At 61.2% G+C, this 51,326-nt stretch overlaps 1 protein-coding gene across 1 annotated transcript; it reads left to right on the forward strand.

The window, feature by feature from the left end:
• Positions 1–15,862: 15,862 nt before the first annotated feature.
• MUC5AC (mucin 5AC, oligomeric mucus/gel-forming) lies at positions 15,863–50,369 on the forward strand. The gene is made up of 50 exons (XM_070564543.1): positions 15,863–15,935; positions 17,682–17,756; positions 18,615–18,674; positions 18,909–19,170; positions 19,527–19,641; positions 20,053–20,143; positions 21,068–21,177; positions 21,315–21,528; positions 21,623–21,748; positions 22,011–22,128; positions 22,474–22,612; positions 22,860–22,970; positions 23,458–23,527; positions 23,605–23,742; positions 23,827–23,991; positions 24,367–24,461; positions 24,988–25,114; positions 25,298–25,553; positions 25,642–25,694; positions 26,042–26,142; positions 26,432–26,583; positions 26,799–26,937; positions 27,078–27,191; positions 27,365–27,544; positions 28,401–28,640; positions 28,892–29,048; positions 29,555–29,683; positions 30,136–30,286; positions 30,798–30,841; positions 30,936–31,124; positions 31,817–32,326; positions 32,429–41,479; positions 41,768–41,976; positions 42,570–42,744; positions 43,104–43,354; positions 43,471–43,654; positions 44,145–44,355; positions 44,779–44,957; positions 45,345–45,432; positions 45,545–45,648; positions 45,827–45,858; positions 46,271–46,439; positions 46,863–46,964; positions 47,305–47,342; positions 47,754–47,876; positions 47,956–48,054; positions 48,445–48,564; positions 48,795–48,858; positions 48,965–49,079; positions 49,670–50,369. The coding sequence occupies exons 1-50, from the start codon at positions 15,863–15,865 to the stop codon at positions 49,944–49,946; spliced, it is 16,095 nt and encodes a 5,364-aa protein (XP_070420644.1). The 3' UTR covers positions 49,947–50,369.
• Positions 50,370–51,326: the final 957 nt, after the last annotated feature.

Raw genomic sequence — 51,326 nt, forward strand, 5'->3', positions numbered from 1 at the left:
AATTTAGATATACAGGGAAAAATGAAGGTATAGAAATGGTAAATATGAGGGTAAATATAAATAAAAAAATATTAATTGTCTTACTTTTTTTAAAGGACTATTAAATTATTAAAGGACCAAAAAATACTTAACTGACTACACCAAGTGTTGGTAAGGATGAAGAGCAACTGGAACTCCCAGACACTGCAGATGAGCTGTCAAACGGGACTCTGGAAAACTTCCTGGAAGCTCCTTATGAAATTAAACATCTGCTTGACATGTGACCCAGCAATTCTACTCCTAGACATTTACTCAAAAGAAATTTAAAGCGTGTTTACAAAAAGATTTGTACAAAAACGTTCAAGGCAGAGTTATTGATAAATATGAAAGACCGGAAATGGCTAAAATATTCATGAAGAGGTGGGTGAAATAAACAAATTGTAGTATATCCATACGATGGAATGCCATTCAAGAATAAAAAGAAACAAACCATGGATACAGACCACAACATAGACAAATCTCAAAAACATCGTGTTGAGTGAAAAAGGACAGACACAGAAGAGTTAATACTTTATGATTCCCTTTGTATGAAGTTCCAGTGCAGACAAAAATATGGTACAGGGACGAAACTCAGACCAGTGGTTGCCTGGATCAGGAACGAGGGTGGGGTCGACCGGCAAGGGGCACAAAGTGACTTTTTTAAGGTGATGAAAGTGTTGTATCTTGATTGTAGTGGTGGTTCCATGGTTGTAAACATTTGCTCAAATTCAATGACTATTAACTTGAAATGAATTAATTTTATTGTATGTAAATTACATCTCAATAAAGTTTATTTTAAGAGAAAAGAAAAAATTGACTAACTGAAAAGAAATCAGGAAAGAGAAACAAAGAACAGATAGATAAAACCTAAAATGAATTGCACAATGGTAACCCTAAACCCAACCATACGAATAACAAAACAATACTGAAGACACGACGAAACAAAACATGTCTGAGTTGAAGCAAGACTTCGCTCTTGCTCATTCATTTAGCTAATTGAGAATCTCCTCTTTTCATTGAACAAAGTGCACAAAAACAGACAAAATCCTGCTCTCGTGGGGATTAGAGTTTAGTGGGATCATCATATTTTACTTATAGCATGTCATTAATCAACGTGTAATTGCAAAAGGAACAAAATTCAGCAGAGAAATTCATCATGGGGAGGTGAGCCAGCCCGGAGCAGGGTGCGGCCAGAGAAGGTGGCCCTGAACAGGTGATGGGAGTTCAATGGGAGCGGATGGGGGTGTGCAGACACAGGTGGCTACACATGATACCTGGGGTGGGAGAGGACAGGCCCTCTGAAGACTATGAAGTCTTCCACATACCTTCCCTGGAAATTGAAAGGACTGGAAGATGTGTGTCAGCCCATCGAAATAGAATCTCAGTGGAAAACTTCAGAACAGAAAGGTTGTAATATAAGAAGCCTGGGAGGACCCCTGGCGTGATCAAGTTGGGAGGTCATTCCAGGTAACTGTGTATAATGGCAGCAACACCGAATGCAAAGACTGCAAATAATTCTTGAAAGACAGACACAAGGGGTGAAATTATTATTAAAGTCCAGAGTGAACTTTCCGGAAAAAAACCTAGAAGGAAGGAGTTGGAGAGAAGGAAGGAAGGGTAGTGACTTCCCTCCCATGCGCGGAGGTAAATCAATATTGCTGACAGAAATACAGACTCAAGTGTCAAAAAATAGTCTTTATGATAATTTTAAATAGAATGAATATTCACAAGAGGAAAAAGGGGAAAAAAAAAAAAAAACAACAACAACAACCAAAAACCAAAAACCATGAACCAAACTGGAAAAGAACAGAAAACCAAAGAAAAAGGTGATGAAGCATAAACAAGGTGACTGAAGACCCCACGCAGCTGTGATAAACGGGACAAATGCACATTGAACTTCCCTGTGAAGACAAAGCTGGAGATTGGACTAAAAAAGAAAAAAAATACCCACAGACTAACTGCGTGTTATTTACAAGAGACGTTCCCAGAAGTCACGCTGCAGAAAAGCCAAAAGTGGAAGACAGCACGACAGCAGACAAAAGCAGCAGATACAGAGCCGTGGCCATGGTACCAACAAACAGGAAGTGGAATTAAAACAAGAAATCAAGTAGGACAAAGGATCATTCGGTACAACTCAAAATTTTGGACATTATTTATGAAATAAACACAAGAAGATTCTGAAAGGTGGAGAGAAGAAGGCAGAATGGTAGGGACCTTGGGACCCAAGGCACGAGCTGTGGTGAGTTCCCTGGTTTTTATTTTCTCCTCATCTTCCCTAGACTTGGAGCTGAAGAAGTTGGCAGTGTGGAAACAGCAACAAGTATGGGGGAAAAGCTTCAAGAGAAACCTGCTTTCTTGAGCCAAATTGTTCAAGAAAGGGGCAGGCTGGGGAAACAGAAAACTTTTAGCTGATAATTTAATAGCTGCCCTACTCCAGCGAAACACTACAGAAGAAAACTGTGTCCCCAGCCCCCAGCAAAGGCTGAGTGGGGGCCAGCTTCCACCCTTGCCAGCTGCAATGAGGTGCCCAAGGCCTTCCCTATGGGGTGAGGTTGGGGAGGCAGGGCAGGGAGTCGAGATTTCATCTCTGCTGGTGGGAACGAGCCCACCTTCCCCCATAGCATCAGTGGAAGATGCCTGGGGAGCAGTAACAAGAAGCCCCTGACCCTTCCGGCCAAGAATGCATTGGCGGAGGCCCAGTGGGGAGCCAGAACTCCCACCCCACCCAGAAGTAATGAGCAGACCCCCGGGACGTCAACTGAGAGCTGGACCTCCACCTGGTGCCTCCTTCCCTTGGTGAGTCTGTGCTAGAGAAAGCCAACTAAACAGGTTTGATTAAGCTCCAGAGTCTCACGACAACATCCCAAATGTCCAGATCTCAATAAAAAATCGCTCATCATGCTAAGAACCAGGAAGACCTCAAACTGAATGAAAAAAGAATACCACTAGAGGCCACACGGACGACAGAGATGTTAGAATTATCTGGCAGAGACTGTGTAGCAGCTGCCCCAAGATGCTTCAGTTATGAACACAGTGAAACGAGTGGAAAAATAGAAAGTCCCAGCAAAGAAATAGAAGGTATAAAGGAGAAGCAATGGAAATTTTAGAACTGAAAATTACAAAAACTGAAATAAAAAACAAACAAATGAAAACCGCTCCATGGATGTGATCTCCAGGAAAATGGAGGGAAAGAGGCCAGCGAGGGAAAGAAACCACGCATTGGATGATAGAAGAACAGAAATGATCCAATCTATTAAACAGAGAAAGTAGCCTGGAAAAAACAAAAAAGAACAGAGCCTGAGAAATCTGTGGGATTATAACAAAACATCCAACACGCACATCATTGGGGATCTGGAAAAGAAAGAGAAGTGAAAGAGGATGGGGCTGAAAAACCACTCAAAGAAGTAATGGTTGAAAACGCCTCAAATTTGGCAAATGACCTACAGATATAAGAGGCAGAGTGAACCCTAAACAGGTTAAATTCTAGGAAAGCCGCACCCAGACACAGCATAGTCAAACTTCTGAAACTAAAGGCAAAAAAAAAAAAAAAAAAAAAAAAATCGAGAGCAGTGAGAGAGAAGCAGCATTTTAGCTATGGGGAAAAGCAAATTGAGTGTCAGCAGATTTCTCATCAGGAGCCACGAAGTCCAAAGAAACATGATATTTTTCAAATGCTGAAAGAGAAGAACTCCCGGCCCATAATGCTTTGCCCCATGGAAACATCCTCCAGAAAGGAAGGGGAAGACGAGAGGAAGGAAAGAAAGAGATGAGGGCAGAGAAAGAGAATTGGTCACCAGAAGATGTTCCCTAAAAGGTGCAAAATGTTTGAACAGGAAACGGATAAAACTGAAAGGAGAAATATACCAATTTACAAGTATGGCTGGAGAGGGCAACACCCTGTCTCAACAGTTAATAGAACTAGACAGAAAATCAACAAGGATATAGAAGAATTTAATACCATCAACCAACAGGAAGTGATCAACATTTCCAGAACACTCCACCCAACAGCAGCAGAATACACATTCTTTCTAGCGCCCACGGAACATCCGCCAAGATGGACCACGTCCTGAGCCATAAAACAAACCCCCACAAATTTACCATAACTGAAATCATGCAGAGTTTGTTTTCTGACAACAAGGAAATCCAATTAAAAACCAATCACAGAAAGTTAGCAAGAAAATCTCCAAATACTCAGAAACCCACTTCTAAATAATCCACAGGCCAAGGAGGAATTGTCAGGGGAAACACACAGCTACAGAGACTGAATGAAAATGAAAACACAGTGAGCCAAGAATCGGGGGCAAAGCCTGAGCGGTGCTGGGGGGGTTCACACCAGTAAATGCAACGCCAGGAGAGAGGAAAAGTCTCAGAGCAGCAAAGGAGCTCCCATGTCAAGAGCCCAGAAAAAGAAGGGCGAAATGAACTCACAGCAAGCAGAAGGAAGAGAGACCCAAGACCACAGCAGAAATCGGTGAAACAGAAAACAGGAAAGAAATCAGTGAAAGACATAAAATCGACAAATTTTAGCAAGGCTAAAGGAGCCTATAGCAAGGCTGTAAAGAAGAGAGAGAAGACGCAAATTATCAGTATCAGGAATGTGACAGGAGACATCGCTGCAGACCCTGCAGTCGTTGACAGGATAAGTGAGTGCTGGGAACGACTCTACACACAGAAGTTGGACAACTTATGTGAATCCACCACCTTCTCTAAAAGCACAAACTACCACAACACACCCAACACAAATAGACAGTTTGGGTAGCCTCATAACTATTAAGGAAGCTAAATTCATAATTTTAAAATCCACAAAGAGAAATCTTCAGGCTCAGATGGTTTCAGTGGAGAATTCTATTAAACTTTTAAAGAAGAATTAACATCAATTCTGCACAACTTTTTCCGGAAAGGAGAAGAGGAGGAAACACTTCCCAATTCATTTTATGTATTACCCAGTATCACCCAGACACCATAATCAGACAGGCAGTACAAAAAAAATCCAAAACCAAAATCAAAAACTACAGATCAGGGGCCGGCCCGGTGGCACAGCGGTTAAGCGTGCATGTTCCGCTTCAGCGGCCCGGGGTTCGCCAGTTTGGATCCCGGGTGCAGACATGGCACTGCTTGGCACACCATCCTGTGTCAGGCATCTCACATATAAAGTAGAGGAAGATGGGCATGGATGTTAGCTCAGGGCCAGTCTTCCTCAGCAAAAAGAGGAGAATTGGCAGCTGTTAGCTCAGGGCTAATCTTCCTCGGGAAAAAAAAAAAATCATCCTCTTAGGAAATGGGAAAAAGACATGAAGAGCAATTCACTGAAGAGGATCCATGAATGGCAACAAACCAGTAAAAAGATGCTCAACACCATTAGCCTGGAGGGAAATGCAAATTCACTAGGGAGATGCGAATTAAAGCCACAGTGAGATGTCGTGACATATCTATCAGGATGTAAAAGAAAAAATCATGACAACCCCAAACGCTGGAGAGGACGCGGAGAAACTGGCTCAGTCATCGCTGACAGGAATGTAAAACAGTACAGCCACGCCGGATGACAGTTTAACGGGCTCTTAAAACTCCAAACATGCACAACTTAGCAATCATACTCCCGGGCATTTATCCCAGAGAAAGGAAAACTGAAGTTCACACCAAAGCCTGTACACAAACTCTTATAGCAGCTTTATTTGTAACAGACAAAAACTGGAAATAACCCAGATGTTCTTCAACAGGTGATAGGTCAAAGTGTGGTTCACCCACACTGTGGAACACTGCTCAGCAATAAAAAGTGATGAAATATTGACACACGAAACAATTGGAATGAATCTCCAGGGGATTACGCCGAGTGAAAAAAGCCGATCCCAAAGGTCATGTAACATTCTTGAAATGACAACATTCAGAAATGGAGAACAGATTTGTGGTTGCCAGGGGTCAAGTGGGTGGGGAGAGGAAGGGAAGTGTTGTCCCTGTGACAGGACGGCGTGAGGGACACTTGTGGGGATGGAAATGTTCTGTCTTGACTGGATCGACATCAATGGCCAGGCTGCAATCCTACTAGAGTTTTGTAAGATGTTACCATTGGAGGAGGCTGGAATCTCTCTGGATTATTTTTTATGACTTCATGTGAATCTACAATTATCTCAAAACAAAAAGCTTAATTGAAAAAAATAGCATCAAAATACGTTAAGCAATCCTGGGTGATCTCCCATCTCAAGATCTTTAACTTAACCCACATCTGCAAAGCTCCTTTTCTCACGTAAGCTGATATTCACAGGTTCCGAGGATGGGGACCTGGACATCTTTGGGGAGCCATTATTCAGCCTAATATAGTCAACATACAAAAAAGCGTATTCATATATTATAACTATATAACCAGCTACTGGAAAACAGCATCAAAAAACTTCAAATACATTGAGCAAGATGTTGTTCTTTTGAATAAATTGAACAACAGACATTTAAGACCACTTCTGAAAACTGCAAAGAATTGTTGAAAGACGTTTTAAAAGATTAAAATAAGTGGAGAGATACATCACGTTAGTAGATTAGAAGACTCAGTAATGTTAGAATTTCAGTTCTCTGCAAACTGATCTGCAGCTCGATCCCAATCAAAATCCCAGTGGTTTTTGGGTTTTTTTGACATTGACAAGCTCATTCTAAAATGTGCACGGCCACGCGAAAGACCTCGCATTCAAGGGCAGTCTTGAAGAAGAGCAAAGTTAGAGCTTCTCCACCATTTTCGAGACGTTGTTAATCAGACAGAGCAGAATTGATCCAAATGAGGATCAACGGGACAGAATAGGGAGCCCAGAAACAGACCCACACATATATGGTCACTTGACTCATGGTGAACCCACCCGTGAAAACCAACAGTGCTTGGCCACTGGATATTGGGACAGAGAACCGTGAACCTGACCCCACTGTACGCCACGTACAAAAGTTGATTCCAGGTGGATCACGGTCCTAGAAGCAAAATGTTAAACAACAAAACTCCTAGAAGAAAACACCAGAGCCCATCTTCAGGAGTCTGAGACAGGGAAAGTTTCTTAAACAGAACATGAAAACAGCAGCTGTACAAGAAAAAAACTTGATAAATGGGACTCCATCAAAATTAAAAACTTCATCGGAAGACACTATTAAAAAATATATTCAAGGTACAAATTTCTGACAAAGAACTTGTATCAAGTATATATATATAAAACTCCTGCAAATCAATAAGAAAAGAAAAACAACCTAATTTTAAAAAAAAGAAATGGGGAAAGGATTGAAAAGGTGCTTGGAATGCCAAAGAACACACCGGAAGGTGCTCAGCTTGATGGCTGTCAGGGAACTTCAAACAAAACCACAACGAGACTCCCCCTCACTCCCACCAGAACGGCCCAAACAGAGAAGACCAGCATGGTTCTGAGCAAACCGGGCTGTCGGTCACCCTGGATCGAGCAGAAGTTCTGGAGGGAGAAGGGTGCTGGAGTCTGGCCCATATGTGGACCTGTGAGGCTGTCTGCAGACCGGGAGTGTCCACGGACTCTCACTTATAGCTGGGACCCTCTAGAATTGATGGACACACCTTCTTCTCAGAGGGCAACTGTGCTGATGGAGCCCTCTGTCCCCTCATCGGGGTCGCTTGTCATCCCAAGGGAAAGCCGGGGGAAGGGCTGAAGGGACATGGATGAGGAGAGGGGCCCTGGGACAGAGGGACGTGGATGACGAGAGGGGCCCCAGCACAAAGAAGGAGCAGGGAGTGAGGAGCAAAGTGCCAGCCGGCGGCCAGTGGAGAGCCAGTTGCAGGATGACTTCCTGTCTGGGAAGGGATTGGGGTCCATGAGTGAAGGGAGTGGAGGCCCTCAAAGTGGCCCCTTTATCTCTGCTTGCTGAACCTCCTCAGCTTGAGGGCATGTGGTTCCTGTGCTGCCACACCTTTGGCCACAAGAGGAGGGCTTCCCAGCCTGGCCTGGGACCCTGAGATGGGCCACCTGGGGGCCACCCCATCGGAGTCCCCTTGGATCCCTGCTATCCCTCCGTCTGTGCAGCCTCTGCCCCCAGACCAGGGCTCAGAGGGTGTGTCTGGCCTCGGGAGTGTAGCCAGGATGGTGGGGGAGTACGGCCCCTGAGGACTCCCCATTCAGCCACGGCAGTGCGAGTCAGAGGCCCAGGGTCTGTCCAGGGAGGATGCGGGTCCTCAGTACCCTTCCGCACACCCCAACTGTACAGTTCAGGTGAGGGCCTAGATGGCTGAGGGGAGAGAGACAGCCAATGCAGAGAACCGTCACGTTGTGGGGACCATGGTGCAGGGGCCACAGTGCAGGGGCCATGGACAAGGTGCACACAGCTGCAGCAACACGGAGTCACGGAGGAGCCCGTGCTCACTCCCTCCCCTTCCCTCTGTACGGCTAAAGCCCAGGGCTTTGCAGCTGCTGTGTGCACGTGTGTGTGCACGCGCATGTGTATTTGCGTATGTGTGTTGTGTGCATGTTTGCATGTTTGTGAGCGTGTTTGTGCCTGTTTTGTTGGGCGTGTATGTGACTGTGCAGCTAACTACTGCTACAATGTTTCTGTTCTAGCAGCAATGTTCCAGTTCCAGCTACACCGTTCCAGTTCTATTGCTGGTGCACTTGTTTCAGAGGAGGGAACACCCACCCCAAAGCCCCACCACCCACTGCTGAGCCGACAGTGTGTGATTTCCTTCAGCATCTCTCTGTTCATATCTTTAGAAAGCTGAGGTCTTGCCAGGCGTGAGTGTTATTGTCTGGTGAACTTTCTTTCCCAGGATCGCTGCCCATCTTACGTCCCTGGTCCTTCTGGGTGGACACGGTGTTGTCCCTGCCTCGCTCTGGGCTGAGCGTGTTGTGGCCGAGGCCCACCCCATCCTGGCTTTGGGGCAGTGACTCAGAGCCGGTGTGCACACGGCACCTGCCGCTATTTACCTGCAGCTTCTTCAGAGATTCCGGGTGTGAGCGTATGTGTACGCACGCTCAGCTTGTGTTTGCCAAATGGGAGCCCCAGGCAGGGTGGTTCCAGCACCTCTGTGTTTCCGGCCCCCAAAGTGAGTACCCCAGCACCTGTGCTCTTAGAGCTGGGGACCACCGAGCCCTGGGAAGACCCAGCTCCCCAGGTATTTTGGGGATACGGGCCCAGTCCCCTCTAAGCCAGTATTTTTGCGAACTCCCTGGAGAAGTGGCCAGTTTATTTGTACTTTATACAAACCAGGAGAACTGGAAGGGAAGAGCCCCTTCGGGTGAGGGGGCACTCCGATGCGGGACGGAAAGGACTCCCAAGGTGCCGCCATGAACTGCGAGGCTCAGAAGAGCGTGCCTCGAAAGGCCTCCTGTCAAGGTCTGCACAGCCTTACAGCAAACTACGTGCTAACACGTATTTTCTCAAGGTGGGGGTGGCAACTTTTGCTTTAATTTTTTCTCTAATTTTCAAAAACTGTGGTAAAATACACGTAACAAAATTTTACCATCTTAACCATTTTTAAGTGCAGTTCTGTGGCATTAAGCTCATTCGCATTGTCGTGCAGCCGTCACCTCCACTCATCTCCAGAACTTTCCATCTTCCCAAACTGACACTCTGTCCCCATTAAACACTGACTCCCCCTCCCCCAGCCCCTGGCACCCACCATCCTTTCTGTCTCTGTGAATTTGACAACTCTGGGGACCTCATCTGAGGGGAATCACACAGTATTTGTCCTTCTGTGACAGGCTTTTTTTTTTTTTTTTTTGAGGAAGATTAGCTCTGAGCTAACTGCTGCCAATCCTCCTCTTTTCGCTGAGGAAGACTGGCCCTGAGCTAACATCCGTGCCCATCTTCCTCTACTTTATATGTGGGATGCCCCACAGCATGGCTTGCCAAGCAGTGCCCTGTCCGCACCAGGGATCCGAACCAGTGAACCCCAGGTCGCAGAAGCAGAAGGTGCACACTTAACTGCCATGCCACCGGGCAGGCCCCTCCGTCCTTTCTAAGGCTGACAATATTCCACTGTGTGGATGGACCACATTCACCTGTTACTAGACACTCAGGCGGCTTCCACCTTTTTACTGTTGTAAATAATTCTGCTGTGAACACAGGCGTGCAGATACCTCTTGAAGACACTGCTTTCACTTCTTTTGGTGATAGACCTGGAAATGATGCTTCAATTTTTCTGAGTATGATTTTATACTGAAAAAAATCCTTTTAAAAGCACTATAGCATTGGACGGACCCTGGGAGCTCCCCATCTGGGTGGGGAAGCAGCCTATGGATGGTGGTGCTCAGGGGTGGGGCTGGAGCAGGGGCCCTTAGGGTTGGGGGTAGGGGGAGTTCTGAGCAGCGTATGAGCCACGCCCTGACCCTGGTGTCCAGCCTGCCTGTGAAGGCACAATGGACACAAAGGTGCTCACCTCCCTCACCGTCACAGACCCTCGGGGCCGTCGGGGTCGGAGGTGAGGCCAGCAGTGGAAACTGGCTGGGCGTCAGCCTCGGAAGGGGATCTGGGTCTGCAGATCTGTCCCAGGGCCTTTGAACATCCCTCACTCCAAAATTAGGGGCAGACTTGAGAGCATCTGGTTGGGGGCTGGTCTGTGGCCTCCACTGGGTTCTCTGAGGGCACCTGGGGCCCAGGAGGTGGGAGGGTGCTAGCTGCACTGAGGCTGAAAAAAGGCAGCATGTGGGGGAGGGGGTTGAGGGGCCTTTGTGTTTCCTGGGGCAGGAGAAGGGGAATGAGGAGGGAGGGAGGGGCCAGGAGCCAGGCTGGCCCAGGGAGACAAGGGACCCCAGCAGGGAGCGCGGCTCATCCCAGGCCTGGGCAGAGAGAAGCTCAGCCGTGGGAGCCACGTCAGCAGTGGGTGGTGGGGCATCACTACTGATGTGGGCTGGGGGAGCTGGTCCCTGAGCCAGAGCCGTGGACCTTGGGGCTCAGGGCTTCAGCAGCCAGGCCAGATCTCGGGAGGAATTCTGTTTGCCCAGTGATTCAGATAAACAAATACACGTAGGAAGGTTCCAAATCAATGTGGCCCCGCCATAAAACCAAATTTACTCTCCGCTCCCTTTCTGGAGCACGCCCCCCCTAGCCAGTCCAGGGAGGGTCTCTCCCTCACCCGGAGGCCGGCCCCACCTGTGGGCTTCACCCCGGATGGCTATCCCTTGGCCCCAGAGCAAAGCAGGGAGCGATTAGGATCCCTTCTTCCTTATCGAGGAAGTTCCTGGCTTGGAGAAAATCCACGGCCAAACCTGCCCTTTGAGTCAACAGCCGCGATAAGTCTTGTGAGCTATCGGTGGTTCCCAGCCGCAGCCCTTTCCTCTTTGCGGCTCTGAGGGACTCACCCTCTTTGTCTGAGGTCATTCTCTGTCATGTGGAGAGGCGGGAACCTGGCCCCAAAATGCCCAGTTCCTCCTCAATCTGTGACGTCCGCAGTCACGGCAGCTGCTTGTTGGGGGCGCAGCCTGGGCCACAGCCCTCGGCCCTCCTGGCGACCCCTGCATGTCAGGCACGACTGCAAGGCATGGACGCTAAGCCCCCACTGAGCAGAAACTGCACTGTGATTTTCGGTGCCGCCAGGAGAGGAAGGTGCTACCTGATTAACCAACATGATGCACAATTTGACGTGGCAGGGACTGCAATTCCAGATTTGTTAGAACGGGCAAAAAGTCCAAGAAGTGTTCCAGTGTGGCATCATGGCCCAGTTTCACGGATGAGGAAGCAGGAGCTTTGTGGGGACTCACCCAAAGTCTCAGGGGAATGGGGGTGGCAGACCCTGTGTGGGGCACTTCCTGGGACCAGACACACCTCAGAGGACGCTTTACCTGCTCATCAACTCATTTCATCCTTGAGGCCACGGTCCTCTGAGTGGGTCCTGTGATCGCCATTTTCCAGATGAGGAGAGCAAGGCACAGAGAGGGTGATGCCTTGGCCCAGGGGCCACACAGCTAGTGGGTGCCAGAGCCAGGATACTCCCTTCTCCCAGAGTCTGGAGCCCCGGCCCTGGGTTTGAGTTCTGGCTGGCCCCTCCCTGGCCGGGCGCCTCCCTCCTGTGTCATTCGCAAAGTGGGGATGACCCCAGTTCCTACCACTCAGGGGTATGGGTTTTTTAAAGGGTTGAATGAATTAAACAATGGGGCCCCCAGAAGTGTTCCCAGCCCACCAGGCGCTCCATCCGCGGCTAGCTGTTGTCAGGGCACCTGAGCAGCTGGCCTCATACTCAGGGCTGCCCGAGACGGGCCTGCAAGCAGGGTCTGGTGGGGCCTGGAGACAGCCGTCTGCTCCACTGTGTGTGGACCAATGCTTTGCTTTGAGACGCGTGGCTGGTCCAGGACTGGCCTTTGCCCCAGGGAAGGGGGTTGGGGGCCCCCTGGCATTCAGGGCGCAGGTGTTGAGCTGTGGGTTGGGGATGTGCCCCCATTGGGAGGGTGAAATTCGAGTCTGTCCCAACAGCAGCCCCCTTGAGGGCACCAGGCCATGGGGGAGGCCTGGGTCCCAGCTGCCTGGTCACTCTGGCAGGACAGTCTATGCTCATCCCATTGTCCTGGACAGGGGGCACCAAGCCCCAGAACCCAACATGAGAAGGGCTGAAGCTATCCCGTCACCTTAAAGCCCCGCCCGGCCTCCCCAGGATGGGGGTCCCACCTCGCAGCCTCGCAGAGGAGAAGGAAGGCAGGGCATGGCCTCCCCGGGTCCTGCTGTCCAGGGCCTGCGACCCCAAAGCCCTGAGGCTCATCTGTGTTGGGACCTCAGCTGTGCCCAGAAACTGGAATGGAAGTGACCAGCCTGAGGGTGGGGGTAAATCCCAGATGGGGACAGCAGTGTTGAAACCAGTCCCCCACTCTGGTCAACTTGACCAGTGACAGCTGGGCTGGGCTGGGCCAGGCTGGGGTCAGCGTCAGGTCAGGGTCAGGCCAGGGGCCCCGTACTCCCAAGGAGCCCAGGGGCACCTGCTTTACTGATGGTGTCAGAGGAGCAGGAAGGGAGAGGATTTGGCGGCAGCCCCAGGGCTCTGCCGAGGGAAGGAGACCTCTGAGGGAGCTGTGACTGCTGCCATCCCACCAGGATTCTGAGGACAGAGCTGTGAGGAGCAGGCTGTCCTTGGTCAGGGGTCCCAGGGCCTGGGCTCTGCCTTCACCCCTGCCCCTGAGAGGGGAGCACTGGACTTGGTGGAGGAGTGGCCAGTGGGCAGGGACACCCAGGCTGCACCCCCACCTGTGGGGTCCTCTTCCCCCAGGGGGCCCCTGCTCACGGCTAGATCCTGGGCAGGCCGGGCATTTCCTCCACACCTGGGTCAGTGCTGGTCCCGTGACAAATGGGGGCTATCTCATACCGGCTTCCTGTCCCCAATCACAGCGGCCGGAATGAGTCAGCAACCTGGCGATAGTGGTGACAGCAAGAGCGATGCTCTGGGACCCAGCTGGGCCCTCCACCCTGCTCCTGCATCCCTCCACGCACCCCTGTTTCCACAGCAACGCGGAGCTCCTGCCAGGGCTGGACCCCAGCCCTCTCTCGCTGGTGCCATTTATCAGGTCTGCGTGGGGGGTTGGCAGAGGCCCAGGTACAGGCTGTGTGGCCCCTGGGGACCCTGGGCCAGGCGTGTCCCCATGTGTGCCGCCCACTCACAGCACACAGCATCCCTACTGCAGGTCCCCTGCCCACATGATCCCCTTTCTGCAAGGATATTCACAGACCCCTTTTCAGATGACGAAACTGAGGTTTGGAGAGGCAGAGGCTGTCCCAGCCTCACCCCTTCCCCTGCACTGCACGCACTGAGTGGGAAGCCCCCGGACAGCGGGTGGGCAGGGTTGCTGCTGGCTGCTTTAAAGGACCCCCAGCCCCCGCCCCTCCACACTACCCCCCTGGATTGGGGAGGTCACGAGTGAGAAGGACCCTGAGTTTAGAGGCCAGATTACTAGCCCCACACCTGCCCTGACTCCAGACTCCTCCCCATGGGTCCCTTGAGAGCCAGGAAATCTCAGACATGTGCAGGTGCCAGGCCTGGCGCCTCCTGAGGTGTCAGCCTGGGTTGGATTTTCAGGAGACAGGTGGGTGGCCTGGTCCTATGTCCTATGGTGCAAATCGGATCCCAGGAGGAAGCCCAGTGCAGCCAGGCCAGCACAGACGCCAGCATGGTCAGTTACAGCCACGCTCGACCCCGGCAGCGGCGCTGGGCAGCATCTCGTGGAGGATGCACCCAGAAAGGGATGTCAACTCTGGGGCAGGGATGTGTGGTGGCCTGGAGGTGCCCAGGTTGCAAACTCTGGGTGGCCAATGGGTGCCCACTGCCTGGGGGGCTCAGCCCAGCCTCGGACACGCAGGGCATGCCCCTTTTTGAGGGCCAGGTGGTGACTCAGAAGGGTCAGGGGTTGCCTCATGGACTCAGGCCTGTGTCCCGTGCTGGGGGTGTGGACACTGGCTGACCTGTCACTCCCTGCCTTTCCGGGGGTGTAAGGAGGGCAGGCCCGTGTCACCCACATGCCTGTCGGCCTGGGTCCTGGCCCCCATCCAGAGACCTATGAGCCTCCCCTTGGCACCAGTTCCCAGCGTCCACATCCTAACCACAAAGCCACATAGCCATTCGGAGCCAGACCTGGCCACCCTGCCTGCCCCTGGGGATGCGCTGTCCGCACACTGACTGAGGACCCCTCTGCCCTGTTCAGTACCCGGTGACCTGGTGACCAGCTCCAAGGCTGGGCAGGGACGCCCCAGCCGTGCTGGCCTGGTCAAGAACGTTTGAGGCAGCAGTCTGCTGGGGGCTCCACTCACTCACCCCACCAGGCATCCAGGCCTCCTGTGTGATCACTCACTCCCTCACCCATTCATGCATTCATTCACTCCCTCACTCATTCACTAATTCATTTCCTCATTCATCCTCCCCGACTCCCTCACATTGGTGTGATGTGTGAGTCGTTCTCTCCAGCTTCCAGGGCCAGTTGGAAGCACAGGAGGGGATGGCTCAGGGAACAGGTGACCAGAAGGAGCTTGGGACTGGCCCCAAGAGAGTGGGAAGCCAGTGCTCAGAACAGCTTCGAGGTGCCCCCCACCCCAGACCCTCCCAGCGCCCACTCCTTTTGCTGCCACCTCTCCCCAGGGCGCCTCCTGGTCAGGGCCACCTGTGAGCAACAGAGCTGCCAGTCCTGGCAGAGGTGTGTGGCCACCAGGGAGGAGAGTCCATCCCTATGCTCGGCACCCAGACAAGGCCCTGGGCTCGCACACCCGTGGTCAGGGCCAGGTCTCCGTCACCCTACAGCATCTTCTCAGCTGGAGCCCGTCAGGGTAAAGACCTGCCAGATGGTTTCTGGGCTGGGGCTGGTTGGCCTCTCTCCAGCCTGGTGGGCATAGCCACTCCTGCCCCTCGGGGCCACAGGCCCACGTGTGAGTAGAGCTGGCTCGTGGCTTCCCACTGCCCACCTAGGGCCAGGAGCCTGAAGCACACCAGGGGCCCAGGTAGTGTTGGGGGGCGGGGGCTGCCTGGGGAAGGGTCCTGTCCCTGGGGGAGCTGCCTCCTGAGCCCCTCTCCAGTGAGGGCCAGCCCTGCCCTGGCAGCCCTCAGCAGCAAGGATGCTGGCAGCGTCTCCAGGCACCAGGATCTCAGGGGTCAGCTGCATGGAAGCCTGCCCAGGGAAAGTCTGGGGTGGGGGCCCGGCAGGAGGATGCACGTGAGCCAGGACTTGGGGACCCCTCAGGAAACTGGCCTGCACCTGGCAGATAACACTTGTCTCCAGCCGCCAGCCAGCTTGGAGTGAGTACCCACTGTTTACCTGGGTGAGGGGAACGCAGCCCTGCCCCGCCCACCACGTGAAGAGGCTGGGCTGGGGCCAGCTCTGGGGCTACAAAAGGCTCCTGCCGACTCGGGTGCCTCCTCAGAGGCCACCCCTGGGGACTTCTCCCCTTCCTCCACACGATGGGTGTCGGCCAGAGGAGGCTGGCCCCGCTCTGGGCCCTGGCTCTCGCCCTGGCCTGTGCCCAGCACACAGGTAAGGCTCGTGCTGGGTGGCTCTCCTAGGCCAGCCCTGGCCACAGCCCAGCGCCCCCATTGCTCTCCTGAGTCCTGGGGTGACCCTGGTCGCGGGTGAACAACAGGCAGCTCGGACGCCTTGCCCCAGCCTCCAGGCAAGCTGAGTGTGTCTGCGAGTGGCACCTGGCAGCTGGGCCCCTGCCCCTGGCTCCCACCATCTTGTAGTTTCCAGCTCGTGTGGTTGGATAGGGCTCTTGGGGTCTGTAGGGGTCCAAGTCGGAGCAGGGGCCTCTCTGGTCGGGCTGCTCCCCTGAGCTGGAGAAGCAGGAGCCCAGCGTCTCTGAGTCCTCTGCCCACCTTCCCTGTTCGCGGCCAGACCTTGGCCCACAGAGTTTGGTGTGTGTGTGTTTCTCTGCTGCTCGCTGCCCTCTGCCCCTGCCAGGCCCGGTCTGCAGGCTCTCGGACTGCTGGGCCAGCCTTGGGGAGCTGCCCGCCTGCCCTGGGAACCCCCCTCATGCATCCCCAGTTCACCAACTCACTTTCCCCCTCTGGGCCTCAATGGGCGGCTCCTGGGGGTCTCAGCCTTGAGTGGGGGTGCTGGTGAGGCCCACAGCTGTGAGGGTGTTGAGGAGAAGCTCACGGTCCCTGTGGCCCTCTGAGGGCCCCCTCCCATTGGGGCCTGCGCCTCCCTCCCTCTGTTTCCCAGGGGGCAGCTGGGTCCTGGACAGATGTGGGGTGACAGCGTGCTCCAGGGGGAGCCACCCAGGGTCGGGGGTGACGCTCCTGGGGCTCCTGGAATGGCAGGGCAGGACTCAGCAGTGTGGGGACCGCGACACAGCTTGCCGAGGTCCACGCTACCCCACAGGGCTCACACATCCGCCCCCAGCCTTCTGCTGCTGCCATTCAGACCCAGAGCCAGGAAGCTCTCCCTCCTGCCCTCTTGCTGGGCCGGCCCCCACCCCCTCCCCGGGCCTTCTCTCAGCACACCTCAGGATGAGGGCAGGTCGTCCCGGGGTGAGCCGAGGAAAGGGGGCATGCCTGGGGGTGAAGCTGTGCCCGCCCCCGTCCACACCATCCAGCCTGGGCCTGCCCCCTCAGGGTCCTGGGTGGTGGGCCAGACGCCCCTCCTGCCACACTGGCACAGCCACTGAGGACCCCAGAAATCAGCCTCATAGGGTCTGCCAGGTTTCTGAGGTGGCCTCGGCCCCCTGCCCTGGCCTCCCCTGTGCGGAGCCCTCACCTGCTTGGCGGCCCTGAGCACCCTGTGTAGGGTGCAGCCCTGTCCCCACTCTTGGCCCCTGGGGCCCCCAACCTGCTCCAAAGTTTCCTCCAGAGCCCTGTCACCCCCTGACCAGCCATCACAGGTCCGTGCTTTTTACTGTCTGATCCCTCAATGGGCCGTGGCACAGGGCAGGGTGTCGTCCCCGCGTCCCGAGCTGGGAGACCAGCGCCTGGCCCACGGTAGACACTCGGTGTGAATGAACAACAGTGAAGGAGCCAATGGTCCCTGGAGACACCAGCTTGGGGCTTCCCCCAACAAATGCTCGTGGGGCCAAGAAGAGGGGATATTCAAGGAGGGTTGTGCTCAGCTGTGGGCCTGGGGCGATCTCAGATGCTCAGCCACGTAGACAGAGACCCCTCCCCAACCCCACACACAGAGAACCCCGACCCGTTCCAGGTCCTTCCCTCCATGTGCCCCATCTGACAGCGAGGCGCCTGCCCTGCCTGCCCAGCTCAGGCCCTGTGCCCTCTCCTCTTCCCACAGGCCAGGCCCAGGACAGCTCCGCGGAACCCAGCTATGAGCACCCGGACGTCTCTCCCGTCGCCCAGGGGCCCAGCGGTGAGTGGACCCCCAGCTGTCAGAGCTGCCTTGCCCCGTCCCAGCGTGGCACAGCCCCCCGGGGACCACTCATGTTGGGCCACCACCAAGGGATCCGATCTTGGGGTACTGGAGGACACCCCCACATACATGGCCCTGGAGTGTCACCTGGCCGCCTCCTGCAGGCTACTTGCTGTCCCCCCATCACACTGCAGAAGGGAGTGCAGGCCAGCTGAGCTCCCTGCCATGTCTTCTCTTCTCCCTGCTAACTCCTGATATTTCAGCTGCACGTGCATTCTCTCGCCTTGAGCAGGGCTGGCGAGCAGCCTCTCTGGGTGTTTCTATGCTTGCCCTTGCTGGGCATGCAGGTCAGGGGATGTAGTCGGTGCAGTCCTTGGCAGCCCTGGGTGGGTGAGGGGCGGACCCAGCACGGCCAGACGCCCCAACAGAAGGGGAGGCTCCAGGGGCAAACCCAGCCGGTCTCAGTTTACATTTCCCCAGACTGGGAGAGGCTGTGCCTGGTCTCAGAACCCAGGGGAGGTGGTGAGCTGCTGATGTTGATACAGGCATTTTTGAGATTCCAGGCGCAAGGAACCCCCATGTGCAAACAGTGTCTGGGCCACATGGGCGTGAGCGCTCACGACCCCTGGGGTCCTCTCCCGGCGAGAATCCAGTGGAAAGGAACGGCCACTTGGCCTGCAGAAGTCTTTGCTGCCCTGTATTCAAGGGGCAGGGGGGCTGCACACACGGCAGAACCAAAGATGGCTTGGGAGTCAGCAGCCTCCAATGGCTAACTCTAAAACATGTCCTCAGACAAGAAGCCACGCCTGTGGGCGGTGGGGGCCGGGGCTGTGTGTTACTGTGACCCCATTCCCACAGGTGACCCACTTCGTGTGGTGACCATCCTCCCGCCTCTGAGGACCACCCCCGTGGTGCGAGGTGAGTGAGACCTCAAGAGGCTGGGCTGGGGGTGCCGCATTGACCGAGCTGTCCATCCCTCAGGCCGGGAGGGGCCGGCTGGCAAGGGGTGCCAGCTTTCCAGGTGGACAGTGAACAAGTATTGGAAAAGAGTCCAAGTCCCAGGATGCCCTGCCCTCGGGTGTCCCGGACTCGGGCGCATGGGGCGCGGGGCGGGGGCGGCACCTTCAGAACGGGCGGCTGCTTTGCCCACAGCCCTGAACCCAGCGCACAACGGGCGGGTGTGCAGCACCTGGGGCGACTTCCACTACAAGACCTTCGACGGCGATGTCTTCCGCTTCCCCGGCCTCTGCAACTACGTCTTCTCCGCGCACTGCGGGGCCGCCTACGAGGACTTCAACGTCCAGCTCCGCCGCGGCCGGGACTCCAACACCACCACACTGAGCAGGGTCGTCATGAAGCTTGATGGCATGGTCGTCGAGCTGACCCAGAGCTCCGTCCTGGTCAACGGCCGCCTGTGAGCTTGGGCCCCTGGGACAGCCAGGGGCATTTCCGGGTGGTCGTGGGAGGGATATGGGCAAGTCGCTGACAGAGGAGTGGGGTGCTGGCCTCCCCAGACCCTGCGCTGTGCCCACCTGCTTCTCCTGGGGGCCCCAGGCTCTTAATCTGCCCCTGGAAGCGGGCCCCTTCCTTGTTCTTCGTGACACCAGAGCTCCAGGGTCCCCTGTCCTTCTCACACCCACTGGCACTGTCCTCGGGCACCATGAACTGATCACTAACATGCTCTTAGGGACCCTCTCTGTCTGAGCTCCAGACCTGTGTTGTCCCGAACTGGCGTGCCCTCAGCGCCTCACCTGGGCCCTCTCTCTGCAGAGTTCGGCTGCCCTTCAGCCAGTCCGGGGTCCTCATTGAGCACAGCAGCAGCTACCTGAAGGTGGTGGCCAGGCTGGGCCTGGTCTTCATGTGGAACCAGGATGACAGCCTCCTGGTGAGGCCAGGGGCGGGGACCAGGGGGCCAGGGGCCGGGGGCCAGGGGCTGGGCACAAACCTCCAGCCTGGCAGCCTCCCCAAGGAGGGAAGAAAGTGCTCTGGGTGGAGGTGGGTGGGAAGGTCAGAGCCCACCCCACATGGCCAGTGAGGATTGGGGCCCAGCCACTAATGGAGCCGCAGGGTCTCCACCCCCGAGACAGAGAGCCTGCGTGTGTGGGGCATCTCCTTCAGGACAGAGCCCTGCTCAGGGTCACAGCTAGGTGGAGCATGGGGAGGGTACACGGCCCGTGTCTCCTCTGTGAGAAGCCCCAGTCCATCCTTGGGAATGTCAGCCTCCACTCTGGTCTGTCCTTCTCGTCCTGGGGCGTCCCCGGTGGGGCCAGGCATCCAACACGTCCTCTCCTTCCAGCTGGAGTTGGATAACAAATACGCCAACCAGACCTGTGGGCTCTGCGGAGACTTCAACGGTGTCCCCATCTTCAACGAGTTCTTCTCCCACAGTAAGCCTCCCCCCATCCCTATGGGCATGGCCAGCCCCTGCCCCGTCTGCTCCCGGCTCCTTCCCAGTGCTCCCTGAAGACTGCCTTCTGGGATCCCAAGTCAGATGTCTTCAACTTGCGTGTGCACACACACACGCAGACCTATACACACGCACAATTCCCACAGAGTCATGTACATGCATGCACGCACACACCTGCACACACCCACATGATCCCAGCATGCACATATGCACACATGCACACACCACGCAATCCCAGCATGCACACACGCACACACATGTGTACACACACATACACACACGTGCACACAGTCCTAGCACGCCAGTACACTCTCAGCAGTGCAGCCGGAAACAAAACTTTCGCTGGGCCCTCTTGTCCTCAGAGCAGTTGCTCTGGGCAGTGGGTGCCCCGACCACACGCCCTCACCTGAAATTACAGACTTGCCTCCAGTGAGACCCTAGCACTGCTCCTGGAGTCTCTGCCACCAGGCCGTGGCCCTTCGTGTGACCAGCACTAGCCAGAGCCCTCCATTCCCGGCTCCCCTCCACCAGGCGCATGAAGCCCACCCATAGGGGCTTCATGGTGGGGGACCGAGCCTGCCCAGGTGTCCAGTGTCCCTGGCCAGGTAGGCCCAGTGCAGGCTTGGCTTGGCTCTGAGGGCTGGCAGGAGCCTACAGTCACTCTCCAGCCTTCTGGGCTGTGTGTGGGCCACGGAGCGTCAGACGCACCTCAGCCCACCACCCACAGCCCCCAACACCCCCGTGGTTCCTCAGCTCCTCTCCCGACCCCCCAGATGTCCTGCGTAGCTGCTGCTTAACCTGGCAGTGTGGACGGAGGGGGCGGGCATAGGTGGGACACCTCAGGTGTTGTGGGGCAGCAAGGGCCACCGAGCCTGTACAGAGCCCAGTGTTGTGCTTCCTGCAGACGTCAAGCTGACCCCCTTCGAGTTTGGGAACCTGCAGAAGATGGATGGCCCCATGGAGCAGTGTCAGGACCCCATCCCAGCGTCCCCGGCGAATTGCTCGACCGACGTTGTAAGCCCAGGAGTGAAGGGGGCCCAGCAGGGGGCGGGGGTCATGCTCCCACAAGCCACTGGCAGAGGCAGTGGGGGTCTGTGAACCCAGGGGATGCCCGGAGCCTGGATTCAGCGTGGCCCCGGCCTTTGCCCCAGGGCGTCTGCAAGGAGATCCTGAGCAGCCAGATGTTCTCGAGCTGCAACACCCTGGTGGACGTGGGCAGCTACGTGGAGGCCTGCCAGCAGGACCTCTGCCTCTGCGAGCATAGCAACCTGACCAGCTGCCTCTGCCACACCCTGGCTGAGTATTCCCGCCAGTGCGCCCACGCCGGGGGGCTGCCGCGGGACTGGAGGAGCCCCGACCTCTGCCGTGAGTGCCCCACCCGGCCTAAGCTGTCACTCTGTCCTGCCTCGGGCCCTGGGGCAGGGGCTGGACGTGACATGGCCCGTCCTCCCCCCTGCAGCCGTGAAGTGCCCCCTCAACCTGCAGTACCGCGAGTGCGGCTCGCCCTGCTCGGACACCTGCTCCAACCGGGAACACTCCCAGCTCTGCGAGGACCACTGCGTCGCCGGCTGCTTCTGCCCCGAGGGTGAGAGGGGCCCTACCCCCATGCCCCCCCGAAATCACACAGATGCATCCTGGGTCCCCAGAGGGCTGGCGCTCCCACGCCAGATACTTAGAAGGAAGGCCCCTCTGACCCAACTCGTGGCCTCCCCGGGCCCTCTTGTTCTCAGTCTGAGGACCTGCCAGGGGCCAGGGCCACCACAGGCAGAGGGCTGGTCCCCTCCACGTGGTCACCTGATGGACAAAGCCCGGCACCTGCCACATGGCCTACCTGCCTGCCTCTGCAGGGATGGTGCTCGATGACATTGGCCAGACCGGCTGTGTCCCTGTGTCCCAGTGCTCCTGTGTGTACAACGGGGCCACCTATGCTTCGGGGGCCGTATACTCCACAGACTGCACCAACTGGTAAGACCCTGGGGCCCTGCCCTCCTGTTCCCCCAGAACCTGCCGTGGGATGGCCACTGCCCTCCCATCCTTTCTGGACCTGCTGTGGGATGGCTACTGCCCTCCTGCCCCTTCTGGACCTGCCCTGGGTCGTCCCCTCTAGGGGCCATGGCCCGGACACTGGCCGTCCTCTCTCACTTGGGGCCCTGGGCACAGGCCGGTAGGCCCCCAGGCAGATGCTGACGGGCCCAGTGTCTGTGGGGACGCAGACAGGCCTGCGCGAGACCCCTGCCCACCCACTGATGCAGAGGCCCGGGTTTGGATGCTCCCCGGGCCAGCACACACATGATCTCTCACCGCTCTCAGCACCTGTTCCGGAGGGCGGTGGAGCTGCCAGGAGGTGCCGTGCCTAGGCACCTGCTCCGTGCTGGGCGGTGCCCACTTCTCCACGTTCGACGAGCGGCTGTACACTGTGCATGGTGACTGCACCTACGTGCTGACCAAGGTACAGGCCCTGGGGCCCCGCCCCAAAGAGCAGCCTTGGGACCCCGCCCGGCCCTGGGTCCATACCCAGCCCTCCCCTGCCCAGGCTGAATGTGGCTGCTGCACCTGGGGCCACCCAGATGCTGAGTCCTCCAGGAACTGCCCCTGCTCCTGGCCCGGGCCCCACAGGGGTTCCAGGGTGGGCAGGGAGGAGGGGAAGGTGAGGCAGGCTGGGGCTGTGGGGTGGAGCATGAGGACCGTGTCTGCAGCCCTGCAACAGCAGCGCCTTCACCGTGCTGGCTGAGCTGCGCAAGTGCGGGCTGACGGACAGTGAGACTTGCCTCAAGAGCCTGACGCTGAGCCTGGACGGGGGCCAGACGGTGAGCGGGGACCCTGGGTGCTGGGGGAGGGTGCCAGTCTCCTGAGGCAAGTGACCCCTGCCTAAGCCATTGCATGGCCAGAGGAGGCTCCCGCCCCATTCACTGTGTCCACCTCTCGGGGGTCTTCTGAGTTTCATCCCCAGACAGAACACCCAGGACCTGCCCGGGGCCTCCGCACCCACCCCAACCGGCCCAGGATGGGGGGACTCGGGGGCCTCCCGGCAGCACGGCTTCTTTGCCGAAGTCGGTTTCTCTATTTTATAAAATCAATTTGGTTTTCCTGTGACTGAAAAGTGCAGGACCCTCGTAGGAAACCTAGGATGGGCGGGGGGGGGGGGGGGGACACGGGTCATCAGCCCCTCCTCACGGGAGCCTGCGCCCCTGCAGGCAGAGGTGTTGCAGGCACATTTCACAGCCTCTGGGGGCCGCTGGGGGTGCAGCCGTCCCTGGTCGGCCCCTCGTTCACCCTGCTCTGTGCTGCGCCCAGGTCATCGTGGTCAAGGCCAGCGGGGAGGTATTCGTCAACCAGATCTACACCCAGCTGCCAGTCTCAGCAGGTGAGGGCGCCGGCCCTGGCCCCCCAAAGGTGCTGCCCCTCACGCCCCTCTGACATCCTTGTCCCCTGTGTCCGCAGCCAACGTCACGCTCTTCAGACCCTCGACCTTCTTTATCATGGTCCAGACCAACCTGGGCCTGCAGCTGGAGGTGCAGCTGGTGCCCGCCATGCAGGTGTTCGTGAGGCTGGCGCCCACACTCCGGGGGCTGACCTGCGGTGAGAGGCACCACCTGCCCTGGGGGCCCGAGCTACCCTTGTGGCCAGGGCACTCAGGGCATCACTCCACCCTCCCATCTGCAGGTCTCTGCGGGAACTTCAACAGCGTCCAGGCGGACGACTTCCGGACACTCAGTGGCGTGGTGGAGGGCACGGCCGCCGCCTTTGCCAACACCTGGAAGACCCAGGCCGCCTGCCCCAACGTCAAGAACAGCTTCGAGGACCCCTGCTCCCTCAGCGTGGAGAACGGTATGTGTGTCAGGCCGGCGGGCCACCTGGCTGCTGGTACCCCTGGCAGTGAGGTCCAGGCACGGGCTCCAGCTTCCACTCCGGCCCTGAAGGGGGTAGGTCAGGGGGTTAACAGGCAAGCCTGCCAACATGTGTGCAGTTCGTGGAAAGTTCTGGAAGGAAAGGAACAGGGTGCTGCCCGGGTGCAGGGAGGAGCGTGGAGGCCCGCATGCCTGCCCACCCAGGCTGGCGGAGGACCCCCGGAACCGGCTCTTGCCTGGCGCTGCTTTAGGCAGAGCAGTGGGAATTCAGGGTGAAAGGAAGGCTGCATGTCTCTGTGTGGCTTCTGTCTGAGGCCAAGCGCCCGGCCACTGACCCCACCTCCCCTGTCCACAGAGAAGTACGCTCAGCACTGGTGCTCGCAGCTGACGGACCCCCAAGGCCCCTTTGCCGGGTGCCACGGCGCTGTCAATCCCAGCAGCTACTACTCGGTAACTGCCCACCGGCTCTGCCCTCCGGCCACGCAGCCGCCCTCAGGGGGTCTGGGATGGTCCAGCATGGTCCTGAGGGCTGTGGCAGCGGGGTCTGGGGCCAGCAGGCTCTTGGTCTCCATCCGCCTTGTCCCGCTTTATTCATTCTTTCCCTCCCTCCCTCACCACACGCTTGCTGTTTGCCCTGTGCCCCCAGCCCTACATCAGGCATGGGGGCAAACCCCGAGCATCTAGCCTGCTGGGCCTCAGGGCCAGATGAGAGATTGGTGGTGCCCAAGATGCTCTGGGGTCTGAGGCCGACGTGCAGGCCTGGACCTGCTGGGTCACCAAGAAAAAGGGCCGGTGTCCTTCCAGCAGCCCCGCCCAGTTGGGGAGCTCAGCCTGGAGATGCTCTGTGCAAGGGAGTGGGGGCACTGGCGAGGGCTCAGGGAGGGGTCCTGGAGGAGGCAAGGGGCCGGCAGTGTGGGGGGTGCTCACTGTGTGTGGGCTGGGGTCCCTGATGGCCCCCCACCGTTCCCGTCCCCAGAACTGCATGTTCGACACGTGCAACTGTGAGAAGAGCGAAGTGTGCCTGTGCGCGGCTCTGTCCTCCTACGTGTGGGCCTGCGCCGCCCGGGGCGTGCTGCTCAGCGGCTGGAGAGATGGCGTCTGCAGTGAGTATGCAGGGAGCCTGAGGCCCACAAGCCCTGGGGTAGGTGCTCCATGGGCCCCCATCCCCTGCTCTGGGCTCAGAGGCCAAAGAGGGGGGAACTGGTGGGGACCGGGGAGCCAGGAGGGCCTGTAGGGACAACTGCTGGCTCTGTCCTGAGCACTGCCCGTTTCTTGGCATCCCACAGCGAAGCCCATGACCACCTGCCCCAAGTCGATGACCTACCAATACCACATCAGCACCTGCCAGCCCACCTGCCGTGCCCGAAGCGAAGACGACGTCACCTGTGGCATCAGCTTCGTCCCCGTGGACGGCTGCACCTGCCCCAACGACACCTTCCTGGATGACACGGGCAAGTGTGTGCCAGCCACCAGCTGTCCCTGCTACCTCGGAGGCTCTGTGGTCCCCAACGGGGAGTCTCTGCACGAGAGCGGGGCTGTCTGGTAAGAATCCCTGTCGGGCAGGCAGGCGGACGGCGGGACAGCGGGACCAGTGGGGCTGAGCTGCCCTCTGACCACCCTTTCCTCACAGCACCTGCACCCAGGGCAGGCTGACCTGCATTGGAGGCCATACCCCTGCCCCAGGTGAGCCCACCAGGGAGGGCGGGAGGGGCTGTGGTTATCTAACCCCCAAGATTCGTGTTGACGCTCCCCACGTCAGCATGGCTGGTGGGTGTTGATCAGCATCTCTGTCAGGCTGGTCTATGCCCTCTGGGCTCAGTGAGGGGGCGGCAAGGGTGTATGGGCCTCACATACACACCACACACATGCACACGCATGGACAGACACACACGTGCTGGCCACACCCCAGGGCAGCCACAGACTCGGCTGTTGGGAAACACATACGTCGAGCGTACAGCAGCCTGTGTCCCTCAGCACGAGCCTGGCGGGTGGAGCTCGGGGTCCCCTGAACGACCCTCTCCCCTCCCCAGTCTGTGCCTCACCCATGGTCTACTTCGACTGCCGCAACGCCACGCCCGGGGCCGCCGGGGCTGGCTGTCAGAAGAGCTGCCACACCCTGGACATGGACTGTGTAAGTGTCCCCAGTGCCCCTGTGACCCCCCAGTGACCTCTGAGAACCCTGATGACCCTGATGAATCCCGATGACCCCACACCTGCTCTGCCCTCGAGAGCACCTGCAGAGATGCCCACCCAGGCCAGTCCCAAGAGGACCCCTGCCCGCAGGCTTCCTGGGCCCCCTGCCCTGTGGCCCCTGAGCAGGCCAGCCGGCAGGATGCAGGCCCTGCTAAAGGGCCTGGAGAGGGCGCTTTGCTCTCCATCTGTCCCCAAGACCACTCATCTGTGTCTGCCCTGCCCCACAGTATAGCTCCCAGTGCGTGTCCGGCTGCGTGTGTCCCCAAGGGCTGGTGGCTGACGGCCAAGGTGGCTGCATCGCTGCGGCTGACTGTCCCTGTGTGCACAACGAGGCCAGCTACCAGGCCGGCCAGACCATCCGGGTGGGCTGCAACACCTGGTACGTGGGGGGGCTCGGAGCCCCATCCTAGGAGGCGGGAATGCAGAGGGGTCCTGTCGCTGGTGGTGCAGCCACCCAGCCCGCCTGTGTCCCCTGCTCAGGGCCTGAAGGCTGACCCCCATCAGGCACCCGAAAGGCCCCTTGGGGGCCTCTAGGAGGGGCACCCGTCCCCCCCCCCGCCGGCTTTGGCCTGACGGGCAGCTCCCCCACCCCAGCACCTGCAAGAGCAGAGTGTGGCAGTGCACGGATGAGCCCTGCCTGGCCACCTGCGCCGTTTACGGGGACGGCCACTACCTCACCTTCGACGGGCAGCGCTACAGCTTCAGCGGGGACTGCGAGTACACGCTGGTCCAGGTATGGGGCCCCCTGCTCTCGAGTAGCCTGGCGCTCCTGCAGTGTGTCCCCCGGACGGCCCCGACCTGGCCTCTCTACTTCCTGGCGGGAAGGTGGGCAGGGCCGGCCTCACCTCTGGGACACCCTCCTCCTCCCCCTAGGACCACTGTGGCCAGAACAGCAGCGCCCAGGAAGCCTTCCGTGTCGTCACCGAGAATGTCCCCTGTGGCACCACGGGGACCACCTGCTCCAAGGCCATCAAGATCTTCCTGGGGGTGAGTGGGGGGTGGGTGGGGGCCAGGGGCACCCCCTTGGGAGGCTCCAGGGAGACCCTAGGAAGGCTGCACTCCCATGGCCAAGCCAAGACAGGCGCCGCAGGGCCGATGGACCCACCCAGGTGGTGGCCCAGGGTCCTCACCCAGGCCCTGAGGGACCCTTCCTTATGCAGAGTTACGAGCTGAAGCTGAGTGATGGGAAAGTGGAGGTGATTGAGAAGGGTGCAGGGCGGGAGGTGCCCTACTCCATCCGCCATATGGGCATCTACCTGGTGGTGGACACCGAGGTCGGCCTGCTGCTGCTGTGGGACAAGAAGACCAGCATCTTCATCAGGCTCAGCCCCGAGTTCAAGGTGAGGCCCTGGTCCAGAACGGCCGCCCTCACCCCCAGACCGAGGGCTGGCTGGAAACAGGGGGCATGGGGTAGGGGCAGAGAGACAGAGAAAGACAGAGAGACAGGGAGAGACAGAGAGAGAGATGGCGACAGAGACGAGGCGAGACAGAGAGGAAGGCCTGACCCCAGTCTCGCCTCCAGGGAGGTGGGAAGGCCGAGACCCTTTGCTGGGTGTGTTAGTGTCCTGTGGCTGCCGAACGAATTGTCACAAGCTGCTGGCTCCTTCTCTCGGGCTTTGGGACACTGGAAGTCCAGTCCAGGTGTCCCAGGGCTGTGCTCCCTCCAGAGGCTCTAGGGGAGGACCCTTCCTGCCCCACCCACCTTCTGGTGGCCCCAGGCCTTCTTGAGCTTGTGGTCTCATCACCCCAACTTCTGCCTCCGTCCTCACGTTCCTGTCATCACTCTGTGTGTGACTTTGTCCAAATTTCCCTCATCTTATAAGGACACCAGTCCACTGGATCAGCCCATCCTGATCCAGGACGCCCTCATCGTAACTGAATCCCATCCACAGAGACCCTATTTCCACATGAGGCTGTACTCAGGGGTCCCAGAATCAGGGCCTGAGCCTGCCTCTGGGGGACACCATTTAGCCCACTATGCTGTTTCTCCCATGCCTTTCCTCCGGGAGAAACTGAGGCACAGCCCCATGGCCTCTGTGCCAAGTGGGGCTGCACGGGATTCGCCCTCCCTACTCCTCCTCCTGGGGTCTCCTGAGGAAAGTGTGGGCCCCAGTGGGAGGAAGAGGGTTCGGAGGGGCCTGGGCCCTCCTGTGCATGCCCTGAGCACCTGGGCCCCGTCCGTCTCTGCGTCTGCAGGGGAGGGTCTGCGGGCTGTGTGGGAACTTCGACGACAACGCCGTCAACGACTTCACCACGAGGAGCCAGTCTGTGGTGGGCAACGCGCTGGAGTTCGGCAACAGCTGGAAGTTCTCCCCGTCCTGCCCGGATGCCCCAGCCCCCAAGGACCCCTGCAGCGCCAACCCGTACCGAAAGTCCTGGGCCCAGAAGCAGTGCAGCATCATCAACAGCGCCACCTTCGCCACCTGTCATGCCCACGTATGAAGCCAGGGGCTGGGGGTGTTGGGGGCTCCTCTGGGCACCTGGGGAGGAAGGGACCCTTGCTGGGGTGGGGGCTTCCCTTCAGGACAGGCCTGTGGCTGGTAGGATGGGTCTGACCAGCCGTGGGGGACCACACATCTGCTCTCCTGAGCTCCGGGGAAAACTGCCGAGGCCAACACGGGGCCATGGGCCTGATCCCCAAGGATACTTGGGGGAGTGTCCTGAGTCTGAAGCCTCCCCCCGCACAGGTGGAGCCGGCCAAGTATTACGAGGCCTGCGTGAGTGACGCATGTGCCTGCGATTCTGGGGGCGACTGCGAGTGCTTCTGCACGGCCGTGGCCGCCTACGCCCAGGCCTGCCACGAGGTGGGCGTGTGCGTGTCCTGGCGGTCCCCGGACGTCTGCCGTGAGTGCACAGGGATGTGTCCATCGGGGGGCGGGGGGGGGTGCGGCATATGTGGGCGGCAAAGCAGTGTCCACCCACCGACAGGAGAGGAGAGAAGGCTTGGGAAGGAAATAAAATGGGGGACTTGTTGCTGATGGAGGTGTGGCAGGCATGGTAGAACATTCCGGAGCCAAAATGTCAGCAGAGGGCCCAGCCCAGGTGGAGCCTAGCTGGAGGGGAATTAGTGCCGGAGCTGCTCTGGCTGGAGTCTCCACCCTGGAGGGTGGCACCCCCAAGAAGCCAGGGCGAGACCCCCAGCTAGCCACCCTCGCCATGGCCCTGTTTTACTCTTGGGCATCCTAGGCCCACGCCCTCCATGGCCACATCTGGGAGGCACAGGGGAGCCCACAGGACGTGGTCAAAGGTCAGGGTGCAGGGGAGCCTGCATGGGTCCGAGGCTGTCCTTCCAGGCGGCACTCCCCCCAGGTGCTGAGAGCCCGGCCACTGAGCCGCCCTCTCTCCTGCAGCTCTCTTCTGCGACTACTACAACCCCGAGGGCCAGTGCGAGTGGCACTATCAGCCCTGCGGGGCGCCCTGCATGAAGACCTGCCAGAACCCCAGTGGCCAGTGCCTGCATGACGTGCGTGGCCTAGAAGGTGCGCTGTGCCCTGCTGGCCTGAGAGGGGCTGTCCTGGGGACCCTGTGGGCGGGGCTGGGGTCTGTACTGGGGACCCTGTGGGCGGGGCTGGGGTCTGTACTGGGGACCCTGTGATCTCAGATGGGGTCTTTCCTGGGGTCCCCGAGGTCAGCGTTGAGGTCTTTTCTAGGGTTCTCATGGTTGGTGTTGGGGTCTTTCCTGGGGTCTCTGTGTTTGGAGTTAGGGTCTGTCCTGGGGTCCCCATGGGTAGGGCTGGAGTCTGTCCTGGGGATCCTAGGACCCTCGGCTAGGCTGGACTACTCTTGACCCCCTGAGGTGACTTTGTGGGCGCAGCCTGAAGATCCCCCCGGTATTGTGGGCCAGGCCCAGGACTGGAAAGTGAGCAGAGGCCGTGGGGGTGAGGCGGCCAGGCAGTCATCTGGCTGAGACTCAGGCTTCTCTGGCCCGCAGGCTGTTACCCCAAGTGCCCAGCCGAGGCCCCCCTCTTTGACGAGGACCAGATGCAGTGTGTGGCCACATGCCCACAGTCACCCTGCCGCATCCAGGGCAAGTCATACCAGCCAGGAACGCCGGTCCCCTCAGATGAGAACTGCCATTCCTGGTGAGTCGCTGGGCCAGAGGTGTCAGGAGCCTGGAACATGGGGTCATTTGCCTGGCCCACCACCCTCAGAGCAAGCACCCCCTCCCTCGGGGCCTCATCCCTTCAGGGCCAGGAGGGGTCTCCACAGCCTGGTTTTCCTGTGGGGTCTGACCAGGTGCCCCCTGTTGCAAGAGGCGGGTGGGGGCCTCGGGGTGAAGGGAAGAGGGAAATGCAGGGTGGGCAGAGGGGAAGCTGAGCCATGACGCCACCCCGAGGATCCCTGGGACAGACGCCCCAGAGAGGAAAGGCCATCAGAACACCAGTGGGGCTCCTCGGCCATGCCGGACCCCCACCTCCACTGGTCATTGATTGGAAGGAGGCCCCCCGAGAGGGTCTGACCTCAGGCTCCCTGTCTACTGGCAGGGCTGAGATGCAGCCCCAGGGCACCCCTGTGGGGGCTGGTCCCACTTGTCCACCCTGGCGCAGGGGGACACCTGCACCCCTAGACTCACCTTCTTCCTTCTGTCGCCAGCGTTTGCACAGAGAGTGGCGTGCAGTGCACCTACGACGCCGAGGGTGAGCAGCGGGCAGCCTTCCTCAGGTCTGGGGTCTTGGGGTCGCCACCCGCGCCCCAGCCCCCTATAGCGCTCTGCCACTCTGCTCCCCACAGCCTGTGTCTGCACCTACGATGGGCAGCGCTTCCGCCCGGGGCACGTCATCTACCACACGACGGACGGCACAGGGGGTTGCATCTCTGCCCACTGCGGCACCAATGGCACTATCGACCGGAGGGTCTACGCCTGCAGCTCCACCACCCCCGCCCCCCAAACCACCTTCTCCTTCTCCACAGCCCCACTCGGTAAGGCGGACACATTGGGTACTGTGCAGGGCTGTCCTTCGCCCTGAGAATCAGGAGCGGGCAGAGGGCCTTTCCTTCTGGCAGCCTCCCTACAGCTGGAAAGGGTCAGCCTCTCCAAATCTCCTTGGCAGGCCAGATGTCCCCAGGGTGACTTCAGGGCTGGGGCTCCCAGCCGGGGTGGTGGCTGCGAGGCGGGCCGGGAGGAGGACCACCGAAAGCACACCTGGGGGTCCCCACCCCATTCACTGCACCGCCCCCCACCCCATTGCACTGAGCACCAGGCACCCCCAAGACCTCTCCCTCTTTTAGGGAAGCATCTTAGGGCCTTTCCAGAGCTTCCCCCAAGAAGGAAGAGCCCCATAACTCTGGCTTTTGGGGACCCCATGGTTCAGCTCAGAGCCTGCTTGGGGAGCAGGCTTCCTTTGAACGAGAGCAGTTCACCCACTTGCTCAGTGGCTGTGTGCTCTGCACCTGCTGCGTGCTGGGCTTCCTGCTGGCTTGGTGCCCGCTCTCCCCACACTCCCCTCTTGGGTGGAGACAGACAGACAGACTGACATGGTGAGACCCACAAGGCTGCTGATGGACAGGAGGAAGCACAGGAGACGACGGGGGTGGGGGGGGGGGTCCTCGAGGATCCCGAGCGAGTGCAGGCCTCTGACATTGGGCCCTCCTGTCTTCTCTTCTGCCCTCAGTGGTGAGCTCGACACGCCTGCCGGTTACGTACCCCAGTCCCACCGAGAGCACTCCGAGCAGTGCCCCAGCCAGCCCCACGGGCACGACCCCCAGGCCCACGCCCTCGACAGCTTCCACCTCGCCTCACCCGGACTGTGGGGAGGAGTGCCAGTGGTCGGCGTGGCTGGACATCAGCCGTCCGGGACGGGGCATCGACAGTGGTGACTTTGACACGCTGGAGAACCTCCGTGCCCATGGGTACCAGGTTTGCCGGGTGCCGAGGGCGGTGGAGTGCCGAGCCGAGGCTGCCCCCGAGGTGCCACTCCAAATCCTGGGGCAGCGTGTGGAGTGCAGCCCAGCAGTGGGGCTGACCTGTTACAACAAAGACCAAGCTTCAGGGCTCTGTGACAACTACCAGATCAAAATCTTGTGCTGTTCCCCCCTGCCCTGCACCACCTCTGGTGGTGCAGCGCAGACCACCCCTCCTGCAACCTCCAGGACAACTGAAACTGGGCCCACGCCAGGGACGAGCAGGGTCACTTCTGTGCCGACAGGGAGCACGGCTTCTCCAGCCCTTGTTACCACAACTGGCCCAACCACCCTCTCTACCACTGGTAAAACACCTGCCCCAGGTCCCTCTACACCTGCCCCAGGTATCACTACAACAGCCCCAGGTACCCCTACACCTGCCCCACGTACCTCTATAACTGTGAAAACAACCCTCTCAACCTCCAGTCCAATGTCAGTTTCCACAACAGCTTCAGCCACAAGCTCCGAGTCTACCAAAGCCCCGGGGTCCTCGGAGGTCCCAGGGAAGCCAACCCCACCGGAGCCCACCCACATCTCCTGTTTACAAGAGTTCTGCAGCTGGACTCGGTGGATCGACGACAGTTACCCTGGGCCTGGCAGGAACAGCGGAGATTTTGACACTTTTCAAAATTTGAGATCCAAAGGATACAAATTCTGTGAAAAGCCCAGCAAAGTGGAGTGCAGGGCACAGGCGTTCCCAGACACCCCGCTGGAGGAGCTGGGGCAGGACGTGATCTGTGACAACAAGTTGGGGCTGCTGTGCCTGAATAAAAACCAGCTGCCGCCAATCTGCTACAACTACGAAATCCGGATCCAGTGCTGCGAGCTGGTGGATACGTGCAGACAGAGCACAACTGCCCAAGCAACAGGCGAGAGATCACACTCAACCCCACAAGAAAGCAGGGTCAAAACAGAAAGCCCCTGGACCACAGCAACCCACTTTGTCTCCACGAAACAGACAGGGACAAGCTCAGGAACAGGGCTGAGGACAAGTGGGGTCATAGCCAGCACACCCACGGTGACCACTCTCGGAACCACAAAATGCCAGCCACAGTGCAAGTGGACCAAGTGGTTCGACGTGGAATTCCCGTCCCCCGGGCCCCACGGCGGCGACTCTGAGACCTACAGCAACATCCTCCGCAGCGGGGAGGAGATCTGCACCCGGCCTGAGTACATCACGCACCTGGAGTGCCGGGCCGAGAGCCACCCCGAGGTCAGCATCGAGCAGCTGGGCCAGGTGGTGCAGTGCGACCCCGACGTGGGCCTGGTGTGCCGGAACCGGGACCAGGAGGGCCACGGCAGCACGTGCCTCAACTACGAGATCCGCGTGCTGTGCTGCGAGCCCCGCGAAGGCTGCCCGCCCCCGACACCTGTCCCCGTGCCCAGCACCTCCAGGGTGAGCAGCTCCAGCCCCGAGGCGACCTCCCACGTGGCCACCAGCAGGACAACCTCCGTGCCGAAAACCAGCAGAACCCCTGTGCCGAGACCCAGCACCACCTCCGCGCCAGGACCCAGACCGACGTCCGTGCCGGAAACTAGCACAAAGACGGAGGTGAGAACCAGCACAACCTCCGCGCCGGGGACCAGCCCGACCCCTGTGCAGAAAACCAGCAGAACCTCTGTGCCAAGACCCAGCAAGGCCACGGCACCTGGAAGCAGCCCAAGCACGGAGCTGAGAACCAGCACAACCTCCGTGCCGGGAAGCAGCCCGACCTCCGGGCACAGAGCCGGCACAAGCCCAGCTCCTGCCAGCAGCACCACGTCCGTTGGTGGCCCGGAGACGAGCCACAGCCCACCTGCGACCAGCCGATGCCAGCCACAGTGCAAGTGGACCAAGTGGTTCGACGTGGAATTCCCGTCCCCCGGGCCCCACGGCGGCGACTCTGAGACCTACAGCAACATCCTCCGCAGCGGGGAGGAGATCTGCACCCGGCCTGAGTACATCACGCACCTGGAGTGCCGGGCCGAGAGCCACCCCGAGGTCAGCATCGAGCAGCTGGGCCAGGTGGTGCAGTGCGACCCCGACGTGGGCCTGGTGTGCCGGAACCGGGACCAGGAGGGCCACGGCAGCACGTGCCTCAACTACGAGATCCGCGTGCTGTGCTGCGAGCCCCGCGAAGGCTGCCCGCCCCCGACACCTGTCCCCGTGCCCAGCACCTCCAGGGTGAGCAGCTCCAGCCCCGAGGCGACCTCCCACGTGGCCACCAGCAGGACAACCTCCGTGCCGAAAACCAGCAGAACCCCTGTGCCGAGACCCAGCACCACCTCCGCGCCAGGACCCAGACCGACGTCCGTGCCGGAAACTAGCACAAAGACGGAGGTGAGAACCAGCACAACCTCCGCGCCGGGGACCAGCCCGACCCCTGTGCAGAAAACCAGCAGAACCTCTGTGCCAAGACCCAGCAAGGCCACGGCACCTGGAAGCAGCCCAAGCACGGAGCTGAGAACCAGCACAACCTCCGTGCCGGGAAGCAGCCCGACCTCCGGGCACAGAGCCGGCACAAGCCCAGCTCCTGCCAGCAGCACCACGTCCGTTGGTGGCCCGGAGACGAGCCACAGCCCACCTGCGACCAGCCGATGCCAGCCACAGTGCAAGTGGACCAAGTGGTTCGACGTGGAATTCCCGTCCCCCGGGCCCCACGGCGGCGACTCTGAGACCTACAGCAACATCCTCCGCAGCGGGGAGGAGATCTGCACCCGGCCTGAGTACATCACGCACCTGGAGTGCCGGGCCGAGAGCCACCCCGAGGTCAGCATCGAGCAGCTGGGCCAGGTGGTGCAGTGCGACCCCGACGTGGGCCTGGTGTGCCGGAACCGGGACCAGGAGGGCCACGGCAGCACGTGCCTCAACTACGAGATCCGCGTGCTGTGCTGCGAGCCCCGCGAAGGCTGCCCGCCCCCGACACCTGTCCCCGTGCCCAGCACCTCCAGGGTGAGCAGCTCCAGCCCCGAGGCGACCTCCCACGTGGCCACCAGCAGGACAACCTCCGTGCCGAAAACCAGCAGAACCCCTGTGCCGAGACCCAGCACCACCTCCGCGCCAGGACCCAGACCGACGTCCGTGCCGGAAACTAGCACAAAGACGGAGGTGAGAACCAGCACAACCTCCGCGCCGGGGACCAGCCCGACCCCTGTGCAGAAAACCAGCAGAACCTCTGTGCCAAGACCCAGCAAGGCCACGGCACCTGGAAGCAGCCCAAGCACGGAGCTGAGAACCAGCACAACCTCCGTGCCGGGAAGCAGCCCGACCTCCGGGCACAGAGCCGGCACAAGCCCAGCTCCTGCCAGCAGCACCACGTCCGTTGGTGGCCCGGAGACGAGCCACAGCCCACCTGCGACCAGCCGATGCCAGCCACAGTGCAAGTGGACCAAGTGGTTCGACGTGGAATTCCCGTCCCCCGGGCCCCACGGCGGCGACTCTGAGACCTACAGCAACATCCTCCGCAGCGGGGAGGAGCTCTGCACCCGGCCTGAGTACATCACGCACCTGGAGTGCCGGGCCGAGAGCCACCCCGAGGTCAGCATCGAGCAGCTGGGCCAGGTGGTGCAGTGCGACCCCGACGTGGGCCTGGTGTGCCGGAACCGGGACCAGGAGGGCCACGGCAGCACGTGCCTCAACTACGAGATCCGCGTGCTGTGCTGCGAGCCCCGCGAAGGCTGCCCGCCCCCGACACCTGTCCCCGTGCCCAGCACCTCCAGGGTGAGCAGCTCCAGCCCCGAGGCGACCTCCCACGTGGCCACCAGCAGGACAACCTCCGTGCCGAAAACCAGCAGAACCCCTGTGCCGAGACCCAGCACCACCTCCGCGCCAGGACCCAGACCGACGTCCGTGCCGGAAACTAGCACAAAGACGGAGGTGAGAACCAGCACAACCTCCGCGCCGGGGACCAGCCCGACCCCTGTGCAGAAAACCAGCAGAACCTCTGTGCCAAGACCCAGCAAGGCCACGGCACCTGGAAGCAGCCCAAGCACGGAGCTGAGAACCAGCACAACCTCCGTGCCGGGAAGCAGCCCGACCTCCGGGCACAGAGCCGGCACAAGCCCAGCTCCTGCCAGCAGCACCACGTCCGTTGGTGGCCCGGAGACGAGCCACAGCCCACCTGCGACCAGCCGATGCCAGCCACAGTGCAAGTGGACCAAGTGGTTCGACGTGGAATTCCCGTCCCCCGGGCCCCACGGCGGCGACTCTGAGACCTACAGCAACATCCTCCGCAGCGGGGAGGAGCTCTGCACCCGGCCTGAGTACATCACGCACCTGGAGTGCCGGGCCGAGAGCCACCCCGAGGTCAGCATCGAGCAGCTGGGCCAGGTGGTGCAGTGCGACCCCGACGTGGGCCTGGTGTGCCGGAACCGGGACCAGGAGGGCCACGGCAGCACGTGCCTCAACTACGAGATCCGCGTGCTGTGCTGCGAGCCCCGCGAAGGCTGCCCGCCCCCGACACCTGTCCCCGTGCCCAGCACCTCCAGGGTGAGCAGCTCCAGCCCCGAGGCGACCTCCCACGTGGCCACCAGCAGGACAACCTCCGTGCCGAAAACCAGCAGAACCCCTGTGCCGAGACCCAGCACCACCTCCGCGCCAGGACCCAGACCGACGTCCGTGCCGGAAACTAGCACAAAGACGGAGGTGAGAACCAGCACAACCTCCGCGCCGGGGACCAGCCCGACCCCTGTGCAGAAAACCAGCAGAACCTCTGTGCCAAGACCCAGCAAGGCCACGGCACCTGGAAGCAGCCCAAGCACGGAGCTGAGAACCAGCACAACCTCCGTGCCGGGAAGCAGCCCGACCTCCGGGCACAGAGCCGGCACAAGCCCAGCTCCTGCCAGCAGCACCACGTCCGTTGGTGGCCCGGAGACGAGCCACAGCCCACCTGCGACCAGCCGATGCCAGCCACAGTGCAAGTGGACCAAGTGGTTCGACGTGGAATTCCCGTCCCCCGGGCCCCACGGCGGCGACTCTGAGACCTACAGCAACATCCTCCGCAGCGGGGAGGAGCTCTGCACCCGGCCTGAGTACATCACGCACCTGGAGTGCCGGGCCGAGAGCCACCCCGAGGTCAGCATCGAGCAGCTGGGCCAGGTGGTGCAGTGCGACCCCGACGTGGGCCTGGTGTGCCGGAACCGGGACCAGGAGGGCCACGGCAGCACGTGCCTCAACTACGAGATCCGCGTGCTGTGCTGCGAGCCCCGCGAAGGCTGCCCGCCCCCGACACCTGTCCCCGTGCCCAGCACCTCCAGGGTGAGCAGCTCCAGCCCCGAGGCGACCTCCCACGTGGCCACCAGCAGGACAACCTCCGTGCCGAAAACCAGCAGAACCCCTGTGCCGAGACCCAGCACCACCTCCGCGCCAGGACCCAGACCGACGTCCGTGCCGGAAACTAGCACAAAGACGGAGGTGAGAACCAGCACAACCTCCGCGCCGGGGACCAGCCCGACCCCTGTGCAGAAAACCAGCAGAACCTCTGTGCCAAGACCCAGCAAGGCCACGGCACCTGGAAGCAGCCCAAGCACGGAGCTGAGAACCAGCACAACCTCCGTGCCGGGAAGCAGCCCGACCTCCGGGCACAGAGCCGGCACAAGCCCAGCTCCTGCCAGCAGCACCACGTCCGTTGGTGGCCCGGAGACGAGCCACAGCCCACCTGCGACCAGCCGATGCCAGCCACAGTGCAAGTGGACCAAGTGGTTCGACGTGGAATTCCCGTCCCCCGGGCCCCACGGCGGCGACTCTGAGACCTACAGCAACATCCTCCGCAGCGGGGAGGAGCTCTGCACCCGGCCTGAGTACATCACGCACCTGGAGTGCCGGGCCGAGAGCCACCCCGAGGTCAGCATCGAGCAGCTGGGCCAGGTGGTGCAGTGCGACCCCGACGTGGGCCTGGTGTGCCGGAACCGGGACCAGGAGGGCCACGGCAGCACGTGCCTCAACTACGAGATCCGCGTGCTGTGCTGCGAGCCCCGCGAAGGCTGCCCGCCCCCGACACCTGTCCCCGTGCCCAGCACCTCCAGGGTGAGCAGCTCCAGCCCCGAGGCGACCTCCCACGTGGCCACCAGCAGGACAACCTCCGTGCCGAAAACCAGCAGAACCCCTGTGCCGAGACCCAGCACCACCTCCGCGCCAGGACCCAGACCGACGTCCGTGCCGGAAACTAGCACAAAGACGGAGGTGAGAACCAGCACAACCTCCGCGCCGGGGACCAGCCCGACCCCTGTGCAGAAAACCAGCAGAACCTCTGTGCCAAGACCCAGCAAGGCCACGGCACCTGGAAGCAGCCCAAGCACGGAGCTGAGAACCAGCACAACCTCCGTGCCGGGAAGCAGCCCGACCTCCGGGCACAGAGCCGGCACAAGCCCAGCTCCTGCCAGCAGCACCACGTCCGTTGGTGGCCCGGAGACGAGCCACAGCCCACCTGCGACCAGCCGATGCCAGCCACAGTGCAAGTGGACCAAGTGGTTCGACGTGGAATTCCCGTCCCCCGGGCCCCACGGCGGCGACTCTGAGACCTACAGCAACATCCTCCGCAGCGGGGAGGAGCTCTGCACCCGGCCTGAGTACATCACGCACCTGGAGTGCCGGGCCGAGAGCCACCCCGAGGTCAGCATCGAGCAGCTGGGCCAGGTGGTGCAGTGCGACCCCGACGTGGGCCTGGTGTGCCGGAACCGGGACCAGGAGGGCCACGGCAGCACGTGCCTCAACTACGAGATCCGCGTGCTGTGCTGCGAGCCCCGCGAAGGCTGCCCGCCCCCGACACCTGTCCCCGTGCCCAGCACCTCCAGGGTGAGCAGCTCCAGCCCCGAGGCGACCTCCCACGTGGCCACCAGCAGGACAACCTCCGTGCCGAAAACCAGCAGAACCCCTGTGCCGAGACCCAGCACCACCTCCGCGCCAGGACCCAGACCGACGTCCGTGCCGGAAACTAGCACAAAGACGGAGGTGAGAACCAGCACAACCTCCGCGCCGGGGACCAGCCCGACCCCTGTGCAGAAAACCAGCAGAACCTCTGTGCCAAGACCCAGCAAGGCCACGGCACCTGGAAGCAGCCCAAGCACGGAGCTGAGAACCAGCACAACCTCCGTGCCGGGAAGCAGCCCGACCTCCGGGCACAGAGCCGGCACAAGCCCAGCTCCTGCCAGCAGCACCACGTCCGTTGGTGGCCCGGAGACGAGCCACAGCCCACCTGCGACCAGCCGATGCCAGCCACAGTGCAAGTGGACCAAGTGGTTCGACGTGGAATTCCCGTCCCCCGGGCCCCACGGCGGCGACTCTGAGACCTACAGCAACATCCTCCGCAGCGGGGAGGAGATCTGCACCCGGCCTGAGTACATCACGCACCTGGAGTGCCGGGCCGAGAGCCACCCCGAGGTCAGCATCGAGCAGCTGGGCCAGGTGGTGCAGTGCGACCCCGACGTGGGCCTGGTGTGCCGGAACCGGGACCAGGAGGGCCACGGCAGCACGTGCCTCAACTACGAGATCCGCGTGCTGTGCTGCGAGCCCCGCGAAGGCTGCCCGCCCCCGACACCTGTCCCCGTGCCCAGCACCTCCAGGGTGAGCAGCTCCAGCCCCGAGGCGACCTCCCACGTGGCCACCAGCAGGACAACCTCCGTGCCGAAAACCAGCAGAACCCCTGTGCCGAGACCCAGCACCACCTCCGCGCCAGGACCCAGACCGACGTCCGTGCCGGAAACTAGCACAAAGACGGAGGTGAGAACCAGCACAACCTCCGCGCCGGGGACCAGCCCGACCCCTGTGCAGAAAACCAGCAGAACCTCTGTGCCAAGACCCAGCAAGGCCACGGCACCTGGAAGCAGCCCAAGCACGGAGCTGAGAACCAGCACAACCTCCGTGCCGGGAAGCAGCCCGACCTCCGGGCACAGAGCCGGCACAAGCCCAGCTCCTGCCAGCAGCACCACGTCCGTTGGTGGCCCGGAGACGAGCCACAGCCCACCTGCGACCAGCCGATGCCAGCCACAGTGCAAGTGGACCAAGTGGTTCGACGTGGAATTCCCGTCCCCCGGGCCCCACGGCGGCGACTCTGAGACCTACAGCAACATCCTCCGCAGCGGGGAGGAGCTCTGCACCCGGCCTGAGTACATCACGCACCTGGAGTGCCGGGCCGAGAGCCACCCCGAGGTCAGCATCGAGCAGCTGGGCCAGGTGGTGCAGTGCGACCCCGACGTGGGCCTGGTGTGCCGGAACCGGGACCAGGAGGGCCACGGCAGCACGTGCCTCAACTACGAGATCCGCGTGCTGTGCTGCGAGCCCCGCGAAGGCTGCCCGCCCCCGACACCTGTCCCCGTGCCCAGCACCTCCAGGGTGAGCAGCTCCAGCCCCGAGGCGACCTCCCACGTGGCCACCAGCAGGACAACCTCCGTGCCGAAAACCAGCAGAACCCCTGTGCCGAGACCCAGCACCACCTCCGCGCCAGGACCCAGACCGACGTCCGTGCCGGAAACTAGCACAAAGACGGAGGTGAGAACCAGCACAACCTCCGCGCCGGGGACCAGCCCGACCCCTGTGCAGAAAACCAGCAGAACCTCTGTGCCAAGACCCAGCAAGGCCACGGCACCTGGAAGCAGCCCAAGCACGGAGCTGAGAACCAGCACAACCTCCGTGCCGGGAAGCAGCCCGACCTCCGGGCACAGAGCCGGCACAAGCCCAGCTCCTGCCAGCAGCACCACGTCCGTTGGTGGCCCGGAGACGAGCCACAGCCCACCTGCGACCAGCCGATGCCAGCCACAGTGCAAGTGGACCAAGTGGTTCGACGTGGAATTCCCGTCCCCCGGGCCCCACGGCGGCGACTCTGAGACCTACAGCAACATCCTCCGCAGCGGGGAGGAGCTCTGCACCCGGCCTGAGTACATCACGCACCTGGAGTGCCGGGCCGAGAGCCACCCCGAGGTCAGCATCGAGCAGCTGGGCCAGGTGGTGCAGTGCGACCCCGACGTGGGCCTGGTGTGCCGGAACCGGGACCAGGAGGGCCACGGCAGCACGTGCCTCAACTACGAGATCCGCGTGCTGTGCTGCGAGCCCCGCGAAGGCTGCCCGCCCCCGACACCTGTCCCCGTGCCCAGCACCTCCAGGGTGAGCAGCTCCAGCCCCGAGGCGACCTCCCACGTGGCCACCAGCAGGACAACCTCCGTGCCGAAAACCAGCAGAACCCCTGTGCCGAGACCCAGCACCACCTCTGTGCTTGGTCCCAGCCCAAGAACTGAGCAGGAAATCAGTGGATCCTCTGTGAGCCCCCATGTCACTTCATCTATTCGTCACTCGCCTCCTTCAGAACCCACCTCTTTGGTATCTACCGTGAAGTCACTCAGCTCCCCACTGCCCTCCCCCTCGACCTGCTATTGCAGTGTGTCCCACAAGCTCTACCCAGCAGGTATGTTCGTCTTCCTTGTAGTGTGTGCTGTGTGCTGAGTCTGTTCCCTGGTGTCCCATCCAGAAAAAGCCACAGTGTGAAGGAGTGGGTCGTCTCTGTGACAGGGCTGGAGGTTTTCTAGGGAGTGACAATAAGCTCTCTTTGAGCATTTGTTCCATTTGCATCTGGGCAGGAATCCCACCTTTCAGATCAGCCCCTGGGTGGACTGCCCGCCTGGCCAGAGCTGCTTCCCGTGATGCCTCGTCCAGCATGACTCCACTGACGCCTGCCTGTCCTTTCGTCTTCTAGGATCCATCATTTACCAACAGATCGACCTCGCCGGCCACTGCTATTACGCGGTGTGCAGCCTGGACTGCCACGTGGTCAGGCGGAGTGACGAAACCTGCCCCACCAGCACGCCACCTCCCGCCCCGGCCACCTCCTCGCCTGCGTCGTCCCCTTCGGGCCCTGTGCCTGTCACTCACCATGGATGCTCAAACATATCCCCCCCAAGAATGGTAACCTCCCCCTTCCCGCCCTTCTCGGGCCTCTCCGGGACTAGGGCAGAGACCCCCAGAGGTTTTCCAGTTATGTGACTTCAAGTGGCATGAAAGTCGGTGACCCCTGGCCCATGCAGGCTGACCATTGGGAAGTAGCGAGTCTGGTCATCCAGGACTTCTGGATGGGGGACCCACCGGGGAGCCAGGAGTGTGGGGCCTGAGGTTGACACTCTACTGGTTATGTATGACCCGGGGCCAGAGCAGGGGTCGGTGCTCTGGATGGGGCCAGACAGCCAGGGAGGGTGTGGGGGACAGGGTAGAGGCCTGGGCGTGGAGACTGGGAGCCCCATTGTGGGGGACAGGGTGGGAATGTGCCAAGAGGGGGCACCGTCTTCACACTCAGAGACATCCCCTGGCCAGCCAGCCCTGGGTGGGCGTGGGGGCGGAGGAGGCCTGGCGTGAATGCCGGGCCCCAGGGAACAGCCCCAGTCTGGGTCCCTTGCCCACCTTGCTCCGGGGAGACCACAGGCATCACCAGGCCCATGAGCTGCAGGGGGGTCTGGGGGTCGGTGCCTGGCGGGGGGGCCCTGCAGCTGCTTCTGCTTCCACAGAAAGGCGAGACCTGGAACATGCCCAACTGCTCTCAGGCCACCTGCGAGGGCCACAACATCATCACTCTGCAGCCGCGCCAGTGCCCCACGGTGCAGGAACCCACCTGTGCCAATGGCTACCCCGCCGTGCAGGTGGTTGACCAGGACAGCTGCTGCCCACACTACGAGTGCCAATGTGAGCCACGAGCCAGGCCAGGCGGTGGGGCCGGGAGGGGCTGTGCTCAGGCAGGACAGAACTGAGTTGGACACCAGGAAAGACTTCCCAACAGCTAGGCAGGGGACGGGTGGTGCTCAGCAGGGTGTGGAGTGGGATCCTGAGCCAGCCCATGAGGCCCAGCTGTGCCAGGCAGGAGAAGTGGAGGGGTCCAGCCCCGCCACTCAGGCCTCACCAAGCACCTAATGGGTAGAGCTCTGGCCAGTGCTGGGAATGTGGGTCCCCTGCAGCCTCCACTGCTGCCCGAGGTGACCGGCACAGATCACCCGGGTTGGGGGTCGGGGGGAGGCCACGTGTAAAGCAGCTCCTGGCACCTGCAGGTGTGTGCAGCGGCTGGGGCGACCCACACTACATCACCTTCGACGGGACCTACTACACTTTCCTGGACAACTGCACGTACGTGCTGGTGCAGCAGATCGTACCTGTGTACGGCCACTTCCGCGTGCTCATCGACAACTACTTCTGCGACGCCGAGGACGGGCTGTCCTGCCCGCAGTCCATCATCGTCGAGTACCGGCAGGACCGTGTCATGATGACCCGCAAGCCAGTCCGGGGAGTGATGACCAATGAGGTGGGGACGCCCGCCCAGCAGCTCCTACGTGTGCGGGGTGGGCAGCGGTGGGGGGCGAGCGGGGCTGACCTCCTGCCCTCACTCTGTCTTCCCCTCGGCTGTGTCCTGGTGTCCAGATCATCTTCAATGGTAAAGTGGTCAGCCCCGGCTTCCAGAAAGATGGCATCGACGTCTCTCAGATTGGTATCAAGATGTACGTGACCATCCCCGAGATCGGCGTCCAGGTCATGTTCTCCGGCCTCATCTTCTCGGTGGAGGTGCCCTTCAGCAAGTTCGCAAACAACACGGAGGGGCAGTGTGGTGAGCCCCCTGTCCCGGCCCCCCGCTCCGGCCCCTGCCTCAGCTCTCTTGACACCCAGCCCTTTCCCTGATCATTAAATGTTGCTGAGAGTGTCCAGTGTGAGAAGGGTCGGCCTTGAGCAAGGCCCGGGGGGAACGCATTCTCGGTGGGGGGGTGAGGCCACCTGCATGGCACGGAGCCTGCGGGTGTCTCTGCTTTCCTCCTGCACCAAGAGCCTTCCGGGCAGCACGGCACAGGGGGCTGGCCACCTGCTCCAGGCCTGAGGCCTGCACCTGTCTGTCCTCCATGGGACGGCCCCAGAGTCTGGCTTCTTGGGGAGAAAGGAAAGCACAAATAGGTCAGGGGTCTGGGCAGGTCCCTCAGCCAATCCATCGGGTGTTGCCCAAGGCATTGGCCTGACAGCCAGCTCAGGGGACACTGTGCCCTGCAAGAGGGTGGGGGTGGCTCCAGTTGTCCCCAGCTGGCCTGACTCCTGCCTCCCTGGCCCAGGCACCTGCACCAATGACCCGAAGGAGGAGTGCCGCCTGCCTGGGGGGGCGGTGGTGGCCTCTTGCTCCGAGATGGCAGGCCACTGGAAGGTGACAAACCCCGACCAGCCGTCCTGCCATGGGCCTCCCCCGACGCCCACTGCCGGGCCCACGCCCACGCCCTCGCCTGCCTCTTGCCCACCTTCGCCAATCTGCCAGCTGATTCTGAGCGAGTAAGATTCTGGAGGGCCTGGTGGTGGCGGGGACAACCCTACCCTTTGGGGGCTGGTGGGAAGAAGTGGGCCTGCAGAGTCATCACTGGTGGAAGGCCAGGTGCAGGGCGCAGGCTGGGCTGACCGGGCAGGTCAGCCTCTGAGGCTCTGCCACCCAGCACACTGTGAGTCTGGCCATCAGTCATTACCGGGCAGCACCCGCGTTTGCAGGCCAGAGGGGTGGTCCAGTGGAGAGTTTGAGAAAGAAACAGCCATGCTGCAGCTGGACACCCTCCCTGGCACACACAGATGGTCCCAAGGCTGGGGTCACTCAGCACTCTGGGGGGCTCAGTGACTTCACTCCTCGGGAAAGTGGGGGAATGTTCAGTGCCCAGCAGCCCTGGCCCGAAGCTGTCCCATGACCTGTGCATCTCTGTCCCACAGGGTCTTCGAGCCGTGCCACTCCATGATCTCCCCAGGGCCATTCTACCAAGGCTGTGTGTTTGACCAGTGCCACGTGACCGACTTGGACGTGGTGTGCTCCGGCCTGGAGCTGTATGCTGCGCTCTGTGCCTCGCAGGGCGTGTGCATTGACTGGAGGGGCCGGACCAACCACACATGCTGTGAGTGTCTGCCCCAGCCTTGGCCTCAGGACACCCCCACCCCACCAGGCAGGGGCAGTGGGCATGTGGCGAGGGCACAGACGTGCCGGGCAGACGTTGAGAGGGTGGGCTCAGGCAGTCAGGGTGGGCTTCCTGAGGGAGGAGGTGGGCTGACTCCAGGGCAGAGTGCATTTGGTTCCCGGAGAGAAAGGAGGGACTTCCAGGCCTGGGTGCAGGGGTGGCGTTCATGGCTCCAACAGGCAGAGCTCTGCAGGGGCACATGGAAGAATGGAGCTTGAGGGGCCCAGCTCCCAGGCCAGAGCCCCCAGCAATCGGCAGGTGCCTGGGGCTTGGAGGGGGTGTGGAGCTGGTGCCCCTGGCCTCACACATGGCTTCTCTCTCACACAGCCTTCACCTGCCCTCCCCACAAAGTGTACCGGCCCTGCGGCCCGTCCAATCCCCCCCACTGCCACGGGGACGACCACATCAGCCTCATGTATGCACCTGCCCCACCCTCCTGTACCCCCTAGAGCCCTCAGGGGCCCCCCAGCTGGCCCCTCCCCACCCTGCAGGGCACAGGGGCCAGGCCAACCCTTTGCTTCCCACAGGGCCCTCCAGGAAGCTGGACCCATCACAGAAGGCTGCTTCTGCCCAGAGGACATGATGCTTTTCAGCACAAGCGTTGATGTCTGCGTACCCACAGGCTGCCCGAGTATGTGCCACGGGTGGGCTTGGGGCTGGAGGGTGCACCTTCCACCCGTGTGCCAGGATGCACGGCCCCTCTTGGGGCGTCAGACTCGGGATCCACCCCAGCCCCCGACACAGGTCAGGCCCCCGAGGGGCTGGGAGCTGTGGCTGCCCAGCAGTGACCTCCGTCTCTCTCCCTGCAGGATGCCAGGGGCCCCATGGGGAGCCTGTGGAGGTGAGTGTGGCCTGCTCAGGGGGCCGGGGGCTTCAGTTCAGTGCCAGAGGCTCAGGGTAGGCTGGGAGGGGACAAGGCCTCCCCAGCAAGACTCCGGAGGCTTCCATGGGCATGTGCCTTCGGCCCTGGAGGAATGTGTGGGCACAGGCTGTCCTCCACTGTGCTGCCCCCTTCCTCTGCTCGGACATTATGAAGGTGGAGGCTGCAGGGAGAGGCCGGTCACCTGCACAGCCCCTCTCACCCCGTCTCCCGGCCCCCATGGGCCTCAGCCACTACCTGTCACCTTGAAGCCCCCTCCCTCGGGCTCCCCTGGGCCCTCGGCCGTGGCTTCCCACTCCCCCTGCCAGCTGCAGTTGCCCCTGAGGCAGGCAGGTGGCCCACGGCGGGGGCTCATGTGTGCCTCCCCTTGCAGCCCGGCCACAATGTCAGCATCGACTGCCAGGAGTGCACCTGTGATGGGAGCACGTGGAAGATGAGCTGCCGCAGACAGTCTTGCCCACTGCCCCACTGCCCCGAACCTGGCTTCGTGCCTGTGGCTGCGGCCCCACAGGCCGGCCAGTGCTGTCCCCAGTACAGCTGTGGTGAGCCTCGGGCTTGGTGGGGGACAGCTGCTGCCCCCATGCCTGCAGGGGTCACACATGCACTGACCCACGGCTGGCCGGCTTTGCCCCGGAGGGTCCCATGTGGTGGCACCTGGGGGGGGGGGGCGCAGCCAAGGAGGATGGGGCAGCACCTCTCCACTGTGGCTTCATCTGCTGACCCCAGCAGGCATGCTCTGGGAGTATGTGTGCCAGGGAGGGCAGGGGGCTCCTCACCTAGGCTGACCGGAAGTCTTGCCCCCAGGGTGGCTCACACCCCCATGGAGAGCCCACCAATGGCCCCCTGGGCAGTCAGCATTCCTGGAGACCCCTGGGGGTGACACTCATGCCAGGGGTTTGGGGGGAGAAGAACGTGCACAGAGCGGGATGCAGGTCTCCTGAGTGTCCCCTTCCTGCCCACCACAGCCTGCAACACCAGCTCCTGCCCCGCGCCCTTGGACTGTCCCAAAGGCTCCCGCCTGACCCTGGCGTACGAGGAGGGGTCCTGTTGCCCAAAACAAAACTGCAGTGAGTGTCCCAGCCCCACTGCCCGGATGGCACCAGGCCGGTCCCCACCATCTCCAGGCCGCATGTGCACGCCGCAGGCTGGGCACCCAGCCTCACTCGGGGTTCGCTGTGGCTCGGGGATGACACCAAAAGGAGCCGTGGCTCACCCACCACTGGCCTGTGGCCCTGGGCTGGGACACTCTGGTGACACGCGTGGGCACCTATGTGCTCAGGAGGCTGGCGGTGGCGGGAGTGGGGCTGGGCAGGGTTGGGGGGGCTGGAGGAGGTGAGGGTGGGGTGGGGGTGCGGCACGTCGAGGGCGAGTCTCGTGACAAGACAGGCCTACATGTCTCCTGAACAGGCTGGACTGTCTGCAGTGTCAACGGCACCTTGTATCAGGTAGGAACCAGCCGGAGGCTAGGACCCCCGGGGCACATAGGAAACTGAGCATCCCCCACTCCTGCAGCTGTTCCCCAGACTGGGTCTGCTGGCAGCGCCAGGGCCCTGTGGGCTGGGGGCGACTCTGGAGCAGCCGTGGGCTCTCTGGGACCAAACTCAGGTGCTGATGTGATGAGGCCTCCCAGCCTCGGTTTCTCCCAGCCGGGCCCTCTAGAGCATGTGACCTCCATGGAGGCCCAGCCTTGAGGCTCTGCCCTCGAGACGGGGACTTCTGCCAGGAGGTGCCACCGAGGGTCACCCTGGGGGGACAGGTTGGCCCGGTGGGGCCCAGGCCTAGAGGGGATGTCCAGGAAGGCAGGGGCCCCGGGCCCGCCCCAGTTCACTAAGGCTGCCCGTGCTGATTCTCCACAGCCCGGTGCGGTGGTCTCCTCGACCCTGTGCGAAACATGCAGGTGCGAGGTGACCGGCGGCCCCGAGTCGGACACGTTCGTGATCAGCTGTGAGACCCAGATCTGCAACACCTACTGCCCCGTGGTGAGTGCCCCCCATGACCCCGCACCCCCTCAGCAGCACCAGCTGGGGCTCAGGCCGCATGTCCACCCCTCCCCTCCAGGGCTTCGAGTACCAGGCGCGAAGCGGGCAATGCTGCGGTGAGTGCGTGCAGATGGCCTGCGTCATGAACACGAGCGACAGCTCAGCCCACCTCTTCTACGTGAGTCGTGGCTGCCAGGGGCGGCCTGGGGGGCCTCAGGGCCTTGGAGTGAGTCCTGGGTGGGGCGGCCCATGGGATCCATTCAGGCTGGAGGCGAGGCCCCTAGACCCCCCTCCCAGGAGTTCCAGGGAGGCCAGGGCTCAGGGCCGAGCCCCATACGAATGGAGAGCCTGTGAGGTGCACAGTGACAGCGGGATGCTGAGTAGGCAGGGTCCTGGCATTCGGGCCCCTGGGCAGCTGTCATTGCAGGGCATGCGCCTGGCTGAGGCCAGGGGGACTTTCTGGAAGCCCACAGGCTGGGAGGACAGACAGACAGAGGCGGTGCCCACCCTACTGGAGGGAGGTGCCTTGGGGAGAGACACTCACCATGCTGGTCGGGCCTCTTTGCAGCCTGGCAAGTCCTGGTCAGACCCTGGGAACCGCTGTGTGACATACGAGTGTGAGAAGCACCGGGATGGGCTCGTGGTGGTGACCATGAGGAAGGCATGCCCTCAACTCAGCTGTCCCTTGGTGAGTTCTGGGAACCCCCTGCCCCACCTTGCCCAGCATGGGCCGACAGGCGCCTGAGCCCCAAGGCAGGAGTAGGGAGCCCCCCATGCAGTACTGGCAGGGGCACCGCCCTCCTGCATGGGGTGCTGTCCGCTCCTGCCTGAGCCTGGCCCAGCCTCCCCGTCCGCCCATTTCTGGGTGGTCTGCTGAGAGGCCTCCCCAGCACTAACGGCACCCCTTTGTCGGCACAGGACCAGGCTCGGCTGAGCGAGGACGGCTGCTGTCTCTCCTGTCCCCAACCCCAGCCCCAGAACAGTGAGTGGGCGTGTCTGCCGGGGGTGGGTGACCAATTCCGGCCCGGGAGGCCTGGGGAGGCCCAGCCGGTCCTGACCTCCTGTGCTGCCTCCCGTGTCCTCCCCAGGATCGACCTGCGCAGTCTACGACAAGCACCAGGTCATCCGGCAGCAGGGCTGCAGCTCCTCGGGGCCCGTGCGCCTCACCTATTGCCAGGGCAACTGTGGGGACACCACCTCCATGTACGTGAGCCCCTCACTCAGCCCGGCACAGCCCCTTGTCTCCCCTCACCCCCAGAGGGCCCTCACAGGGCAGGGTTCAGAGAAGATGTGGTTGGAATGTGGCTCAGTCGGCCACCGGGGGCTCATGGTGCTGGGCAGACGAGAGGCAGGACCCGGTAGGGACAGGAAGGGAGCAGTAATTATGACTGCGAGGGGCCTGCAGCCGGATTAGGAGGCTGGGCTGCAGGGCTGGGGCCAGAGTCCGCAGACTGTTTAGAATCAGGCTCTTCTGTTTACTGAGACCCCGGACTCAGTGTCTCCCACGGTGACCTGCTGGAGCTGACTCCCACGGGCTAGCAAGAGCCCACCGTGCGTCCCTCCCTGGCCCTGTGGCCCGTCGGGGCACACTGGTGGCTTGGAATCGGCCGTGGGAGCATTTACACCACAGCCATTAGCACACGAGGGCCCGTTGTTAAACGCTGGTCAGTGTACCTGGAGAACAGGTTTTTGTGACACGGGCGTCCAGAGCTTAGCGGCTGCAGCTGGCCCGGTGGGGTTTGCTCGGGGTGTGGGGCCGGCGTGGCACCCGGCTGAGCGGGTCCTGCCCACAGGTACTCCCTGGAAGCCAACAGGGTGGAGCGCACATGCAGGTGCTGCCAGGAGCTGCGGGTTTCGCTGAGGAACGTGACCCTGCACTGCGCCGACGGCTCCAGCCGGGCCTTCAGCTACACCGAGGTGGAGGAGTGCGGCTGCGTGGGCCTGCGGTGCAACTCCCACAGTGGCGGCCCAGAGGAGCTGGGGCCTGTGCAGATCGGTGACGAGCAGAGCCGGGAGACAGAGCACAGGCGCCGGAAAAGAGAGGCCCAGGGGTCTGGGCCTCACCAGTAGCCTGCCCAGCGCCCTGTCCTTGGGGTCCCAGGGTGGCCTCCCTCCTGGACTGACCGACAAGAGTGTCCTTTACTCCCTGTGGTCTCAGCTTCCAAGGCCAGCGGAACCTGAGCCCTGGCCCAAGTGACCCGAGTCTAGGATGCACCGTCCACCCACCTCTACCCTCTCCAGGGTTCAGCTGGCCCTGGACGTGTGGTGGCCCTGACCGGCCTGAAGCCACCTGCTCGGGACTAGCCGGGCAGGCAGGGCTCCTCCAGCCGTGGATCCAGGCTGCTCTTCCCAGACATAAGCATCACATGACGGTCTTATCAATGATGGTCACTCGGACGTGGTGATTGGCTGCTCGGCCGGCCGCCAGGAGGAGGAGCCTCTGCTACCTGGGCCCTGGGCCAGTTTCACAAATACACTTGGAGCATTTCGCAACTTGTGGACCCTGTGTGATTTTTAACCTTGTCCGTAAAACCAGGAACAGGCCCGGGGCAGACCCAGGCACCGAAGGCTCACGCTGTAGGCTGGCCACTGCACACTTGGCAGCCCAGGGAGGGCCACCTGCTGCCTCCGTCTGCTGGTGGGAGAGCATCCACCCATTGGGGCGGACAGAGGGAGGGAGTGAACGAGTGGACGAGGGACAGTGGACCAGCCCAGAGCTTCAGGATGCATTTACCACCCAGCTGACCACGTCAGTCACGAGAGGGCTGCACTTTCTTGGGTCAGCTCCATCTCCCTCCACGGAGCTCCCAGACTTGGCCATCACACTGACGCCAAGCTTACTGTGTGCATGTGTGCGTGTGTGCTTGTGTGTGTGCACAGGCAGGCTCACAGGAGACCAATCCCCCTGCAGAGTGGTGGACGTGGCCCTAGGAGTCTGTCACTCCCCTCTCCTGCCCTGCCACCCCCACCACCGCCCTGAGAACATCCACCTTCCTAAAGCCCATCTCATCTTCCTTGAAGGCCCCAGAAGAGCCCCCAGACGCTCCCAGCAACACGCTGGCCTCAGGCTGATCCCCGGCCCCCCGGGAGCACCAGGAGGGTGGGCAGGGCTGGCCCCTCACTCTGAGGAGGTGGCCAGGGGTCTGGAGGCAGTCCAGGGCAGGGTGGGATGTGGTGGGGGCTCACTGCTTGGACAGGACAGTGCAGGGAGCAGAGAGGGGCGGGGACAGGGAAGCCTGTGGTCAGTCCCAGGGCCAGGCTGTGTCCCGAACAGGAATGTCCAGGGGATCCTAAGCTCCCCAAACCCGGTGTGGGTAGGGGGCACCCAGAGCAGACAAGCCAACAGGGCCAGGCGCCAGCCAGCTGACCCTGGTCATTGCTGGGACGTCGGCCTGGGCTAGACACTGGCAAGGAGGGGCGCTGGCAGGCTGGACAGTGCTGGCCACAGGG

Source organism: Equus przewalskii, chromosome 11 (assembly GCF_037783145.1).
Source record: "Equus przewalskii isolate Varuska chromosome 11, EquPr2, whole genome shotgun sequence".
Lineage (NCBI taxonomy): Eukaryota > Metazoa > Chordata > Mammalia > Perissodactyla > Equidae > Equus > Equus przewalskii.

What these genes read in the sequence shown, in the direction of transcription:
- MUC5AC (XM_070564543.1), top strand. Translation starts at nt 15,863, where the DNA reads ATGGGTGTCGGCCAGAGGAGGCTGGCCCCGCTCTGGGCCCTGGCTCTC. An exon ending in GCGAGTACACGCTGGTCCAG is followed by an intron (nt 26,938 to 27,077) that starts GTATGGGGCCCC and finishes TCCTCCCCCTAG; the next exon opens with GACCACTGTGGCCAGAACAG. An exon ending in CTCAACTCAGCTGTCCCTTG is followed by an intron (nt 48,565 to 48,794) that starts GTGAGTTCTGGG and finishes TTGTCGGCACAG; the next exon opens with GACCAGGCTCGGCTGAGCGA.